Below are 68,548 nucleotides of genomic sequence, written 5' to 3' on the forward strand. Positions count from 1 at the left end.
GCCTCTGGGATGCTGCTCTGATCTTTCTGCAGCATCTCCAGCTGCTTTCCCACATCCACCCCTTCCCACACCGAGCCTCCCAACCTAGGGAGGAACAGTCCTGGGGCTTTGCCTGTGTTCCCCCAAGCTTCTACCCCCCTATCCAAGCCATCTCTTGGCCTTACCTCTTAGGAAACCCCTCACCCACTGCAATCTGGTTTTTCTGTGGCCCACCTGTAGCAAGACCAGACCCCAGACGTCAATACACAAAGATGAGGTGTCCAGGGACTAGGCCTAGAAGGGCTGGAGACAAGAGACCCCAGTGAGCCAAAGACACACTTGGGAGCTAAATCTACACACTCAGGCTCTCCCGCAGCACTGTACTTCTGGAGACTGGCCTGCATCTATGTATTAGGCCATGTTCTTCAAAGGCACCAATGGAGCTCCAAAACAGATCGCCCCTCGCCACCCCTCCATTGAAACCACTCTCTCAAAGGTCATTGGGGACTTCCAGATTCCTAGACCCAAGGGCCACTTCTTGATCCTGTATCAGTCATATTTTCGTGCAGAAACTAAAACCACACTAGTTATCTTCAGTAGAGAGGGATTTAAGGTGGAGAATTGGGTGCTTTGAAAAATCACAGGAAGTACTCTGTGAGTGGGCGGGCCTCCAGGAACCACTCCTTGAACACCGCAGAACTGACCAAGGGAGCTGCAGCCGAGGCCACGAGCAGGACAGAAAAGCACAGTGAGGGGAGGGGAAGAGAAGGCAAGTGGGCTCACCCAGGACTCCATCACAGGCTCCGTTCTCCCAGCCTGTCTGCATCACTTGGCTGCACTCCCTGCCCTTTTAAGCATACTTGCTTCACATTTACTTGGCTTCCTTTGCCCGAGCTCCTGGTGTCTACAGACTCCACTCTGTCGCAGGTAACAGAAACCCAGCAGCAGGGCCTTGATCAGGTCGGTTAGTCAGTCAGTTCAGTCGCTCAGTCGTGTCTGACTCTTTGCGGCCCCATGGACCACAGCACGGGCCTCCCTGTCCATCAGCAAGTCCCGGAGTTTACTCAAACTCATGTCCATTGAGTCAGTGATGCCATCCAACCATCTTATCCTCTGTCATCCCCTTCTCCTCCCGCCTTCAGTCCTTCCCAGCATCAGGGTCTTTTCAAATGAGTCCGTTTGATCAGGTAGGGGGCCTTATTGCCTATTCAGCAAAACGTCGGGAAGAGGCCGCCCAGGCCTGAAGCAGCGGTCCTGTGATGCCGTCGGGAGTCTCGGCTCTGCCGGTGTCTTGGTCCCATCATTCTTAGCGCTTGTCATGTATCTCCAGCTTGCTGCTGCGTATCTGCCAGATGGTGGCCACACACTCACCCCCCTGCCCTAGCCTGACAGGCACATTCCAAGCAGCAGGAAGGCGGAAGGGCAAAGGACCCCAAACTCATTCTCTTAATGAGAATTTCCTTTTACTCAGGAAGGAGCACCCTTCCCCAGGAACTTCCTTATTGGTCGTAAAATGTCACATGGCCACCCTTGGCTCGGGAATAATAATTTAGCTTTCCAGACTCTGTCCCAGAGGAAGGAAAGGGGAAGATGGATTGGGAATAGTGTTGAGTGAGACAATTTTTAATGTTTGCCATAGCCAAAAAGGGAATTATTCATGGTTGTTCAGGCTTCAGGCAAGGATGGGTCCAGAAGCTCATATCATGTCATCCGTGGGGCCGGCCTCAGTCGTGTCTGACTCTTTTCGACCCTTTGGCCTGTCAGTTTCCTCTCTCCATGGGATTTTCCAGGCAGGAATACTGGAGTGAGCATCTCTGCCTCCAGGGGATCCTCTGGCCCCAGGGATTGAACCCACATCTTCTGTGTCTCCCGCACTGGCAGGTGGCTTCTTTACCATTGCATCACCTGGGCGCCCTCGTAAGACATCATCCAGACTCAATCTTTCTTGCTCTGCATCTCCCCACTCCCCACCCTCTGCTTCGGCTTAATTCTCAGGCTCCTTCTGGTGGTACAAGAGGCTCCAGATCTGTATCATCTACCCAGCTAGAAATCACACCTGAAAGTTTTGTTTTCCTCCTTGTTCTGGCAGAAGTCCCAGGACTGAATCTCACTGGCCCTACTTCAGTCATGGGACTACTGCTGAACCAGTCACCACAGCCAGGGGATGGAATATTATTAGCTGCACCTGGGTCATGCCTTCTCCATCTGCCTCCTGGAGCTACGGATGAGGTCAGCCTCATAAATCACCTGGACTGAACGTGGAGGTATGCTGGTCCCAAAAGAAAGCTAAGACCCTCTCTGGTTAAGGAAGAGCAGGTGCCAGGTAAACAGGAACAGCTGATGTCTCTAAATCCTGCCCTGGCCTTCCTTGACCTCTCTCCTGCAGGCCTTCTGCCTGTCTAACCTCACTCTCATCTCTGGGCCCTTCATCCAGCTTGGAACCTTTAGCACAGTGCTCCACGGGGATCTGATCTCAGTCCTTTTCTCACTCCAAAGCCACCGTGACCTCACGCAGTTCCGTGACCCTGTGGTCGTCTGCATGGTGACGATGCCCAGACGCATACAGCAAGCTAGATCTCGCTGCAGAATTCCAAATGTGTCAACCTGCGATACTATGTCATGTATAAACACGTATAATATACACATACATTTGTAATATGTAAATACATACCACAAATGCACATAACATAAAAATCACCGTCTTAACTGTCTTGAAGTGTACAGTTCCGTGGTATTAAATGCACTCATAATGTGCATCCAGCAACCCCCCAGAGCTCTTTTCACCTTGTAAAACTGAAACTCTGTCCCCATTAAACAGTGACTCCCCGCCCCCTCCCCCCAACCCCTACCAACCGCTGTCCTACTTTCTGTCTCTATGATCTTGACTATTCAAAGGACCTCATATAAGTGGAATCATATAGTACCTGTCCCTTTGGGACTTTTTTTACTTATCATAATGTCCTCACGTTCCATGTAGCGTGGATGGAGCTCGCAGACATTCTTCATTTTGCAGAATTACTTCAAAAAATTCTTCGTTTTGCAGAATTTCCTCTTCTTTAAGGCTGAATCATATTCCATCACGTGTATAGACCACATTTTGCTTATCCATGCAACCATCAATGGCTACTTGGGTTGCTTCCACATTTCAGCTATTGTGAATAATGCGGCCACAAATGTGGGTATCTTTGAGGCTCTGTTTTCAATCCTTGGGGTCTATACACAGAAGTGGAATTTCTGGATCAAATGGTAATTCCATTTTTAATTTCTTGAGGAACCCCCCTGTCGTTTTCTACAGCAATTGTACCTTTTACGTTCCCACCGACAGTGCACAAGGGATCCAATCTCTCCACATCTTTGCCAACACTTGTTGTTTCCTGTTTGTCTGCTTTTGTAAAACAATAGTCACCCTAATGGATACGAGACTGTATCTCACTGTAGTTCTTCATTTCTCTGATGATCAGCGATGTTGAGCATCTTTTTATGTGTTTACTGACCATTTGTATAACTTCTTTGGAAAAAATGTGTGTTCAAGTCATTTGCCCATTTTTTAATTGGGCTGTATGTTTATCTGTTGTTGAGTTTTAGAAGTTCTGTATATATTGTGTATACTAATCCCTTATCCAGAAGGAAATCAACCCTGAATATTCATTGGAAGGACTGATGCTGAAGCTGAAGTTCCAATACTTTGGCCACCTAATGCGAAGAGATAGCTCATTGGAAAAGACCCTGATGATGAAAAAGATCGAAGGAAGGAGGAGAAGGGGACAACAGAGGATAAAATGGTTGGATGGCATCACTGACTCAATGGACATGAGTTTGAGCAAACTCCGGGAGATGGTGAAGGACAGGGAAGCCTGGTGCGCTGCAGTCCATGGGGTCACAGAATCGGACTTGACTTAGCAACTGAACAACAATAATACTTTATCAGATATGTGATTTGCAAATATTTTCTCCCATTCCCTGGGTTGCATTTTTACTCTGTTGATAGTGTGTTTTTGCACTAATTCTTAAAATTTTCATGAACTCCAATTTATGTATTTTTTTGTTTTGTCACCTGTGCCTTTGATGTCTTATCCAAGAAAGCACTGCCAAACCCAATGCCATGAAAACTCTGTTCTATGTTTTCTTTAAAGAAGTGTCTTGTTTTACATCTTACATTTAGGCCTTTGATCCATTTTGAGTTAATGTTTGTAGATGGTATTAGGTAAAGGACCAGCTTCATTCTTGTGCATGTGGATATCCAGTTTTCCCAGCACCTGTTGTTGAAAATAATACTTTTCTCTATTGAACAGTCTTGGCCTCTTTGTTGAAAATCATTTGTGTCTGTCTACTTTTAACCTATCTTATCAAGTCCTTTTTAAAATATATATATATATAACTGTCAGAGCAACCTTTCTAAACTGTAAATTAGCAGTAGGCTTGGCTCCCAGCTCTTCACATCAGGTTGTGTGATCCACAGGGTACTCAGCCTCACTCATCTATGAAACAAGATCACAATAGCTGTCTCAAAGGGATGTGGTGAGGAGCTCTGGAGACAAAAGACATGAACACCCCTCTACAGTGTCTGGCACAAGAGAGGTTTCCTACCAAGGGTGGTTCCTTCCTGATCTATTATCAGTCGGGTAAGATAAGAAATTTATGCTGTGTTCTGGCATGCAAAACCTCCCACAGTCTAGCAGCCATTTTTCTTTGAAAGCTCATCTCCCCGCCCCCTACTAAAGTCACAAGCACAGTTTCTCTCACCTAACAGCCTGTGCTCCAACCTACAGATGTGCCTAGAGGTCACCTGCTCAGCCTCATCTCTGTGGTCCGCATATGCTGTTCCCACCACTCGATCCCCCTCCTTCTTCTGCCTTCTCTCCTCCAAGCCAATTCACATAACCTCCCCTCTGGTCCATTCACTGGTTATCCGCACCCAGAATCCATTAATGAGGAACAGGTATGACCAGCATACCTGTCCCAAGAACTCGTCACGTGCCCATAGAACCATCAGAGGATGGACTGCGCTATCTGACTGGCTGTCCAGGGCACGGCTGGACCTAACTCTGTCTTGAGCAGAGGCAGTGACATGAAAAGACAGATGTGGTTGTTGTGGGATCTCACATCCTACCACTCACAGACCCTGGGACCCTGGACAATACACTTTACCCTGGGGACCTCAGTTCCTCCTCTGTAAAATGAGGATAATCATAACTATTTCACTGAATGTTTGTGAACATCAAGGATCAATGGATTGTTTAACGATGTATTCAAGTATTACAGGAATGATTTTTAAATGTAAAACTCTATCAAATGGGACCTGTAGATGCTGAATGGACACATAGGTCACCCAGGATGGGAAGCCAGGAAGCAAATGGAGCCCATCTAAATGGAGAATGCAGGTTCTCAACCACCCTGGCAGATGGACAGATGGTGAAGGGATGGGGGAAAGAAAGGATGGTGGATGATGGACGGAGGCCGGGAGGGTGGGCCGGTCACTGGATGGAGTCAAGAGGCCGCCTGTGAGGCTTTTCCTGCTGAAGTCCAGCCTCCCCCAACTTACCCCCACTACCCCCCAAAAGGGGCTGGACTAGGGTGAGACACTTTAAGGCAGTCATCTCTGGTGCTAAAGGGAAGCCAAAGTCACTGATCAAGATAAATTAACCTTTAGGTGATAGCTTTGGAAATCAGGTGCCAAAAAGTCATGGTGAACAAAATATCAAAGTAATGTTAATTTTTTACCTTTGAAATAAAGATTAAATCTCATCCAGCAGTTGTATGACCTCATCTGCCTCCCTTGGTCCTGACCTTACATACCACCCCAGCACCTCCTTACCCCTCACCCATCTCCCCCAAGACATCATTTCACCACCACCCCCATCCCCACCCTGAGCCAGCATGGAGAGTCAGGGAGGGAAGTGATGGAGAATGAAAAAGAAGGCAGGTTTGGGCCACCGCTGCCACGTTATTCCCAGCGCCCAACCCTGACCCCCACACAGACCCCTCAGAGGAGCTCCAGGCTGTGGCTTCTCTGAGTGGTATCCCCTCAGTCACCACAGGGTGGAGCCCGTGGGCCGGTTTTGGTCTCAGAGGAACCCAAGGTAGAGGGAAGGGAAGAGGGTGGTCAGAACCTCCTGGGTTTCCCATGGCTGGGTGTTGGCTGCTTTTTGTGGATTCTTTCATGAAATTCCTCACACCTTCCCTCGTGGGAGGTGCTGACATGATCCCAGGTTTTAGAGAGAAGGAAAAAGAGGCCCAGGAAGGGAAAGTGGGCCACAGCTAGTGGGGACCTCGCCGTGTCTGCCAGGCTCCAACCACTTACTGGGAGCCCAGAGCCCTTGAGCCTCGAAGAGCGCACTCTGGGTTGGTCTTGGGTGGGCAAACGAGCCCATTCTATAGAGCTGGAGACTGAGGCTGATGTGACAAAGGCCTTTCGCTCCTGTCACACAGCCAAGGGGGACGGAGGAAGCAGGGGAAGCTTGACTGCCTGGTATCATCCCATGCCTTCCACCCCCTGCCCAGAGTGACCCCCAGCCATGAGGCCCCTTGTCCTGGCCTGCAGAGCCGGGCCCAGAGAGAAAGTTCTAGCAGGTGGGGGTCAGAAGTCTTTGTCCATCCCTACTCAGTGACGACTTTAGCCAATTCACATGCCTCATCTGTCCCAGGACCATCTCAGGGCCCTGTGGGCCTGGGGTCACTTGAAGAAACCAAATGGGGCCTCCTCTCAGCACTCCCAACAGCCTGGTGACTCGAACAGCAGAGTCTGGGGGGCAACCAAGGCAATCGGACAGGAGATAAAGAATAAAAAGCCCCGCCACCATTTTTTCCTCTATAACTATAAGGGGCCTTTGAGCAGATTTCAGGATTGAGGGGATTTCAGGATTGCAGGCCCGTTGCCATCACAAACTGATTTATATCACCATCCCTGGACATGAGTCCTATGGCCCAGCCTGGCCTAGGGGCCTGGCTTCCTGATGACTGAAGGTTCTGGTTACCAGAGCTGCCATGATCACGTGGGGATGACCAACCTCAGAGAGAAATAATGGCTCTCATTTCATCCCAGGGCCCCACTGGGAGCATTGCCATCTCTGAAACCACGGTTAGCAGATGGAGAAGAGGTGCTGGCTGGCCACCTGCCTTTTGGTTAGAAGGGACTTTGCAGTTGTAAAACATAGAAGGTCGGGGATCAAAAAGTCCTGAGAACAGATTTCGTCAAACCCTGACACCCACCCCAGCCATTTATTCATTCGACAAATACTTAACATCACCATGTTCCTCAGGCTAATGAGTTAGAACCAGCCCCTTAGAGTTTATGATCCAGCAATGAAAACAAATATTGTTGTCCTGAAGGCAAAAGGGAGCCAACTAAAGGTTCTTAGGCAGAAGAGTGGCGTGACCAGATTTATGTCTTAGAAAAATTAGTCTGAGTACTATGAGGGCAAAGGGTCAGGGTAAGGGTGGGGCAAGGCTTGAGGCCAAAGGACCTACTTGGCCTGTCACAAGAGGAAGGACAATGATGGCTTGTATAGGGAGGTGGCAGCGAGGAGGCAGGGCTCCTGAATAGGGAGCCCATGGCTCTGAGAGTCGTTCCAGACACCAGGCTCTAGGGAACATTGATTGTCCAGGCAGGGAGGAGGGAAGAGAAGGGGTCAAAATTGACACTTGGGATCCCATCTGAGTGACTGGGGGTGAGGTGGGAGCAGGGAAGAACTGTTGCCCTTTGCTGAGCTGGAAAACATGCAAGGAGCCAGTTTTGAGACCCACTGAGCTGAGAAAGCACCCAAATGGAGCTGTCAGGTGGAAAACTGGAAATGTAGGTCAGGAGTCAGAACAGAGCACTGGACGGAATGTCTGTGTGGGGGTGCAGGCCTTGAACGATAAAGAAAAGGTTGCTAGCCTGCTACAAGCCACTGTGCCCATGTCTGCAGGGCCCGATGTGTTGACTGACATGAGGAAGAGTGGCAGCTGGTGTTTTCCAAAGAGGGCACCACCAGTCTCCCACCCACATATCCTTTCCCAGTGTGACCCTGTGACTGTGGTGGAAGCGACACCAAGAGACTTTCAGGGCCAGCTCATAAAAGGCGACTGTTTCCACCTGGCTCTTCCATGGGCCACACCCCTTGGCTCCCAAAGCTGCTGGCTACCCTGGAACTGCCATGTTGGAGGGGCCATGTGGAGAGGCCACAGAGAGCAAGAGAGAGATGCCAAGGAGTTCTAGATGTTCAAGCCCACAGACCTGTCACCAAACATGTAAGACAGAAAGTTGTCAGATATCCCAGGACCAGTCTTGGGCTGACCCAGTTGAGACCAACTGGGGTTGAGACCAGCTGTCCCCATTGAGCCCTGCCTACATTACAGATGTGTGAGCAAAATCAATGTCATTTAGATCCACCAGGAGGTTTTGGAGTGATTTGTTACACAGCAGAGCAGACTGGCACTTCATAAATATGTATGAACAAACACTTCAGGACACGTGGAGAAAGAGAGCCTGCAGAGGAGACTGAGAGATGGTCAGGAGGTCAGAAGGAATCAGAGAGTGTGAGTGAGTGGCCCAAGGACACACAGCAGGCTGGTGGCCAAAACTAAGTTTGGTCTCCCCCGACCACTACACTTGGGTTTTGCCTGAGATTTTTATTCCATCTTCTTCCCTTTCTTTCATGTTGAGAATCTGTATCTCCCAGACTCCCATGTATACAAAAATCTAGGAATATGAAAGTAGAAACTCAGGTTCAGGAGAAAAGAAGAAGGCAAATATGGCAAATGATGCTAAAACTGAGCTTCAGATTTGCCTGAGTTTCCTGGCAGCTGGAGTAAAAAGGGAAACAGGGCAAGTTACTCAGTTCTCCTTACTGGAAAGGCGGAAACAGACGAGTTCCTCGGTGAGTTGCATTTTCCTAACACCTGCTAGAAGAAAGCTCTGTGTACTCTTGATGTAAGGACCACTGAGTGACATCATGCCTTCAACAGCAAACACAGAAGTGGTTTCCTTATTTCCTGTAATAACCACTTTGCTAAAGACTGACCCCAGAGCTCTGAAGCCCGGAATATATCTTGACATCATTTCAGAGAGGAGGACAATGTCTCCCTTGCTGAGGTCTCAAGCATCTGAGCATATGTTGATTTTTCTAAATTTTTATTTATTTTTGGCTCTGCTGGGTCTTCATTGCCGCTCGTGGGATTTCTCTAGCTGCAGCAAGCAGCGGCTCCTCTCCAGTTGTGGTGTGCGGGCTTCTCATTGAGCTGAATTCTCTTGTTGCTGAGCTCGGGCCCAGTAGATGTGGTGCACAGGCTTATTTCCCCCATGGTATGTGGGATCTTCCCAGACCAGGGATTGCAGAAAAGGGGACTGGGGGACCCTCGAGGACATGTGTATACTGAACGTTTTATTAAAGCTCTATAATGAGACTTTTGAGCAAAAAATGAGACGGTGGTAGACTGAGGCTGACTCAAATTTACATTCTGAAGTACTGGGTTTCCATCTTTTGAAGACTGACAGAAACTTATTTTGGAGGAGCGGCCTCCAAAATAAGTAGAACTGATATCCCAGGGAGATGACCCAACCTCAACCAGAGTAACCCAAAAGTCAGAACCAAACTCTGGGCTGAATCCCTGCCTGCTGGTGGTGACCAGGGGGCGAGATGCGGGTGAGGCATCTCTGAACTGGTTTCCTAGTCTACAGAGCAGGGAGCTGAGGGGCCTGGGGGACTCCTCTGGCTCTGCCCCCTCAGCTGCCCTCCACTCTGGTACATCCCCTCCTCCTTCCTGGGACCCTCTCCAGTCACAAACACCCTGGGTCCCTAACCTGGCTCAAGTAAAGTCACTCCCTTCTTTAAAGTGCCCTCCTCCACCCGCCAGCAGACCCTACTCTCACTCTTTCCTCTCCAACAACCCTGCGCTGCCTCCACTTCCTCAGCTCCCCTGCCTGCTGCCCTTGCCTGGCCACTTCCCACTCCAGCCACCCAGCCGTAATGCAATGGACACTCAGGGACCTTCGACTCTGCCCCTGACTCTGCTGGAGACACCCTCATCTCAGGGTCTCTGACCACACCCAGGTTTCCTTCTGTCTCTCCAGCTGCTCCTCTTCCATCCCCATGGTGACCTCTCCCTCCAAGGCCCCACAGGCCAACACGTTGTTTCCTACTACAGCCCCTCCCTGGCTGGGAGAGCCCACCAACTACCTAGAGGCTGCAGACACCAGGGGCTCAGTTTACCAGGATCCCTGGCATCCAGGTGTGAGCATGGGTCTGCCCTGGCCACATGGGATGAACAGAGCCCTGGTGGGCGCAGCCAAGTAAATATGAGATGCCTGGAGCTGCTGCAGCCACCTGGTGACCACGAGGGAGGGAGGACATGGGGATACATGGCCTCTGGCTTGTCTCAGACCTCAGCCCCATCCCACCCCATGATGCAGCCACCCAGGCCCACTGGAGACCTTCTGCTTCTTCCCTGTCCCCACTCCAGTGAACTTGGGAGGAAGGTGGCACCTGGGTCACCTTCTGCATGTGGGTTATACACACAGTACCCTTGATTTGTGCACGTGTGTGTTCCTGTGCCCCGCAGAAACTTCTGTCCCCAAACTACTGCAGCCCAAAATGAGAAATCAGAGAAAATTATGAAGGATTGGAAAGGGGAAGTGGGAGTCAGGGAACCGCCGAGTGGAGGGCAGAGGCCTGGGAAGAGGAAGAGGGGCAGGGGAGGTGCAGAGCTCAGGCAAAACCAGATCCAGGCCTGAATTCATCCGAAGCCCCACCCTCCATTTTACCTCAAGCTTCCAAGCCTTGGCTTGTGCTGTTTCTTCAACACCCTTCCTTCACCTTCTCTGAAGCACAGACTCTTGCTTAAACTTCCAGAGGATTCTTTCCTTCCTTGTACACATACCAAGACTCCAGACCAGCATCCCTGCTCTGGGAAGCCCTCACTGAGTGGTGTGGCAGTGATTGGTCCAGGGATGGGCACGTGACCCAGGCCTAGCCAATCAAAGTCATTCCCTGAGAATCTTTTCAGGTACGTCCTCTTTCTGAACTCAAAGGTGACTTGATATGAACCTGGAGCTTTCTGTGGCCAGATTGGCTGCCCCACGGAGAAAACCCATGAGACAGAAAGAGCTAAGACAGACAGAGAATGAACGAAAGACAGAGAGAGAACAAGGATATTTTGAATTTCTGGCCCAAAGCCAATCCCATCCCTGACTCTCCAGAAACTGAGTGAGTATATTCCAGTTGAATCCAGACTGAGTTATGCTTACTTACAAACAAAAGATGGTTGAATTCTGCATTATCCTCACTCTTTTTAATGACTCACACTGACCCATCATCTGGGCACAAAATAATTTATTAAGCATTTAGTCCCTGATTTGCATTTTGACTCATCCCTGATTCCCTGGTTATCAGTGATACTGAGAGGAGCCTCTGTGAGCTCACACCCGTTTGCACATATGTGCAGTTATCTCACTAGAGCCAATTTCTAGATGTGACCTTGAATATGAAAGTGTGCTTCACTGCCCGTACACCTATCCATCCAACCCTGTCTTTGGCTGCACCATGGACCCTCCCTCAAGTCTAGGTTCCTCTGTCCCTCTGTCCTACAGGCTCCCAGGAAGTCTTGTGGTCAAACCCAGATGAGGAGTGATAGGTCCGGTGGAAATCAGGCTTGTTTGGTGAGCCCATGGACTTCGAGAGCCCTGCTTGCTGCTCAGGTCTCACAGGGCAGACCCCCAGCAGCCCCCAAATGCAGGACTGCCCCACCCACCAGACCAACGCTATCTCCAGCTACGAGTCATGAGAAAAACGAGAAATCAGAGAAAATTGTGAAGGAGAGGGACTTCAGAGATGATTCATCCCAGATACTCACCCTACCCACCACATCCCACCCAGTCCCGCTGACTTAACCACTTGCCCCATGAAGGCCAAGATTTTTGCTGTCATGTGCCAGTGCCCAAAACAGCACACAACACATAGCAAGTCCTCCATAAACACCAACTGAATGAGTGGACAAAGGGATGGATGGATGGATGGGTGGGTAGATGGGTGGGTGGGTGATTTGGTGGATGGGTGGGTAGATGGGTGGGTGGATGAATGGGTGGATGGGTGGATGGATGGAGGGATATATGGATGGATGGATGGAGGGTGGGTAGATGGGTGGGTAGACGGGTGGGTGGGTGATTGGGTGGATGGGTGGGTAGACGGGTGGGTGGGTGATTTGGTGGATGGGTGGGTAGATGGGTGGGTGGATGAATGGGTGGATGGGTGGATGGATGGAGGGATATATGGATGGATGGGTGGAGGGTGGGTAGATGGGTGTGTAGGTGGGTGGATGGATGGGTGGGTGGGTTGTGCATCAGTGGGAGGATGGAACCCTCTAACTGTGCAGCATGAAGGGTTTCAAGGGCAGGTTCTGCCCCTTCCTCTAAGTCCCCTCCCCTCTTCAGGTCTCAGTTACATGTAAAATGAAGTTATTGAATTAAACCACCTCTAAGCTCCTAGCAATCCACTCCAGTACTATTGCCTAGAAAATCCTATGGACAGAGAAGCCTGGTAGACTACAGTCTGTAGGGTCACAAAGAGTCGGACACGACTGAGCAACTGCACTTCAAGCTCCTTCCAGGTCTCTTTCCCTGAGCCCATTGTGTTCAGATGAGGAATTCTGAGTGTTGTGGCAAACAAAGGTGTTACCCACATAGTTTTGCTACAATTTGATTCAAGTGCTTTTTGTCTTTTCCCTAAGGTGTGGACAGGATGCTGAATTTCATTCTAAATGTTCAAAATGATGCTCGCATAAATTCAGAGTGGCAATGAAGTCAGCACAGGGCTTGAATCTGAGTTTTGCCTCTTCCTGGCTGTGTGACCTTGAACAATTCACTTAACCTCTCTGAGCTCAGTTTCCTCCTGTATAAAACAGGAATTGTAACTCACTTCATTGAGATGTAAAAAGGATTAAATGAGATGATACGCACTCAGCACATCGCCTGACAAGTAGTGAGCCCTCCAGAAATGGTTTTGTTGGTTGTTTGGGGATTGCTGTGTGTTGTCCCATAACCAACTATGAACCTTCACCTAGTGTACATGAAGGAAACAGAGGCTTCTAACATCAGGTCAGAAAGAACTTCAGGAACAGCCCTTTAAGGGGAGCCCTTCTCATCTTCACTCTTCTTTCTAATCTCAAATTCAAGCATAACAGCTAGAGATCATGTGGCCACTTTGGACCGTGAGGAAACCTCAAGGACAGAAGCAGTAAGTTAGAAGGAGCCTGCATCACTGATTACCAGGCTTCCATGAGGGTAGTCCTGTATTACCTACCTTGGGCTTCTTTCTCGTAAGAGATATATACCACTGCTGCTGCTGCTGCTGCTGCTGCTGCTGCTGCTGCTGCTGCTATTGCTGCTGCTGCTAAGTTGCTTCAGTCATGTCCAACTCTGTGCAACCCCATAGACAGCAGCCCACCAGGCTCCCCCGTCCCTGGGATTCTCCAGGCAAGAACACTGGAGTGGGTTGCCACTTCCTTCTCCAATGCATGAAAGTGAAAAGTGAAAGTGAAGTCTCTCAGTCGTGTCTGACTCTTCGCGACCCCATGGTCTGCAGCCCACCAGGCTCCTCCGTCCATGGGGTTTTCCAAGCAAGAGTACTGGAGTGGGGTGCCATTGCTATACCTCTAGTTTCTTTAAACCAGTGTTATTTGGGTTTTCTGTTTCATGTAAACAAACTTAGTCTTTTCTGTCCCCATTTTGCAGATGACTGAAAACAAGGCTCAAAACAAGGGAGAAGTTCACACAGGTGGCAGATGTTGAGTCGGGATTTGAATCCAGGTCTCCATAGTTCCCCTACTGTTGACTCTACCAAACCCTTTGCCACTCATAGTAAGAGCACCTGAGCTGCAAGAGACGTGGGTTCAATCCCTGTGTCAGGAAGATTCCCCTGGAGTAGGGAATGGCACCCGACTCCAGTATTCTAGCCTGGGAAATCCTGTGGACTGAGGAGCCTGAGAGTCGGACGTGACAGAGCAACTGAGCACACACACTCCGCCACTTCCCCTTTTGTAGCCGTATGTTTGTTTTCTGTGTCTATGATCTTCTTCTGTTTTGTAAATGAGCCCATTTGTAGCCATTTTTTTTAGATTCCACATATAAGTGATTGCACGTGGCATTAGTCTTTCTCTGATTTACTCCACATAGTATGATAATCTCTAGGTCCATCCACGTTGCTATGAATGGCATTATTTCATTCTTTTTATGGCTGAGTAATATTCCTCTGTGTGTGTGTGTGTGTGTGTGTGGAACATCTTTATCCATTCATCTGTGGATGGACACTTGGGTTGTTTCGATGCCTTAACTACTGTAATAATACAAGCAAGTCTTTTAAAGGATAACATTTTCAGACCCATTGTTAACACTTTTTTGCACAGGCAATGGTACCTTTCTCCCCCTTTCTCTTTTTGAAGTGACCCAGGAAATTTTTTTTGTGCCTGAGGCCCCGATTTGTTGAGAAAGTTCTAGTTTATCATGAATATAAGCTCAATAAGTTTCCTAACAGACAACCTTGAGTTAGGCAAGAACCAGTGGGTAAGGGGTGGTGGCATGGGGGCAGGTCTGAAGAGTCCTGAGAGTTCTAGACCATAGTGAATAGGCCCAGCCACTGGTCCTGAGCTGGCCACTCACTCAAATTCCAACTTGGCCAAGCATCTCCCAAAAGGAGCCCCAGTTTTCTCTTCTCCGCATGTCTCCATCCTCAACAGGCCACCCAGGGTAGCTGGGCCACAGGGCTTCTTAAAGCCTTGCCTCGAAAATCATGTAATATCACTTTTGCCACGTTCTAGCGGTTGAAGAAAGACATAGCCCAGCCTAAATTCAAGGGGAAGAGAAGCAGACACAACCTCTTAGTGGGAAGAATGGCAGTGTCACAACGCAAAGGGTGTGGAGAGAGCAAACGATGGGGATCTCAGCCAGCTTTTGCGTCAGCCAGGCCATCTCGACTGTGGGCCCTTCACTCACTCATTCATTCACACATCCATCCATTCAGTGTGTGCATGACCACCTACCAGGCTCCCAGCACTTCCCAGACATGGAATACAGAGGGGACCTTGTCTTCATGGGGCCTCAAGACTGATGGGGAAACAGGTAAGCAAGCCAACATGCGCCACAACGTCACAAGGAATGCGTGTTTACAGATCTTTATTTACACCATGCTTTTTTCTGATAAAGGATTGAATCAGCCTCTCCAAAAAGGCACAAGCAATAAAATCATGCATTTTAACTCCCAAAGAAAACTGAAACCAAAAGGAGAAAGAAGACAGTGTTTACTGAATAGCCAAGCACCTCACACATATTCTCTCCCTCCATCTTTTTCACAAGCTTGAGGAAAGGATTCAATTCAGTTCAGTTCAGTCGCTCAGTTGTGTCCGACTCTTTGCGACCCCATGAATCACAGCACACCAGGCCTCCCTGTCCATCACCATCTCCTGGAGTTCACTCAGACTCACGTCCATCAAGTCCGTGATGCCATCCAGCCATCTCATCCTCTGTCGTCCCCTTCTCCTCCTGCCCCCAATCCCTCCCAGCATCAGAGTCTTTTCCAATGAGCCAACTCTTCATATGAGGTGGCCAAAGTACTGGAGTTTCAGCTTTAGCATCATTCCTTCCAAAAGAAATCCCAGGGCTGATCTCCTTCAGAATGGACTGGTTGGATCTCCTTGCAGTCCAAGGGACTCTCAAGAGTCTTCTCCAACGCCACAGTTCAAAAGCATCAATTCTTTGGCGCTCAGCCTTCTTCACAGTCCAACTCTCACATCCATACATGACCACAGGAAAAACCATAGCCTTGACTAGATAGACCTTAGTCAGCAAAGTAATGCCTCTGCTTTTGAAAAGGATTATTATACCCCTTTTATAGTTAAGTAAACTGAGGTTCATGGCAGATAAATGACTCACTCAAGTTCCCACGGGTCCTGAATGGCAGGGGTGAGTCTCACTGCTGAGTCTGGCCTCAAAGTCTGTGTGTGACAACAGAGCAGCTGTAAAAGAGCTTCGGATTTGATGGAGCTTCCTAGCAGGCTGGGGGAAAAGGGAAACTGAACATATTGCCCAGTTCAGTTCAGTCGCTCAGTCGTATCAGACTCTTTGCGATCCCATGAATCGCAGCACACCAGGCCTCCCTGTCCATCGCCAACTCCCAGAATTCACCCAAACTCCTGTCCATCGAGTCAGTGATGCCATCCAGCCATCTCATCCTCTGTCATCCCCTTCTCCTCCTGCCCCCAATCCCTCCCAGCATCAGAGTCTTTTCCAATGAGTCAACTTTTCGCATGAGGTGGCCAGACTACTGGAGTTTCAGCTTTAGCATCTGTCTTTCCAAAGAACACCCAGGACTGATCTCCTTTAGAATGGACTGGTTGGATCTCCTTGCAGTCCAAGGGACTCTCTAGAGTCTTCTCCAACACCACAGTTCAAAAGCACCAATTCTTCAGCGCTCAGCTTTCTTCACAGTCCAACTCTCACATCCATACATGACCACTGGAAAAAACCATAGCCTTGACTAGATGGACCTTTGTTGGCAAAGTAATGTCTCTGCTTTTGAATATGCTGTCTAGGTTGATCATAACTTTCCTTCCAAGGAGTGAGAGTCTTTTAATTTCATGGCTGCATATTGCCCAGTGGATACCTAGATGAGAAAAAACTAGGTATTTCATTGAGGGGAGGCAAAGCCCTGCTTAGCACTGAATTAATTTTTCTTTGCTCAAGGAAGAGTTGGTGAAGGAGAGTTTATGGGATGGAATTGATGGGGCTCAGCTTGGACCATCTAAGTTGGATGATCCTTTTTTTAAAAAAAATTGTGTATGTATTTGGCTGTGCTAGGTCTTAGTTGCTGCTCACAGGATCTTTGTTCTTCATTGCAGCATGCAGAATCTTTAGTTGCAGCCTGTGGGATCTAGTTCCCTGGCCAGGGATTGAACCTGGGGCCCCTGCATTGGGACTGGGAATATTAGCCACTGGACCACGAGGGAAACCCCCTGAACGGCCCCTAAGTTTATAGGCAGGGAGGTTCTGTCCTCCAGTAAGCATCTTCATCTGTGTGTGTGTGTTTCTCTGTGTCACCGTCTTTCTCTTTTCACCCACCCTCTCATCCCTCTTTCTGCCTCCTTTGCCTCTATTCTGCCCTTGCCTACACTCGAAATGCAAAGAATCCCTACCACTCAAACTCTGCCGGTTTTAGGAAGTACTGCTACGTCAAGAGCCTGCGCACCAGACCCCAGCAAGACAGGACTTCCTCCCCAGGCTGTGCTGGGCGGGGCGAACGGGAAAGGGCCTGGTGTGTCTGAGGTGACACAGCCCTGCCTGAGCAGCCCGAGTGGCAGCGGGGTCAGCGGGCTGCGGGAGCGCAGGCCACTCTCCCCCAGGGGCTTCAGAATGGACTTGTGCCACCCAGGTAAGCACCTGGGCCGACCTGGCTGGGCCTCACTTTCCTGTTCTATAGTATGGGGGTAATAGTGCCTGCCTCACAGGAAGCAGCATGTATAAATAGATATAACACAGGTGGGACATGCAGAAGCAGGCGACAGACCTTGATGAGCTCAGGCTAGGCGCCAAGCTGTGTTGCAAGTACTGGGAGTCCAGCAAACCAAGCAGGCATGGCCCCTGCCCTAATGAGCTTACACTCCAGAGGAGACAGACAGTAAATATATGAATGTGCTGTCAGACGGTGACAAGCAGGATGAAGGACAGTAAGGTGAGATAAGGAAGATGGGAGAGGGTGGCCAAGAAGGCCTCAAGAGGAGGCACTGTTTGAGCAGAGACTTGTAGCAGAGAAGGGAGTGATCCATGTGAGTTTCCGGGGAAAGAACATTCCAGGCAAAGGAATCGTCAGTGCAAAGGCCCTGAGGTGGAATTGAGAAAGGTGGTTTGTGTTGAAGATGATGATGTTGGTGAGGATGATAACTGTCTGGGTGACATAATAACCCTGCAGCCCGTTTGGCCTCTGGTGGGCGATGATGGCCTTTGGGGAGGCTGAGGACACCAGCTTTGCCAGTGAAGGGACCGGCAGGGTTGAGCAGCAGGGGCTGTGGCTGAGAGTCTGCCTGGTAAGCAGGCAAGGAGGCTGAGCAGCTGGTATGAGAGCAGGGCCAGGCTGTGTTGCGTTGTGTATCTGTGATGCAGAAAGGATTGGGACTAAACCTCTGTGCCCTGCATCTCAGAATGTTCTAGCATGGCCTGGAACTCCAGAAGACAGACTGCCTGGAGCTGTCCAGTTCCCCAGGTCCAGATGACATGAACCCTGTTAGCAACAGAACCCTTTCTTCAAACAAAACCTAAGACAGAGCATTCTGATCCCGCCCACTGGGCCTCCCCTTGCCCCAAGGGTTCTGGGGAACACAGTTAGAGAACCACTGATCTGTTTCAACAGCCCTCCTTTACTTGTGTGCTCAGTTGCTAAGTCGTGTCTGACTCTTTTGTGACCCCATGGACTGTAGTCCGCCAGGCTCCTCTCTGTCCATGGGATGTTCCCAGGCAAGAATATTGGAGTGGGCTGCCATGTCCTCCTCCAGGGGATCTTCCCAACCCAGGGACTGAACCCATGTCTCCTGAGTCTCCTGCATTGGCAGGCGGGTTCTCTACCCCTGAGCCACCTGGGAAGCCCTCATTTACACATGGAACGAAAGGGGGGACACAGTCTTGCTGAGGCAGGATGACTCCACGCCTCCCGGCTGCCTGTTCAGCACTCTCACCGCAGCCCTTGTGCTTCTCCTGGGGGCTTTTGGGGCCCGGTGGCTCATGGAGTGTATGTCTTCAGTGAACACATCTTAGTGGCAACTAGGGGGGCAAGAGGAGCCCCAGGAGGAGCAGTGCCAGGCTCAAGGTCACTCAGCAGCTGCGAGGGTGACGGGAGACAGTGAATTCTTGCCCCCCAACTACCTGTCTTTGCACCATTATTCCTGGGGTCTTCAGACACAAAAATCTTTAGGATGGTTTGTTTCCACCACGCAAGGAGATTGTCCTCAGGAGACTGAAGCTCACAGAGGTGAACTGGAGGACAGGATGGAATTGTTCAAAGTCAGGCAGCCAATAAGTGGCAGAATAGGGACAAGATCTGAGAGGAGCGAGAGCCCCAGTTTAGCCTGGGCTGTGGGGGAGGGACAGGAGGGGCGGGGCCTCCCAGGGAGGCCAAGAGGTGAGTCTCTGCTTCAGGCTGGTCCTGGAAGGACAGGGATCCAGCGGAGTCACTGCAGGCAGTCTCTTGGGAGATCTGAGGATTCCATTGATCAGTTCGCCTATTCATTCGTTCATACAATAAGCAGTCCTCTGGTGTGCAGGTCCTGGGCTGTGCGATGCTGGAGATAGCAATGACCAGGCCACAAGCCCAGTCCTGAGGGAGCTGCTGGTCTGGCATGTGGGGCAGAGGAAGAAAAATCCTGCAGGACGGTGACCCAGGGCAGATGCGCAGAGGGGCACAGACCTGCAGCCTGGGAGGGAGACACTTTCCACCCAGGGCAAGGGCGATCTGGGAGGACTTCCTGGAGGAAATGAAGGGAAGAAAGGTCATTTCTCTGCTACCTAGACTGGGTCTTTATTGGCGCTCCTTCACAGCCTGGTGACTTTCCCTCTCTGAGCTCAGGTGTGTCATCTCTAAGTGGGCACCATCATCCCAGCAAGACCTAGGGAAGCGACCTGGTTCAGATCCCACCTCTGCACCAACCTGCCAGAGGTCACAATGGGCCTCTTCCTTCTGTGGGTTTCAGTTTCCCCACTCATACAATGGATGGGATGGTGGCGAAGGGGCTGCCTCCCCACCTCCAGCTGTGGGTGTTTGATACCCGCAGGTCCCCTCCCCCAGGTCTGCTGAAACGCTGAGCGGTCTGGGCAACAAAGCCCCGGTGTGACCAAAGGCAGCCGTGGGGCTGGTGCAGCAAGACTGCAGGTTAAAAATAGAGGCAGCTGGGCTGGGGAGGAAGCCACACGATGCGATGGGCGCACAGGGCCTCAGGGGCTGGGGCGAGTGTAGCTCTGCTGGCCGCCCCCCACCCCAGATCCCCTTGCTGGATTCAAGGCCCGCGGATCGCACCCCCTCCTGCCCTAGAAAGGGGAAGCGGGTCCAGCTGTCCTGGAAGTGGGGCTATGAGCAGATTTCTAAAAATATGCTGGGAAAGAGGAAGGACAAAGGGGAAGTAGAGAGGAGCTGGGGAGCTGGTTGGGGCGGCACCTGGGCACACTCAGCCGGCCTGGGCCTGGAGCGCAAGAGGCGGGGCGGGGGTGGGGGGACAGCCCAGCTTGGTGAGGAGGAGTCGTTGGCAAAGGCGGCCTTCCAGAGGTGTGGATTTACAGCCCAGTGAAGGGTAAACAGATCTCATGGCAGCGGCAGTTGTTACTAATATTTTAATATTCTTGTGTTTTTTATCGTTATTGTCACTATTTTTATTATTATTAAAAATCCATCTGCCTCGAGCTGCGCCAGTGCCTGAAACTTCGTCATCACCTGGACTGGAATCAGCAGTGACCCCTCTCAGGCTGCGCCCTTGCCACCCTTTCTGAACCTCAGTGCCCTCTGCTCTGAAATGGGGAGAAATCCCTACTTTTAAGCAAACAGGTGAAGCGTCGGAAAGCCCCTGTCCACCACGTGAGGACAGCAGCAGGCTCGGGGTGGTCTGCACTGTTTCGGGGTTGGAGGGGGGTTAGACGTACTTGGCCAGCCTCCAGCTATTTGGGTCAGGATCTGACAGAAGGGGACGGTGGCCTGAGAGGGTTCAGGAACACACCTGCCAAACCATTAAAGGAGGTACATGAATAAAAAGGCAAGACTTCCTGGCAGTCCAGTAGTTAAGACTCTGCACTTCCAAAGCAGGTAGCACGGGTTCGATCCCTGGTCGGGGAACTGAGATCCCGCATGCCATGTGGCCAAAAAATTTTAATCATTAAAATAAAATTGAGCCTTAAAAGAAAAAATTTTTAAATAAATAACCTCTCATTACCCCCCCTTGTCATTCCACTCTCCCAGGTGGAAAAAAATAGCACTTTCCCCAGCTCTATAATGTTGGCCTCGTTTTATTTTTTTACCCAAAAAGAGAAAGGGGCTCAGACTGCGGCCATCACCCTGCACCTTGTCTTCATCCTTCTTGGTGGTCAGCAGTTCTGGGTCAGAAGATCCACACTTAGCGTCTTGTGGGGGTTTTGACGATCTGTACAGAGATGCCTGGCTGCAGAAGATGGGTGTTAAATTGGGTATCAAAGCTGTGGCCTCAGAGCCCCAGATGGGCCGGGGTGTGAGCCACAACTCTGCCACCTTCCAGCTGTGTCCCCTTGGGCAGGTCACTTAACCTCTCTGAGCCCCCAGTGCCTCATCTATAGAATGAGATTTAGAAATACCCGGCTCCAGAGTCAGGGTCAGGATCAAACAAGATAGTGGATGGCAAGAGCCTGGAGTGCCCAGGGCCTGCAACACAGTAGGGGCTCAACCGGCACGTCTTTCCTTTGCCAGCAACTTGTCTTGTTTGTAGAGCAAGATCCCAGATTTGCTGCGGGGATAGAGGGGGTTGGTGATGCACAGATGGAGGGCCCCAGAGGAGATGGAGAGAATGAGTAGGAGCTGCCAGGCAGGGAGGAGAACGAAGGGCATTCCTGAACCAAGGAACAGAATGTGCAAAGACCTGTGGAGGGAAAGAGCAGCCAAGAGGCCCTCAGGCCAAGGGCAGGGGTGGGTGCAGTGTGAGATGAGCGTCGGCCAGGTAAGACTTGGGGTCTTCTTTTTAAGACTGATTTATTTGGCTGTGCCAGGTATTAGTTGCTACATGAGGGACGTTTAGCTGCAGCATGCGAACTCTCGGTTGCAGCATGTGGGATCTAGTTCCCTGATCAGGGATCAAACCTGGGCCCCCTGCATTGGGAGGGCGGAGTCTTAGCCACTAGACAATGGGATGTCATGGGAGACTGCATGGGAGGGACAGAGTGGAGGCAGGGAGGATTCAGGAGGCTCTAAGTTATCTGGAGAGAGTAGCCCAGGGTCTGGGTGAGGGTGAAGGCTGTGGAAACAGAAAGAAGATAAACAGGGCTTGGTGATGAAGGACACACGAGGCTTAGAGTGAGGTGTGTGTCAAGGTGCTTCCTGGGGTTCTGGCCAGGGTATCTGAGGGGCCATTCCCACAGCTTCAGAACTCAGGAAGAAGGCCAGGTTGAGGGGACATTCTAGGAGTTCTGCTTTAGTTGCAGAGACAAATGAGCTGACAGAACACAAGAGGGGTGGAAGGGTCTGAAGCTCAGGGCAAGGAGTTGGAGCTGAGAGTATGGGTGTGGTTCCTTGGCCCAGGAGGAGAGGGGGTAATAATGAGACCCCACAGGAAGAGAGGAGAAGTCAGCCTGGGCCCCAGCCATGGGATCTCCATGGCTCATCCTTGACCATCTACCGTGGGGAGCATCCACAGGAACATGGAATTCCTTCCTGGCTTCTATCCAACAAGCAGCCAGTCAGGAATTTACTTGGCCTCCACCAGCAGGTGTACCCTGGGCGAGAAACGGGCCTTCAGGACAAACCCCTGCCAACAGGAAAACAATGAAAAGCAAACAAACACAAAGGTTGGATCTTTCACTCCAAAGTCAACTAGAAGTGACTGGGTTTTTCCACCGTGGAACTCAGCCTCCCTCCACTCCTGACGGAAGAGTTCCAGGTCCCAGTTTCTAGCACCGCCTCCCCCGCTATGGCCCCGCTCCAGTCTCCATGAAGATGGCCCCTCACTCTGTCCATCCCTGCATGTTTCCAAAGGCATGCAGAATCTACCTCTCCTGGGATGGAAGCTTAGGTGTGGGAAAACTAGGGTTCTGATGCCAACACTGCCACTTCCTGGCTGTGTGACCCAGAGCAAGTCACTTCACCTCTCTGAGTCTCAGTGTCTTAAACTGAGAAAGATCCATTTAGAGGTTAATGAGACGCTTACTTTGTCCCTTGGTATAAGTGCTACCTCCCCTCACCTCCACTCCACTCCCACTTGGAAACCAGGATCTCTAGACCTCATAGTTGCAAGGAGAGGAAGGAAATCTCCCAAGGCGGTCACTAGAAGGATGGTACCACTCCTGGTTCCTGAATCCCAGTAGATTACCTCTTGGGAACAAAGCACCATCTAATGGTCGTTGATTTAAGGTGTGTAGTACATCTTCAAGGATGGTGCCCCATCCAAGCAGTTTAACACCTCCAACTGACAGCTCAGCTGCATCTTCAACAGGCTGCTCTGTGGCTCCATCAGGCCAGCATCTTCCAGTGGTGAAATGTGTGAGAGGACCATTGGGTCCTTAGGCCGCATGCTCCTCCCACACCTTCTTCAGTGTAAAGAGGGCTCCTTGGTCCAGTGGGATGTTTTGCTGTATTCTGGGTCAGCAGATTGAGCCCTTGGATAGTGGTGCTGGCCCAGGCTCTGTGGGCAGGAAAAGCCACCGTAAGCAGAATGAGGGATCCAGTTTAATAGATTTGCTGCCAAGTTGCTGGCTGCTCTTGTTGAAAAACAGTGGGTCTCTGTTGCTGGCAGGTCTGATATGAATCAGTGGCAGTAGCTTGGGGACCCTGGATGAGTGAGTCCACACAGGGCCTCCAAAGAGGCCACATGGCTGCTTCATCCATGTACATGGTACAAGCATTGGGCTCTCCAGGCAGAGACTGGCTGATGTCAACTGGCTGAGTCATTCTCTCTGCCTGGTGATTTAGTGACTCCCTTGTGGTGGCTGTTTCCTGGGGAACATCAGCGTGTTTACAGAAATCTTCACACTCTGCCACAGGGCCGCCCGCATGCCTCTTCCCCAGGCCTTTTTGTTCTCAGTCTTCTTTCCTTCTGAACAGTCAAGGCACCTTCCTCTACTCATGAATGCAGGTATATTCTCGCTTCACACTGCTTCTCTTTCCACATGAAATAAACGCCTTTCCCAAAGCTCTGCCTCCTGGAAGGACTTCTCACCATTGTCCTTCTGGAACATCTTGAGCAGGGTTGTAGTTCAATAGCTATTCGGTTTTACTTGTAACCAAACCCTGAGCCATCCATCCCAGAACTAAGTGCAGCCTTTCCTCCTCTGTCATAAGGTCGCAAGGGACCCATCCGTGAAGACACAGTATGAGCTGGGGGACTGGTGTAACAGCAGTGGGTGACACGGGGGTCTGGGTCAGCTGTCCCTGGGGCTTCCTGGATCCTTCTGTCTCTAAGGATTGCTGTTGGGCTCACTTGACTTTATCACTTGATGGGTCAGACAGACCTATCTGGCTGCTTGATGAGGGGATCATTACCATATATTCCTGATACAGTGTTGCAGAAGCCTTCCTGCTCTGGGCTTGGCCTCTCCTTCAGTCAATAGGGCTTGGGTCTAAAAATTGGCTTGGGCCTTGACTTTTTATATAGTGACTGCCCAATGGGAGCAGTGTATCCTTGGGTGAGGCAGCTCCATTTGGGCTGAGGTAAGTTCTGAGGAGGGACTCAGCTGCGAGTCCTCAGCAGGTCACACACGCCCACACCAGCCACTGGGGGAGTGGGTGCCTTGGTCCTGCAAGGGAGAACCAGGAGGCACAACGTGGCATCCATTATATGTGTGTTGTACCCTTACCATATGCCACATACTCACAGAGTGTTTGACCAAAGTCAGCATTTTCAATCCTGACAACCACCCTCTAGGTTGTGGTTCATGTTTCAGAGACAAGAACACTGTGTTAGCTGTTTCACGGTTGGCTGATGTAACAAAAAGGCTCAGAATAACAGGGAGTGAGACATCCTCAAACCTTCTCTCTCTCATTGAAAAATGATTCTTCTCCATATGGATGCTTGGAGCCCAGATTCCTTCTAGCCTGATGCCCTGCCATCTCAATACCCAGCTGACATCTCAAAGTCCAAGATAGCTGCTCAGTCGACAGAAGGGGGACGTAGGGAAAGGGACCCCTTGATATTCTCTCTGCTTTTATTTGGAAGAGATCATGTCTGTACTCGCAAAACCTTTAAGAAATGTGATCAGGCGCTTCCCAAAGCGAAGCCTTGAGAGTCGAGAGGATTTGGATGAGCAGACAAGAAAAGGCATCCTAGGGTGGAGGAGCTATAGAGGCCAAGGCGGGGAAGTAAGACTGTTAGACCATTTGAGGGCAGGCTGCAGTGGTGGGCTCTTGTTGGGAATGGTGGGGAGCAAGGCTGGCTGGAGAGGCCTGGGAGACTGTGGAGGCCCCAGGACCAGGACAAAGACTTTCTCCTCTAAGGAATCAAGATTCCATGGAGATTTTGACCAGGAGAGTATTATGGGACAGAAAGCACAGCAGGGTGTATAGCAGTGGGCCAGCTGACCCAGGCAGGGAAACGGTCATAGCGCCTTGCACAGGACACTGGAGCACCCACGTCTCCTTTCATTCATTTCCAGGTGAATTGTAGTCACCCCCACCCAAGTCCCACCCTGGCAGCAACTTGCCCCTTTGGAACCCTGGCCAGTCCCCCTCACCTCTCGGAGCGTGAGTGAAATGTCCCCCCACATCCAGTTTCCTCATCTTTATAGTAAGGATATCAGGAGCACCCTACTGAAGGCTCATTACCTAGCCTCTCCTGAAGGTAGCTGTGGCCATGTGACAACAGGTGGCCAATGGGATGTCAGGGAAAATGATTGCCACTTCCTGGTCACACAAATACATGAATAGATGAGAGATACGTGATCCAGTGAAGGAATGAAGTTACGGTGAAGGATGAATGCCCCTGGCAAGTATGGCACTGAGTGCTTGCTTTGTCAGCCTCTTTCTAGGGCTGTGTGTGTGCTCAGTTATGTCCAGTGTTTTGTGGCCCTGTTGGCTGTAGCCCACCAGATTCCTCTCCCTGTGGAATGTTCCAGGCAGGACTGCAGTGGGGTGTCATTTCCTCCTCCAAGGGATCTTGCCAACCTGGGAATCGAAACCTCGTCTTTTGGGCCTCCTGCATTGGCTGGTGGACTCTTTCCTTTTTTTTTAACATATTTATTTTGGGGCTCTGCTGAGTCTTGGTTGCTGTGCAGGCTTTTCACTGTTGTGGTGAGCGGGGGCTGCTCTCTAGTGCTGCTCAGGCTCCTCACTGCAGTGACGTCTCTTGCTGTGGAGCGCGGGCTATAGGGTGCAGGCTCAATAGCTGTGACACACAGACCTAGCTGTTGAGTGGCATGTGAGATCTTCCCAGATCAAGGATTGGACGCATGTCTCCTGCAATGGCAAGTGGATTCTTCGTCACTAGCGCCACCTAGGAGGCCCCTTACTAGGTGCTGAGGATATAGCAATGAGCAAAATTATTGAAGCGCCTGTTCTCATGGGGTTGAGTGGAATGAGTAGAATACAAACGACGCAAGTGAACAGATGGCTGAGCGAGTCTGAGTGAGCCTGTACCCAGAGGGGCAAAAGAAACAAAAAGCTGGTGGAAGGCGAGGGTGGGGCAAGAACTGCTTTAGACAGAGCAGTCAGGGAAGGCCTCGTGGAGGAGGTGGCGTCCCAGCCAAGGCCTGAGTGAAGAGGGCAAGCAAGTCATGGGTTTCTGGAGGGAGGAGAGCCCTGGGGAAGTGAGAGCTAGCCGGGTGGCTAAGGGTGGAGCTGAGGGATGGAGGGGAGGGCTGGGAATGAGCCAGGGAACCACTAGCTCTTCTCTCTCCAGACCCAGGGGAGTTGAGCAGCGGGGAGGCGGAGGAGCTGCAGAGGATCAAATGGCACCGGAAACAGCTTCTGGAGGATATCCAGGTGTGTTCACACTCCGCTCACAATGCACACGCTTTTGTCCACACTCATGTTCACGCCCTCGAACCACACCCACACATGAGCAAACACTCTTACTCACTCCTGATGCGGCCAGGACCAAGAGCAGGCCTAGATTCCAGCCCACTCGGAGCCTTGGCCTTGGCCTTAGGAGTGGGAAGGACAGAATTCCCAAGGGGACTCCCCACTCCTGGCTCAGCTTCCAGGGCCTAGAGAGAGCCACGAGAGCAAGGCAGAGAAAGGGAGCAATTGATTAAGCACCTACTATGTGCAGAACCCCACCTTCGTGGCCTCTATCTGGTCTCATCCCCACCCTGAGCCTCAGCTTCCACCCTCCTAACACGTAGACCATTTAGTCAAGATAATGCCAATATCTGCCTAGCACTTTGCCACCTCACCAGCTCTCAGACATTAGCTCATTGATTCCCAGAAACCTTCTGAGCCAGGCGCTGCTTCTGCTCCTGGAATGAGCCATGCAGCTCAGTCCTGCCCCTGGGCCTTTGCACTCACAGTTCCCTCTGCCTGATACTCTCCAAGCCCTCCGTAGAGCTCCGCCTTCTCCTAGTTCACTCTTGGCTCAAATGTCTCTCCTCTTAGGGGCTGCCCTGTCCACCCTGGCTGTAGCTGCTGGAACCCTACCCTCCACCCCACCACGCATATACCTAGGATTCCAGAGAAAGACAAAGGCACAGGCTCATTCCCTCAGCAAGTACCTACCACCTGACAGGCTCTTTCTAGACCACTGCTCTGATCATGTTCTGTGTGGTCATTTCAATTGTCCCAAGATCCCAACCCCGCTGGACCATGAGCTCCTTGTAAGGGGAGCCTGGGTCTGTTTCCCACCACTGCATCCCCAGCCCAATGGTAAGAGCATAGTAGGTGTTCAATTAATAATTTTGCATGAACCCACCCCTCATTTTATTTGTGGAGAATTCACTCAGTGACTGGGCCAAGATCACATGGACTTAAAAGCTCTAGGTTCCACGCTGCCCCTAGGTCCCAGGACAAACCCCTAGGAACCACCCCCCATTCCAAGGTCTTGGTGGAGGAGAGGGAGGGCCGGGGTGCCTTCAGGGGCTCTTTCCAGGTGCGCATGCTGCAAAGGGATGCTGGACAAGCTGCCACCTCTCCCCATCTACCCAGTGGTGGTTGTCGGCAGAGTTAGGGGGTCTCCTGGAGACATGTTGGACACATGATCTCATCTCTCTGGGCCTCAGTGTCCTCTTCTGTAAATTCCGCTGGAATTGCAGAGTCCACGAGAAGAGAGCCTAGGCTGTCTTGTACCATACTGCACCCAGAGAATCTGGCTTGTAGTGGCCACAAAGTCTAGGGTAGGGTAAATGGATGGAGGGAGGGAAACCAGAGAGGAGTTGGGCCCTGATCACAGGGCAGGAATTTGTCCTTCCTGATGTGGAGGTAGTAGGAAGCCATGGACAGAGTTTGAGCAGGAGAAGGGCCGGCACCAAGCCCTGCTTCAGAAAAATGGCAGCTGGGTGGAGGAGGGCGTGTGCGGAAGGTTGGACTCAGGGTGGGACACCTTACAGCGGCAGAGGCAGGAGATGGGAAGACTGGAAATAGAGTGTGGACTGGGGACTCCCTAACCCTGAGACAGGAGCCCCGGGAGAATTAGATACAGACAGAGGCAGTAGGGTTGGCTTGGGGTTTTGAAGATAAGAGACATCTGGAAAAGGGGTCTTCCTGGGGAGGGACCCTTAGTGACCGCTCAAGACAGAGGTCTGGGAGTCATGCCCAGGGTGAGAGTGATTGTGTTGGGGGGGTGCTGGAGAGGGCTGTGAAGCCCACTTTGTCCTGGCTTCCACCCGCTGACTCTCCCTCTTTGAAATGCCCCTGCCACTCCACAGAAGCTGAAGGATGAGATCGCAGATGTGTTTGCCCAAATCGACTGCTTTGAGACAGCAGAGGAGAGGTGAGGGGCCGGCCGGGGACCCAGGGAAGCTGCCACAGTGCTTTCTCGAGGATGTCGCATGTCAGGAGTGAGAGTGAATGAGCCCAGGCCCTGGTGAAACTGGGGGTCAGACCCCCAGAGCGGGGGCTTCGGGGTGAAATAGGAACACGGCAGCTCTGACAGTCCATCCTCTGGTCTGGTCTGGTCCTTGCTTCCAGACTGCCCCCTCTCTTCAGTACCAACCCCCGTTCTCCTGCCTCCTCCACCCCAAGTCTCCCCCAGCCCACCTGACCCCACCCCTGACCAATCACTGGCCAGGAGTATCCTGGGAAAGGTCAGGGAGGAGGAAAACTCAGCCCCGAGGATGAGGACTAGGAAGCCAAAGACCTTATGGGAACAAAAGCCACGCCTGTGGTCAGGCCGAAGCTGGTCCATCCCACCCCACCCATGGGTGTCATCCACTCTGCCCCTTCTGTGGGAAGATGCCCTCTGGCTCTGAAACCTGCGGTTGGTCCTCTCCTTTCTCTGGGCTTCAGTTCCCCACTTGTGCAACGAGAAGGTTGGTCCATACATAACCCCTAGGGCCCCAGGGCACTGACTCCTACGTTTGATGTCTCAGAAGATCCCCACCCTGCCCCTGCCAGCCTCAGTTCTCTGATGCCTCTGATCTCCACCTTCCAAGCAGGACACACACACGCACACACACATGCACACTGATGCACACACGCACATGTGCGCAGCCCGCATGTCTCTAGATCCCCTGCTCCAGCCCCAGCAATGACAATAACATAATAGTTACGCAGCTCCTACCACCCATTGTTTTCAGTGCTTTAACCTCCCAACAGTGCTTGGGGTGCCGGAGGTGGAGTCACCCCCATTTTACAGAAGAGGAAACTGAGTCCCAGAGAGATGAAGTGACTCCCCTTGAGTGGGATTTGCACCAGGAGTCTGGCTCCAGAGCTTATGCTCTCCTCACCCTCCCCCACCCTACCCACCAGCCTCCTTGTTATGTTGTTTCCACTCCAAGCCCTTCTAAATCCTCTCCCCGGGAGTATCTCTGGCTCCCGAGGTCACAGCTTCAGAGCTGGTTAAAATGCTTGTGCTGAGCCCATTGGAAATTGGGTTTCCTGGCTCAGGAAGCAGTCCAGACCCTGGATTTCTCACATTCTCCCAGGTGACTCTGACCCCACTTGGAGGTCCTTAAGGAATACTGGCTCTAGCCAAGGAAAGCGTCCTTGGGGATTGGAGGGGTGCCCTGGGGTCCAGGGGCGTCCAGGCTGATGTCTTTCCATCTACAGCCGCATGGCCCAGAGGGAGAAAGAGCTGTGCATCGGCCGCAAGAAATTCAACATGGACCCCATGAAGGTGGGCAGTGTGGGGGCTCGGGCTGGGGGGCCAAGGAAACTGCACGCTGGGCATCTCCACAGTCTCTCCTTCTTCCCCTCAACCGACACAATTACCTACTTTCCAGAGGAGGAAACTGAGGCCCCGCTGGGCTCAGCATCTTGTCCAGTGCCCCACGCCATCAGGGCTGGGGGCTCCCCCACCCCACAGCCGAGTAGCCCCGGGGCCTGAGGTGGGAGCCAGGAGGATGATGGGGGCTCTGCGATGTCTATGAACTTGGGGTCCCGTGACTCTGGGCCCCTGTCTCCCACTCTGTGAGTAGGACTTAGGTTGGTCAGGCCTTTGTACTCGGGCTCAGTCTCTGGAAGTGCCTTTTAGTTGCTCCGCTTAGGCAGCCTGTCCTGAGATGCTGGCACAGAGCCCTGAAAGCTCAGATCTCAGCTATGGTCTAACTCCCATCCCCACTGGTCTCAGAGCAACCCCAGCCCCCACCCCTCACCCAGCTAGGTGGCAGCTGGGCTCCTTTCCTGCAGGAACCGAGACAGGAGGAAGCCACAGCTGACACAAGGAAGTGGGGTCAGGGCAGCCACGGGGTCCCTGGAAATTTACTGCTCTGGTTTAGAAGGCTGCCTCTTGTGCATCACAGATCTCCCGTGTTCCCAGACACAGAAATGGACCCCTGCTCCCATCCACATGGACCACACAGGCCACACACACACACACACACACACACTCACATTCCTTCCTGAGTGCCCCTCATGGAGGGGCCTCTGAGGGGTTCCCTGGACCATCTGCCTGTCACACAGAGCCTTCCACAGTCTATCCCCACTCTTCCAAGCAGCCTCTTCTCCAAAAGAAACAGGGATGCAAAGGCACCATCACAGAAAACCGGAGCCCAACCCCTCCAACTCCTAAAATTAGAATGACAGACTTTGAGTGCCTGGGTTGTGAGGTGAGATGTTTTGATACCGTCAAATCTGAAAAGTGGGGCAAGGCACACTCCCATTTTCACGCAGAAAGGGGAGAAAAGGCCCTGCCGGGGAAAGTGTCTACCTCTGAACCATAGCAATTTCCTCTCCTTTTGATTGAGCTGGGATTTTTTTCTAATTTTTATACAATGGACATAGATTACTCGTGAGAAAAAAATGAAACACTGTTTTTAAATAATACAAATAATAAGGGGACAAAAGGAATAGCTGAATCATTCAATCTAAAAATTATAAATTCATTGAATCATCAAAGTATATGATCAGAGAGTGGCAGACTGAGGGGGACCTGGGGGAGCAGCTGGCATGAACCTGGTTCATGGCAGGAACCCATGTCTGTTTGCACACCTCTGCTGATGGGGAGCTCATCACCTTACAAAGGCAACTTCAATTAAGGAGGGTCACAAATTCCCAGAACAAGCTGAGCCAATGCTAGAATTCCAGGCCCCAGGGCTCTGGCCACCCTCTCTCCCCCTTCCCAGGCTGGCTGCTGGGTGGGGGCTGCTTACAGGCTCTGTGTACCACCTCCAGGGCATCCAGTATCTCATTGAGCACAAGCTGCTGACCCCCAACGTCCAGGACATCGCCCAGTTCTTGTACAAGGGCGAGGGCCTCAACAAGACAGCCATTGGCACCTACTTGGGAGAGAGGTAAGGAGGGTGGGGCCTTAGGAAGGCAGGGAATGAGGATGTGCAGCTGTGCACAGCTATGTGTGAGGGGTGGGTTGTGTGTGCAGGTAACTAAGGAATGAAGCATGTTAGGAAGGTCGTAACTCCTGAGGCTTGAGCAGATTAAGCCATCACTCTCCTTCCAGACCTTGAACCAAAGCATGTCTGCCTTCATTCCTTCCTTCATTCACCTAGAAAACAAGTAGATATTTTTAATATCTACTGTGCTTCCTGCATAGCTCAGTTGGTAAAGCATCTGCCTGCAATGTGGAAGACCTGGGTTCAATTCCTGGGTCAGGAAGTTCCCCTGGAGAAGAAAACGGCAACCCACTCCAGTAGTTTTGCCTGGAGAATCCCATGGACGGAGGAGCCTGGTAGGCTACAGTTCACGAGATTGCAAGAGTCGGACACGACTTAGGGCTATCTTTACTCGGCTTACTAGATGCACCAGGCAGTGTTCTAAGCCCTGGATTTACACCAGTGAACAAGACAAAACTACCAGGGTCGGGGAGTGGGGATAAATTGGGAGTATGGGATTAACAGATGCGATACCACACATAGCAGATTAACAACAAAGAATTACTGTATGGCACAGAGAACTATATTCAATATCTTGTAGTAAACTACAATGGAAAAGAATTGAAATAAAGAATATATATATATATATATATAAATCATTTTGCTGTACACCTGAAAATAACACAGTTATAAATCAACTATACTTCAATTAAAAAGAAAAAAAACTTCTGCCAGCAGGGAAGGTACATTCTAATGGGGAAGAGAGGTACCAAAATATGTAAAGTAAGTTAGAAAAAATTAAAAGTTCTTTGGAATACCAACAAGCAAGAAAGGGAGATGAGAAAGTTCTGGGAACCGTGCTTCAAAGGTGTGACTTTAAATAGTGTGGACACAAAGGGTCTCACAGAGTAGGTGACTTTTGGCTGAAATTTAGAGGAGGTAAGCAGTGTGGCTCTGGGGAAACAGCATTTCGGGTAGAGGGAACAGCGCATGAAAAGGCCCTGGGGCAGAAGCCGGCTGAAGGACCAACAAGCCATTGACACAGGAGCAGAGGGATGGAGCATGGGAGGAAGTAGCTGGCGACAGGTGGGGACCCCTGAGAGGGCCCTGGGCCAAGGGGTACAGCAAGCCAGCACCCCCTCTCCCAAGCACCTCAGAGAACACTCTCCTTCTCCTAAGCAAGCTGGGCATGCAGCTGGCAAGAAGGGTGGGGCTTTCTGATTTCAGATCTGAGAAGACAGAGGAAGTGGGGGTGGACATGGTTCTCTCCATTTTACAGATGAGAATACTGGGGCTTGGGGAGGTCTGGTGGTTTGTGAGGGGTCACCCAGACAGGAAGTGACTCAGGACAGGCCACTCCGAAGCCAGAACCCCGCTCCAGACTGAGGTCAGTGCTGGTAAGCCAGGAGCGTGTGGGGGTCTGCTGTGAGTGGGAGGACATGGGTGTGCAGATAGCGGTGGGAGGATGGTGATGCAGGTCAGACATGTGAACAAACCAGAGGGTGGCTGGATTCAGAAGGAGGATGTCTCTCCCCTCCTCAGCCTCCTCAACCTCAACCCCCTCTAGAAGGGGGTACAGATGCTCAAATGTGTCCCACCCTCCCTTCTGTCTCCTCTCCAGAGACCCCATCAACCTGCAGGTCCTCCAGGCCTTTGTAGATTGCCATGAGTTTGCTAACCTCAACCTTGTCCAGGCCCTCAGGTGAGTGGTCCAGGGGGCAGGGGCCTGACTCCCAAGGGGCTGGAGGGGTGTTGGGGGCACCATCATCCACATGGCTAACAGCACAAACAAAGCATCAAGAGTGAGAATTAATTAATGAGGGAATTCCCTGGGGACCCAGTGGTTCATACTCAGTTCTTTCACTGCTGAGGGCTTGAGTTCAATCCCTGGTCAGGGAACTAAGATCCTGCAAGCTGTGCAGTGCGGCCAAAAAATTGTTTTTAATAAATAAATAGAAGCAAACGATCACAGTATCCCCAAAGAGGGCTGAGGTTAGATGAGATAACAGGCATGGACTGCCTGTATCAGCACCTGGTTTGTTACTACTACTACTAATTATTATATTACATCATTATTATAGTAATATTTAATCATTTTAATCACTATTACTATTATTATGACTGCTATTCCCACTGCTTTTTAAATTAGTGCTTATTTTATTTATTTTATTAATACAGCTTAGTGTGTACTACATTTATTATTACTTATTATTTTCTAATTAGGATATTATTTTTGCTACTCAGTTTTACAATGATGGGAGGCATTAATATATATGGGTAAGGAGCACAAACTCTGGAGCTAGACTGCACAGTTCATACCCTATATCTGCTACTCACTCCTGGGGAAAGTCACCAAAAAAAAAAAAAAAAACACACCTCCCTGTGCCTCAGTTTCTTTATCTGTAAAATGGGGTTAATAACAATACCAACCTCATAGAACTAAGTAAGAAAGTGCTTAGAATTGATCCATAGTAAGGGCTTAGTAAGTCTTGCTGTTGCAGACGATGTCTGGAAAACCACCTCCTGAGTAGGGGCATTTGATCTGGGTTTTGACAGATGATTAGGAGTTTGCAAGGGAGAGAAGGAAAAAAATCACCATTATCTAAGCAATGTGGCCTTCCCTCCAACTCTCATGTTTTTTAAAGGAGAGGGGTAGGTTGGGAGTCTCCAGAATTCATTCATTCATTTATTCATTTCTTCATTCTCTCACCCACTTAACAAGCCTTCACTAAGCAGGCACTGGCTCAGTAAACACAGACCCAGTGTTCAAGGCTCAGTGGGAGATGTGAGAGGAGCGGGCATGGTCCTTGACCTTGGCGAATCCAATTGGAAGATGTGGATATCATTCAGTTCCAAGAAAAGGAAGTTCAGCCAAGGAAAGACAGCCTCCTCAGGGTCCATGGATCCCAGGGCCCAGTGGCCAGGCGGAGAGAGGCCTTAGAGCCTGAGAATCTGCACTGGTCCCCTCATGGGCTGGGGTGGAGTGGCCCACAAGTCTGGGCCGCAGATGGGCAAAGAAGAGTGTCCACTAAGCTCCTGTTTTCTAGAAGAAAAGGCATTTCTTGGTGCCCTCCTGCAGACTTGGTGCTCACAGCACAGATTCCACTGACCCTTCCTGTGAGTCTAGATGTCAGGTGCGGAGTCTCCCATTTACAGGATAAAGAGACTAAGCATGAGCGAGGCAGAGCGGTTTCTTGAAGGGGAGGGATGGGGGCCCTCTTGCCCCCCTCCGAGAGTCCTCCACTTCCACGGCCCGTGGCTCTGTTCTCTGCCCCCAGACAATTCCTGTGGAGCTTCCGGCTGCCAGGCGAGGCCCAGAAGATCGACCGCATGATGGAGACCTTCGCCTCCCGATACTGCCTCTGCAACCCCGGCGTCTTCCAGTCCACAGGTGCCTATGTGGGAGGGGACCCTGCCAGGTGTGAATTTACCTCCTGAGGCACCAGGTCTCTCCCAAGCACCCAGACCCTGGGAGCCAGATCCTGTCATCAACCCTCACTGAGCACCATATCCATGCCAGACCCTCTGCTGGGTGTGTGTCAGGCAGAGCTGCCTACATACACATCTCCCAAGGGTATGATCCTTGGGAGAGAAGGCAGGAAACAATGGCATGGGGTGCTAAAGTATCAGTGTCTCATCTGAGGGTGAGGATGGGGGATTCAGCATGTCCAGGCTGGCTTTCCTGAGAACCTGATTTCTGAATGGGGTTTTGAAGGATGTATAGGAGTTCTTCAGGAGGTCAAGGGGAGAAAGAGCCTTTGGGAAAGGGGTTCTAGTTTGAACAAAGGCACAGAAGCATGAAACAGACTGGGCAGGATGCAGGGCGCCAGGGTGGATAAGAAGGATATCAGCAAAAATCGGTCCTCCACACTTCCCAACAGGGTGGGAGAGAAATGATGGCAGGCTTGTCTTGGCCTCTTCTCTGGATCTGAAGGTAGCATAGCAATAACCAAGTCCAAGTACTAAGCACTCCCCAGATGCTAAGTGCTTTACCTATGCAAGTCATGTAATCCTTACATCTACTCTACGAGGTCAGCAGTGTTCTCATCCTTCCAGATACAGACTCAGAGAAGTGAAAGGGGCTTCTCAGCAGTGCGTCCAGGGACAAGTCCTACAGAGCATTTGCCCACATGTGGTTATACATAAATTAGGGATTTGCTTGCTTATTATCTATCAGTGCACAATTTTAAACAACCCACAAGGGTGGGGACCATTTAGATTTTTTCACCAGTGAATCCCCATTCTGTAGCATTTATTAGCTACTCAATAAAAATTTTAGGAAGGAAGGAATTTTAAAGCACCAGATTTGAATCACTGTTGAACTATTTAATCTTGTGACCTGGGACATGTAACTTACTCTCCCTGTGCCTCAGTTTCCTAATCTGTAAAATGGGTGGGGGCAGTAACAGTGCCTCATTAGTGTTGTCAGGGGATGTAAAGAGCTTAGCATAGGGCAAGCACCATCAACATCAGAGCCACTGTTATCAGAGGTAAAATCGCTAATGAACATGAAGCTTTTTCAAAGTTAAACCTTCTAAAATATTGCAGGGGCTTCCCATGTGGCACTAGTGGTAAAGAACCTGCCTACCAATGCAGGTTAGACATAAGAGATGCAGACTCTATCCCTGGGTGGGGAAGATCCCCTGGAGAAGGGCATGTCAACCCACTCCAGCATTCTTGCCTGGAGAATCCCATAGACAGAGGAGTCTGGCGGCCTACAGTCCATGCGGTCACAAAAAGTCAGACACAAGTAAAGTGACTTAACACACCTCATATTGCAGATGGGGAAGCTGAGGCTCTGGGAACTCAAGTACTTTTCAAGGTCAACCAGAGAGCTGGGGTCACAGCTGAACTTCCCTGGCTCTGGACTCAGGGCTTTAAAGTATCACAGAGTAGCGATCATCTCCCTCCCAAATGCTCTCTCAGCCCAGCCTGGCTCCTGAGCACAAACACGTGAAAGTCTGAATAATAGAACAGGAGCTCGGCTCTGGGAACCCCACAATGCCAGCAAGATTACCAAGCAGCACGTGACCAAGCCCTGAACAGCGTAGCAAACAATGAGCATCCTCTGAGTTCCAAGGAGGCAGAGAACAGAGTGGGCAGGGGGGCAGGCAGGGCTCCGCGGGGAGGGGGGCTGGAGCAGGAGGGTTTAAATGGGTAGAAAGGGGAGAGGAGGGCGTGCTAGGCAGGGGGCCCAGCAGGAGCAGAAGTGCCGGGTGTGAGGCACACAGGGGCTCGGGCAACTGACAGTTGAAGCTTGTTTGCAGCAGGGAGCTCCGGAAGAGTGGGAGGTGAGGCTAGGACTTGAATGCCAAACCGGGAGGACAGGGTGCACCTTCAGGGCATTGAGACAGCCAACCCTCCACCCCTGAGGGGTTAGGGCGGAGGACGGGGCGTGGCCAGGCCCAGGACTCTGACCGCTGTCGCACCCCGCAGACACCTGCTACGTCCTGTCCTTCTCCATCATCATGCTCAACACCAGCCTCCACAACCCCAACGTCCGAGACAGGCCGCCCTTCGAGCGCTTTGTGTCCATGAACCGTGGCATCAACGACGGCAGTGACCTGCCTGAGGAGCAGCTGCGGGTAAGAGGGGCGTGGCCCCGCCCAGCAGGTCTCCAGGCATCCAGGAGGAGCCTGCCTTTGGGCGGATGACCCAAGAGGGGCTCATCTAAGAGAGAGCTCTCCAGGAGGGGGCCCTCCCAGGTCAATAACTGTCTTGAGATGTGCTAAGTTGCTTCAGCTGTGTCTGACTCTTTTGCAACACTATGGACTGTTGCCAGCCAGGCTCCTCTGTCCAGGGGATGGACAGTCACAAAAGAGGTTGGTCCTGAAATGGGCTTTCACAAGCAGTCCCATCTTAAGAAGGAGGTCCAAGACTGAACACCCAGGAGGGTGTTTCTGCCCAGACCTCAGCCTTTGGGAGCCCTAGACACCCATCACTCACACCTTCCTCGAAAGTGTGCCTCACCCCACCTAGTCTATTTCTTGGAATCTCAGAGTCTTAGACTCTCAGTGGGTCAGAGCAGAAAATTCCCAGTCTCTGCTCAAACCCCTCCCTCTTCCAGAGAGGAAGAAACAGGTCTTCCATAGGCTGCACATCAGCTCGAGAGTTGAGCGGAACCCAGGCTTCCTACCCCATCCCAAACAGCCCCCACCCCTGCTACATTGCACCAGGCTCTGGCCTGGCATGGGGCACCCAGGGATGATTCAATCCAAGTTCAGAGTCTGGTGAGAAGATAAAACACATGTGAATTCCAGCCCTGTCTGATTCATGTTATGCTGACCATAGGAACCTAGCTGTGGAGACCCAGCAGACAATATTATCAGTCTCCCAGAGGCAGGGAAAGGGTGCCATCCTGGAAGACTTCACAGAAGAGGTGACTTTTGAACTGACCTTGAAGGTTGAGTGGGAGTTTGCCCAGAGGAGAAGCAGGGAAAGGACATTCCAGAAAGAGGAAGTGGCCAGCACTTGACCTGGTAGGGAAAGGGAGGGGCAGCTGGAGTAACCATCTGAGTACATACAGACAGTGATGGGCACCAAGGTGGGGCCAGAGCGTCCAGGGCTTTGAACAACAGCCTCCAGAGTTTACTTGCTTCCTATGGGCAACATGGAGCTGGGAACTATCTTAGAAAGACAGGAGTGAGATTCAAAGCCTGGCTCAGCAAAAATGAACGGACAATTCATTTCTAGGATTAGAGGTGCCCAGAACTCTACAGAGTCTCAGTTCCCTCCGGGTCAGAGTCTGGCAGGCGGGGAGAAGACTATGTGAACCCCACCCTGGCAGCTTAGCACCCTGTGTATGTCCTGCAGCAGAAGTCTGGTGGGGGTGGGGGAGAGCCTGGATCTGGAATGACTCTGGTGCTCTTCAGTGTTTGAAAACAGCCATGCCCTTAGCCCTTCACCCTCCTTGATCCCCAGAGAAAATTTATTTTGAATGGGGGCATGATATAAAATGAGGGCTTGAGAGTAGATTAGAGCTCAGGTCAAGTCCCATCTCTCCCCCCCCCCCCGCCCCACCCCCGTTGTTCACCTCCTGGATGACCTTGAGTAATGACTCACCCTCTTGGGGCCACCATTTATTTCCTCAACCAGGAGAATGGGAATAATGACACCTGCGTCACAGAGCTGCTGTGAGTAGTAATTTTTAAAAACGTAAAGGACATAGCCCATGCCAGGTACATAGCACAAGCTCTAAATGGTAGCTTAGGTCGCTATTAAGAATCATTAATAATTATTTAAAATCCGCAGCCCTTAGTAAACTGCCTGAAATGTGAAAGGCTTTTGAAAACTCATCTCACTGTGGTACTTGGAGCAGGAAGCTGGACACCTGGTCTGGCAGGTAATGAGTTAACAGCCTGCCAGCACCAGTCCTGTTGGATCTCCCAGGTGCCACTTTTTTTGCTTCTGTCCCAGGAGAGCCTCCTTCAGCAGCTCCCTCCTTAGGCATTTTTCCCAATTCAAGTCTTTTGTTAATAACAATGCGCTGCATTTGTATAGAGCTTGTAACTTTCTTCTCATAGGGCTTTTGGGTCTATTATCTCAATTTAGCTTCAAACTCTGCCTGGGAGGTCTGGAAAGGGTTTATTATCCTCCTTGGCAGCCAAGAGGCAGGGAAAAGAACAGAGCGTTGGAGTCACAGCCACATCCAAGTGCTAGCGCCTCCATTTTCTAGTTGTGTGACTTTAGGTAAGAGGCTTGACCTCTCTGAGCTCCCAGCTTATGGGATTAGTGTAGACATGTAAGGTATTTAGCACAACACCTATGTCTCTGGGCTGGCTAATTAATCCAGAAGCTTTCAGGGCACAAAGTGAACCACACTGGCCTAGTCTTTGCTCTTCAAGGCTTTTACAGAAAGCTGCTGTGGACTGCGGGGTCTTCTTGCTTTCTTTTGGGGCTTCATCTTCCCCATGTGTAAAGCAAGGACTCAGCTTTAAGTATCTTTAAGTATGTTTGTGGCTTTGTGGAAGGATATATAACATTTTTAAGTGACCTGATTTATGAAATTAAATTGACACAGACACATCACCTAAAGAGAGGTCACTCTGTGACCATGAGGGTATGCAGGTGGGAAAGGCTTTGGAGAGGTGCATGATGGGAGCAGGGGCTCAGGCAGGTTGAGCAAGTCTTGCCCTGGCCATCCTGAAGGGGACAGGACAGAGTGCCTAAAAGACTCAGGGCAAAGGCACAGGGTGTGGACCCAGAGGACAGGAGAGCAAATCCCAGCTCCACCTTTATGGCTGAGTGTCCTTGAGTGTGAGCCTCAGTTTCTCCATCTGCAAAGTGGGCTGATGACACTGACCTTACATTGTTCTCCTGAGAAGCAGACAAAGCACCTCAAGTGCCTGGCTCCACTCACCATGACAGGGCTGCCCAGAGAGGGAACTGGGGTGGAGAAGGGAAAGAAGGAGAGGGGACAGAAGGAGCGCTCATCCACCCTCTGGTGTCACAGGTGGAGAAACCAAGGTCCAGCAAAGGGAACAGTTAGTTCAGGGTATCTTCTGCTGTGGGTAGGGCCAGACCTCCTGGGTTCTTGTCCAAGCATCTCCATCAGAAATGTCTGTATATTGGGCTCCTTAAGTTCTCCTGACAACCGCAGGCATCAGGTACCATCCCCCCGCCCCTGCCAGTTTACAGCAAAGGAAAATGAGCTCCAATAGAGGTAGCTGGCCAGGAGGGCTCAGTTTGTGAGGAGTCCGGGTTCAAACCCACGTCTATCTGAGCCTTTCCCTCTGCAGAGACCAGAAAGCAAGATTTGGCAATGCAGATTTTGTCTTGTTTCCCAGCTTCCAGTTTCTTCCTTGGCTGGAGGAATTCTCAACTCGTGTCAATGAAAAGATGGGGGACTGATGGTCAGCTTAGGTTTGGCTAGATCTGGGTACTTCATTGAGGTCAGGGCTCAATCTGGTCTCTCCATCTCTGAGCAACCTCCTCTTCCAAGTGGGCTTCCCTCTTAAACAGGCTTTCCCCCAAGTTCCCCAGAGAGGACCTGGGCAACTCCAGGCTTCCATCTTGCTTAACAGTGTAGAGTCCCAGAATGAAGGCTTATCGGCTGGTGTGGGTCACAAGTACCTCTCTGAGTCAATCGCTGTGGCCAGTGTGATGAAATGCTCTAATTAGCCAGCTGGGAGTCGTTCACTGTCTCCTGGAGCCATGAGGGGTGCTGAGTGGGCAGTGTCAAACCCCTGAGCAACCTGGACAGAAAGTAAGGGGGTGATTCTCCAGAGGAGAATAGAGGGGGTGGGGAAGGATGGACGCAAGGCCAGCGCAACCACTGGTGAGTGGCTGTTGTCTTTCTGACCGCGTCTATCCAGCCAGGAGAAGACAGCCTGATTTGGTGGTGGCAGATGCAAGGGCGTTTTCTTACACGGGGTGGGAGTAGCCTGGTTTTACAAGGTACAGGAAATGTGGGTGAACAGATCTTCTTTCCTTGTGGGGGCAGAATGTGTAGGCTGTAGAAGGCCCTCAGAAGCTGCCAGGGGGCTCCCCGTAGGTGTCGTGAAGGATGAGGACCTGTCTGTCCCCCTGCTTGCCCCCTTGGGCCTTCAGAATATTTGTATGGGCTGCCAGCTTTGCTGACAGAGAACAGGCCTTAGAGAACAGAACTCCTTCAACCAGCCGGCGCTACTAGGGAAACCTCAGGGCCAGGCTGGGCCAGAATGGGAGAGACAGCAGGTCTCTCTGGCTGCTCTAGGAATGTGGGGGCTCCAAAAAGGGAAAGTGGTCCCTGCCCTTCCCCACTCACCCTACCTCAGCCAGCTGAGTCCTCTCCATCAAACCCAGGAAAACCTGCTACCGGCCAGCATCCTCCTCCCCTACTCTCTTAGCCTACCACCACCCCTAAGCTCCTGGATCAGAAAAGACGTTTAAAAACCAGCAAACACCATTTCTAAAACTTTGGGGAATTGAACAGTATTTGTGAAATTTTTCATTTAACATTTCGAGGAAACCATCTGAACAGCAGCACACACAAGCACAAGAGAAGGAAATGATTTCATTATGTCGATGATGGAGACCCAGCATTGTGCCTGGTTTTAATCAGCAGAATTAGACAATTTAGAATGTTTTTCCAAAACAGTTGGAAATCTGGGCAGGTTGTCCATGGAAGGCAGTGTCCCACAGCAGGGGGTTCAAAACAAAGAGGGATGATCATTGCCAACATCTACAACCCTCCCACAGGGAATTCTCAGCCCTGGCTTGCATACCTCTGGTGACAGGGAACTCATTGTCCTACAAAGTTGCTTCTTCCATATTTCAGCAGCTCTAACAGCTAGAAAGTCCTTCACAGAGAACTGAAATCTGCTTTCTGGGAAATTCCCATCCCCCAGAAGAGATCTCTGGTCTCTGCCTAGGAGAGGGGCCTGTAAGAGGCAAGATCAGCATCCCACCTTGAGGCACACAGAGTCAGAGGCCACATAGGCCAGACCCAGGCCCTGGGTCAACGTCACAGCAGATCTTTCCTTCCCTCCTCTTGGGGCAGAACCTCTTCGACAGCATCAAGAGCGAGCCCTTCTCCATCCCCGAGGACGATGGCAATGACCTCACCCACACCTTCTTCAAACCTGACCGCGAGGGCTGGCTGCTCAAACTGGGTGAGACGTACACTCCTGCACTCTGGGGCACGTGCACTGATGTGCCTGCAACACTCACGCAACACAGCTGACACACGCACCCACTTGACCTGAAGCCTCGGGTGGTGGAGTTGAGAGTCTCCTGAGCCCCAGGGCAGCCGTCTGCTTGCCCCAACCCTCCCTCCGACTGTCCTGGGGATGAGGGGACAGTGGGGGTTGGAACAATGAGCAGGAAGGGAGACAGAAACCTGACAGATTCATAGATAAGCCCTTCAACCGCAGATCTTTCTGAAGTGATTCTGAGGAAGCCCAGGCCCAGTAAGGTTAAGGGACCAGCCCAACCCACATAGCCAGCCAGTGGCACTGGCTGTCCCTGAAAGATGGGGGGGGGAGGGCGGCAGGAGTGTGAGAGGATGTGGCTTGGGGAGCCTCTCCTCAATAGGATGGGGGCAGGGAAGGCCTTGGGCCTGCAGAGGGGAGCTGTGGTGGGTGCCTCAGCAGCATCCGCTGCAAGTTCTAGCAGCGGAACTATAGGACCGGGCCATCTGAGCCTGCCACCCTCACACATGCTGGGCACCTCTGGGCAGGGGCAGCCAGCCAGGCACAGAGGCTTTCCAAGTCAGGGGAGGACAGACGCCGTATGTGGGAGCAGGGCCCTGGCCTGCGGGCCCATCCAGACCCTCCATCTCTCCAGGCCCACCTCCCAGTCCATGCACCTGCAGACTGCAGCCTCCTTTTCTTGCCCAGCTGATAGTTCTCAGCCCCAGGGCAGCTCTTAGTCACAGGTCCCAGCTCCTCCATCCATCCTTCGCCTCAGTTTCTAAAGCTGTGAAATGGTAACAGTCATCCCTGGGAGGATTAAACGTGGGGAAATGCCCATGCACTTGGGCTCTGGGGCTCAGACACTGGGGTTCAAATCCCAGCTCTGGTACCAGACCTTGAGCAGATGACGTACCCTCTCTGCCCTGCAATCTCCTCATCTGTAAAACAGGGTTAATAATGGTCCCCTCCTCATAGGTAGTCATAGGGATTAATAAGTGAATGTTATTGAATCCTCTCGAACATTGCCTGGCAAATGAAAGGCTTAGCATAACACCAGGCAGAGAGCCAGCCAAGGGATGAACAGAGTGGTGGGGGCAGGAGGAAAGTGCAGGAATGGCCAGCCTGCCCCTGGGGCTGGACTAGGGAGGAGCTCTGGGGCAGCCTGGAGGTGATGGAACCCCTCAGGTTTTAAGTGGAGGAGAGATAGATAAGGGGGAGGTGTGGTAAGCTAGGGGCTAGGGGGCTAGGGTGGGGGCCCAGAGGTGGGCATCGGAGGCCCAGCTCTTCCGTGGAAAAAGCGCGGGAGCCCAGGGCAGAGGAGGGTTAACTGACTCTATCACTGGCTCTTGCAGGTGGCCGCGTGAAGACCTGGAAACGACGCTGGTTCATCCTGACGGACAGCTGCCTCTATTACTTCGAGTTCACCACTGTGAGCCTTACTCTACCCTGTCCCTCTCTTCAAACCCTTTCCAGATTCTCACTAAGCAGTCCATCGTAGAGCTGGGGCCTCTTTGAGATCATTTGGTCCTCCTCCACACCCATCTTACAGATGGGGGAAACAGCTACAAAGAGGGAAAGAGGCTGGGCCAAGGTGCAAGGCAGAGCTGGGGCTTAAAGTCCGGCCTCCTAACTCCCAGCCAGGGCTCTTCCCATGCTGCTCCCTTGCCCACTCCAGGGCTGATCAGAGTCTGGGGAAGATGGGCACACTCCTCTTTGGGGTCTGGGGTGCTGCTGAGTTCAGACAGAGGAGCCTGGCAGTCTATAGTCCTCAGGGTCACAAAGAGTTGAAGGCAACTTAGTGTCTAAACAACAACAAAACTTCCAAGTTCACTCCCTGCCCTTGACTTGAGACTCCCTTTGCTGATCCCGGTCTTTCTTCTTATTCTCCTGCAGGACAAGGAGCCCCGGGGAATCATACCCCTTGAGAATCTCTCAGTGCAGAAGGTGGACGACCCCAAGAAGCCAGTAGGTGTCAACGAGGTGGCCTCAGGCCAGAGCAGCTGTAGGAATTTCCAAAACAGAGTGCAGGGAGAGGGCGGCTGTGCTCCAGGAGGCGAGGGCGTGTCCGTGACACCTTCCAGTAGCTCAGGCTTGCCTCAGCCTCCCTTTTAGGGACGGGGATCCTGGCGTGAAGAGGCATCGAGAGGGCCTGGCCACACTGTGTCTCAGAGCCTGGCCCCTGATACTGGCTCTGGGACCTTCAATAAGTCTCTGCTCCTTTCTGAGCCTCCATTTTCCCATCTGTCCACTGGGGATTTTAAGAGGAATCATGGATTTAGGTCAAGTCAGGCACATAGTAAGTTCTCAACATAAGGAGCTGCCCATTCTCCTCTCACAGGAGGGCCTGGCAGTCAGGTGCGTCCTGCTGCTTTTCTAGATGCCGGTCTTGCCCAAGTGTCTAGGCCTCTCTGAGCCTCCCTGAGAGCCGCACAGCTGCCCTCTCCCCCCGCCCCTGCCCTGCCCTCACCTGGCCGCTTCCCCACAGTTCTGCCTGGAGCTCTGCAACCCTAGCTGCCGGGGCCAGAAGATAAAGGCCTGCAAGACTGACGGCGATGGTAAAGTGGTGGAGGGCAAGCACGAGTCTTACCGGATCTCAGCCTCCAGCGCTGAGGAGCGGGACCAATGGATCGAAGCCATTCGGTAACGGGTGGCTGGGCTGGTGGGTAGGGGTCTCTGGTTACCTTTCAGAAGTCCCTGTTCCTCTCAGGGTCCTGTTTCCTTGCCTGTAAAAAGGGCTAACTCCAGAACTTCCTTCCTGTTTCTGGCATGCAAATCCCTTCCACCATGTTCCGTGACCATCCTCTCTGGGCCAGGCCCAGAACACAGAGGAGCAAGGCACAGAATTCATAGGGATGGTGGAGGGTCATAGGAGATGTTACGAGTAAAGCTCTTTGCCCAGTGCCTGTTAGCATCAGGATCCTAAGTGGTCCTGGAAAGGCCTGGTACAGGTGGGGAGGAGGACTTTCTAGGTGGAAGGAGCAATGCAGGCCAAAACAAAAGGGCAGATCAGGCATAGGGATGCCTGGACATCTTCCTGGATAGCTGGTCCTGGGCAGCATGGAACCAGGCAATGCTGGGCAGTGCAGGGGTAGGGCTATGTGGGGACCAGGCAGCGTGGGGGCTGAGCCGTGGGAAATGAGGCTGCAAAGGATGGTGAGGCCTTGGTGGCCATGGCAGAGAGCTCAGGTTTCTCCTGAGTACGCTGGAGAGCCACAGACAGGTGTGATCAGGGGAGAAAGACCACCATGCAGGGGCTGGGGTTTGACAGGTGTGATGGGCAGTGGAGGGACAGGAGGAGGGAAGCCAGGTGAGGAGCAGGATAACACCTTGACTCTGAGTCTATGGGGAGATACCAGTGCGGGTGAGTCCTCTTAGACAGAGGGAGACACGGAAGTGGTCAATGGGCTGGGGACCAGGTATGTCCCACAGACTTGTAGGGTCTTTTCCCTTCGATCTTGCAGCAGCCCTGTGAGGCTGCCAGGTCAAACCCACTCTCACCTTCATTTTACAAATGAGGACTGAGGTGCAGAGAGGGAAAGGACTTGCCCAGGGCTACACAGCCAGAGGAGCAGAGCCAGAACTGGCAAGCAGGTCTGCTGGTTCCACCTGGGCTCTTGTCACCTCCTTCCAAGTCTGACGGGGCCTGGGGAGGCGTCCAAAGATACGTGGGGGCAGAATTCCCGAGGCTCTCAGGCCTGCCTGTGGCACACCCTGGCTCGGTCCTTGTTGGGGTCATCAGGCTTTACCCTGCAGTGGGGCAGGCCAACCCTGCCCTGCGAGAAGCACACCCTTGTTACAAGCCCTGGGAGATGAGATCCCTCTGCCAGCCCATCCAGCCCTGAAATCTTTTCACTACCCTCACTCCAGAGCCAGCATCACTCGTGTCCCCTTCTACGACCTGGTCTCTGCTCGGAAGAAGAAGATCGCCAGCAAGCAGTGAGCTTCCTTGGAGGTGGTGCCCGGTGTCCTGCGAGCCCCATGACCTGTGGTACCTGGAGACCCACTCCCACCCCAGGGCCCGCATACATCCTCCCTCAACCCCCTTCACTTCGACCTGACAGCAGGGGCGAGGGTGGGGGAGGCAGGGCTCAAGAGCCGGAGTAGGTGGGAACCACCAAGGGCTCAGAGCCCGATCATGAGGCTGCTGGCCCTGGCCATCCAGGAAAGGCCCCACCCTTGCCCCAAGTCCACTACAGGAAGGGGTAAGGAAAGCGGCCATAGCCTGGCACCCTGCCCTCTCTCTGGGCCTCAGTTTCCTCTTTTGTTAGAAGTCTCCTTGCCCTCTGAAATGCCATCAGCCTTCAAAGCAGGAGGGGCCTGAGTGCTTCCTACCCTCCACCATGGCGAAGCCTCCTCCTTCTGCTCAGGGGGTTCTCAGCCAGCCCCTCCCCATCCTCAGTGGGAGCTGGGCCCTCCCTGCCCAAGGGACACAGGAGACACATCTCAGATCCATGGACATGACCTCTGGGAGACCCAAGAGCACTGGACTAGGAGCCTGGACATCACAGTCTCAGTCCTAGCTTTGTCTCAACTTGCTGTGTGCCCTCGGCAGAGTCACACTCCTTCTCTGGTTCCTGGAAAACTGTGGTGCTTGGCTAGGGATGTCCCAGCCCTTCTGGTTCTGCGCACTCCACCCCTCAACCTGCCAGCAGTGGCCCCTCTCAGACTGCTTCCTGTCTGTGGAAGGATAGGAATGTGCTGGGTCTCCCAAGGAGCTTCTGGCTGGAGATGTCTACACCTGTTTACTGAGCCGGAAGGGACTCTGGACTGAAGACTGCTGGGAGGCAGAGAGCAGAGTGGGCCCATCCTCAAGGATGTTCATTTTAGAAAAGGGACAGGTGGGACTCCGCAAGCAAATGGAAGAGACATACAGACATACTCAAGCAGACATACTCAAGCAGAAATGGTGGTACAACCAAGAAACCAAGATGAGAGCTTTGTGATCTGTGGTTACCAGGAGGGCTGCCTGGAGACAGCAGCCATGCCATGAGTGACATACACCCTTGTAGCAGAGTCCCTGCCACAATTTCCCTGCTGGACCACTGCCCAGGGCTCCTAAGGTGATGAGCAGCTGCCTCAGCTGGGTCCTAGCATCCTGAGACTCTCTGGCATAGCACCATCAAGTGTGAACAGGCAGGCAGTTCCGTCTCCAGCATTCCACAAACAGGTTTCTTCTCAGTAGCACGACTTACCCTGCCACACAGGCCCTGGGGGAGTCCCTAGAGGGAAGTTCCCTTGCAGGAAAACAGGATATGGGGTTACCTCGGCTCGACTGTCAGCCTGCGTAGGTGAGCCAGACAAGGTGAATTTCCCCAGGGAGGGGAAGCAACCTTTCTTCCCCCACCTCACAACATACACACAACACAACACACACACTCTCTGTGGGGTCAGGACAGAGGAGCTGCCTTGCAAGTGGTGAGGCCACTGTCTCTGGAGGTGTCCAAGCACCTCATAATGATACTGCACTGAGGTGGATCTGTTTGGGTGTGACAGGAAGAAGATTTACAGGACCTTTGAGGTCTTCCACAGGCCCCATGGCAGCATGGGAGCTGAATGCCACATCTGCTGCCTTTTCTGGCCCTGAAGGGGCAGCCAGGCGTCAGGGGCTCTGAGGTCCTCTCCTGCCACCGGCTGTGCAATCTTGGTCCACTCTCTTCCCCTCTCTGGTCCTCGGCTTCCTCCCCTCTCACTGAGAGGGTGGAATGGGGGATTTTCTGGGCATGAGTGGCTGTTCTGGGAATCACTCAGAATAGAGAATAAAGCTCATGAGTCAACTCGTGGGTGGGGCTCTGTCCTCTCCATGACCACATCTGCCATCCTTGAGGCCAGCATAGACCCTTCACCCTCATCCCTTTCCCAGCTGGATACCAGGAGGGCCAGATGGGGAAGAGTGGGCACTCAGCAGACCCTGGACCCTCATCCTCTGGCCACTGGGGGCTGCCACCTGGACAGAAATCTCCAGGAGCTAAATTTGAAGCAAGGGTCCCTCTAAGCAGGGACAAGAGTGCACTGGTTCTGCCAAGGCCAGGGGAAAGCAAAAGAACTTCCCAATAGGCCATGCTGTCTGAAGACAGAAAGGATGCTGCCCAGGAGATAAGCAGTGAGTTCCCTGTCCGAGAAGGGATACAAGTACAGATTGGATCCAGTGATCACTTGGGGAGTCACAGAGGGTCTTGAATTTGTTACTCTTCATTCATACTTTCCACAGTCTTATATTAAGTGCCTTGTTTCAAGCACTGGTAGAACAAGACAATAGCCATGCCTGCATGGGGCTGACTTTCTGTTTGTCCTGAGTTCTAGGCAGCCCCTTCAGATGTGCAGGCCACTGAGATGGCCCCCACACCTTAGTCCAGCCCCTTGTCTGAAATGCCACCATTGCGTCACTCTTTGAAGATCTTAAGGCGTTGAATTTATCAACTTTCATTCGGCCCGGGTTTTTGAAGCACCTACTATGTGCCAGGCTCCACACACAGAACCAAGGATCCAAAGATGATCAAGGCAAAGCCCTTGCCCTCGAAAGGAACTCAAGTCTAGTGGGGAAAGACAGACCATTTCAACTCATGCTGTTACACAGAGTGGAGCACATGGGCCGGTGGAGGGCTGAGCTGGGCGGCCAGGCAGTCCTGGGGGCTTCTCGAAGGAGCCGTACTTGAGCGTCGGCAGCCAGGTGGGAGAGAAGACACACACCTGACTCTGCGGTGAGCTCACTTCAGCTCTGCCCCTCCCCATCACACACATCCTGACTGCGAATTCCTCACGGGCCAGATTGTCACTGCTAGGTGCCTGGCACACAGGATGCGCGAGAATTCTTTGACTGAAGTCAACTGAGAAGACTCTCTGGGCCTCAGCATTAACTAGTGCAAGTATCTAGAGGCGCAGGGAGCTGTGGGAACAGTGAGGCGGCTAGGTGGGGGCGTGGCTAGAGAGGTGGGCGGGGCCACATAGCAATCTGGTCCAGCTCTGCCTTGCTGGCCCAGGACTCACCGGCTCCGGTGGCCTCTGCCCTCCTTCCCGTCCTTCTGCCACTGCTCGCTCTGGGCAGCAGGGGGCTCCCACCACTCGTGGATGAGAGGTTCCGCGACGCAGCCAGCCGGGAGCTGAACTGGCTGCCCCTTGTAGGAATGAGGCCTCGGCCCAGAGTAGAGCCTTGACGTCGGCCTCCTGGAGAAGGATGCACCCGGTCGACTAGGACCTGTGGGGTCCAGCAGCCCCAGACACCTGAGGGCACAGATGCCCATCGGCCTCCCCCCTCTCTTCATCTGGGGCACAGTCACCCTGCTCAGTCTAGGAGTTAGGATACCCTGGCTCTCTGAGGGCTTTCAGGTTGTGTGACCCTGAACTAGTAGCTTGCTCTCTCTAGATGTGATCTTCCTTCATGAAGGGTTCAGACAGGTGAGTTTCTGGACATAAACCTTTAATGGGGACTAGGGAATATGTGTCAGATATGGGTACCAGGTGGCCCCTGCCCTGAGATGAAGTGAGGCTGGTGTGTGTGGTGGGGTTGGGTGGCAAGTGAGAAGGTGCCACAAAAGCCCCTTACTGTGATAGGCCACAGAGGGCAGTAGTGAGGCCATCCTGGGTGGCGGGGATGGGGGGGGGGGGGGGGCATGGGGGGTGGGGGCATGGGTTCAAAGCCCAACTCTACCCTGCGTCTTAAGCAAGTTTCCTAGGCATTCTGAGCCTCAGATTGCCCATCTATAAGATGAAAATAATAGACTATATGCAAAATACTTAGGACAGTGTTGAGTACCTACTCAAGATTAAGTGCCATTATTATTATCATCACTTCAAGGCAAACTATATACATGGTTTGGTGAAGATACAAAACAGGCTGGGCCATTGGAGGAGGAACTATTCATGCAGAGGTTGAGGGGATTGTAGATCTGGGAAAGCTTCTTGGCATAGGTGCCCATGAAAGATAAAATAACTGGAGGCCTGGGTTTTCTAGCCAGGAGGAGCCAAAACAAGGATGCTTATTCTGGGACTCCCTTGAGAGTCCCAGAACAAGCCCCCAAAGCAAGAAGGTGAAAGGTTGAGGGGCTAAGCTGTGTGCCCCAAATGTAGTCCCTTGCATCTCCAAGGCTATTTTGCCCTTTGTCATGAAACTCTGACTGGGGATCCAATAACATGGCTGCTGAATGAGGCCATCACAGAAAGAGAGAGAACAAGCTTGGCACAGGATGGCCTGAGGTGGAGTAGGAGTGGGTAAGGAGGACCCCTGCCCAGTGCCTGGAAGCGTAGAGCTGGTCCTGGGGCCAGGAAATGGGGAGGGGGCAGGCAGCCAGGAGTCGAGTGGCAGGTGTGAGAGACCTGGAGAAATTGATATATTAGAGACTATGAAAGGAGCTAAATATGTTTGCCAGCTCAGCGATGACTCAGGCTTTCCCCAGGGGTCCACAAAGTGTGAGCATCAAGGAATCAAAGTCAGGCCTCCACCCACCCAGGCTCTACCAGCCTGGAGCCCGTCCTTTGCAATGGAAGGACCACCCAGAGTGCCCTGAGAGCATGGTCCTCAGGGGGCAGCAGAGACCTCACCCCTCCAGCCAGCATCCCCTACCTGCCCCCTTACCAGCCAGACTTCTCCAGAATGGCTGAATAATGAAGCTTCAAAGTGAGACATATCTGGGTCAAAGACCTGGCCTGGCCCCAAATTGCTGCGTGATCTTAGACAAGTGACTGACCCTCTCTGGTCCCACATTCACTAGGAAGGACAGATCCCCACCAAGTCAGGGCCCTTCCTCCATCTCCCTGTCTGGCAGTGTCATTCCTACCCAATTTGGCTTCTTCCAGACAGCTGTGAACACAGCCGTCTCTGCCTAAAATCTACTAACTTCCCTCCAGGAGACAAGCCAGATTCCACAGGGCCTCATTTCCAGAGAACTCGCTCTTCCGGTGCCGGGTTCCCGGCTGGTGCTGGGCTCTGGGAGAAACAAGAATGAATCAGAGTCAGAGGCTGGAGGCAGGGCAGACAAAAGAGGGAGGAATGGTCTCCTCGTGGGGCGAAGGGCTGGGGGGCTGCAGTAAGGTGGTGGGAAGGGGACCTGGGAGGACCAAAGGAAGAGGGGCTGTCAGGGGAAAAAAGGGTCAGTTGAGGGGGCACTGCAGGGACTGCTGGGGGAAAGGCGTGGATCCCCTGCACAGCAGTGAGCATGGATGGGGCAGACCAGGCGCAGTGAACTGTTCATCCAGCATGGAGGGGCCTGCACCTGGAACAGCAGAACTAGGGAGCCAAACAGAAGAGGGGACAAGACTGGCCAAGGAGCAGTTAGCACCAGGGGCAGGAGACAGGGGAGCTAGAGGTTGTTTCCAGGTGGTCCCTCTGGCTGCTAGTAGGGACAGATTAAGGAGGTACATGAAGGCAGGGGCATGGGATGCTGGGGGAAATGACTAAGGGGCTACAGCATGGAACCAAGACCAACTGACCTGAGACCTATGCAGATTTTAGTCATCAAATTACCAACCAAAATGGAGCCCCTTCTGAGAGTGCTGGAATGCCAGATGAGAGTGGATGATGGGACAACAGTAGCAAACGAGGACTGTCCCCGGTCCCCAAGACATATGATCACCCTGGATACTGAACATATCTACTAGGGACCAGCAAGGAAGTGGGGACATACAAGGTGGACCAATGGGCTGGAAGGAACATGACCCAGGGTTGCTTAATCATGGACAAGCAAAGGCAGCTATTTCATCTAGAGCAGATGGGGCTCTACCACCACCTAATTCCAAGGAACACTTCCCTCTTATGAGTATTCCCAAGTCCTGTCCCAAAGGGGTGTCATATGGAAGGATCATGAATGTAGCAAGCCTGCATTTGTATTCCAGACACCCTCTGGAGAAATTTGAAGCCACTGTTGTATGAGAGCGGAGTCTTTCTTGGAAGACTAAGAATGGGGACTCTGGACAGAACTGCCACAGGTGCCAGGGGCTGCGCCTCCCATCCTCCCAGCCCAGCTGAAGACCCCCTCCTGCAGAAAGTTGTCTCCGACTACTCCAGCCTTTAGGCTCCTTCAAGATTCCCAGAAGTTTCCGAACACAGGCCCCCTAGCCCCAGGACCTACAAAGGGGACTCAGTACCTACTTCTGTCTCAATCTTAAGTATTCACAGTTGTGGCTTTTGGAGAGCTGGCTTCATGGTCTGGTTCTCCCAGGTTCAACAGAGGGTATAAGATTTGATTCTGCTGCTGGACTCCAAGGCTCACAAGCCCCTTCTCCCCATCTCTCTACTTCTGCACAGAGAGCCTCCAGCTTCATTCACAAATGCCTTGGCCTGTAAAACCATCTTTCTTCTTCATGAGGAAACTGAGGCTCACAGAGGTCAAAGGGCATGTGCTAAGGGGTCACCCACCATTGAGGCTCCATGAGAAAGACAGAAGCAGAAAGTACGAGTATTTATTGAGCATCCTTCATCTCATCTGATCTGGGGTAGACAGGATTATTTCCACTTAACAGATAAGAATGTGGAAGCTCAGTGAGTCTGTGACTTGCCCAGAATAACATGTTCAGGAAGCAGCATCTGATCGGATTGTTTTTGTTGAGCTGTTGAGGCCGGGAGGACCCAGGAACCTGCAGGGAGCTTCCAACAGAAGTAGAGGATTAACTCTGTGACCTTTACAGTCCCCTTGATTCTTTGAAACTAACGCTTAACTTTCTTCTCTTCCTGCCGCCTCCAAAAGATCTTCATTTAATAAACAAGAGCCCAGAAAGGACCTAGCTTTGACCCAAGGAAATTATGTTTTGAATAAAACGTCTCCTATGAAAAAGGAATAAAACATGCTCATTGGAGAAAATTGGGAAATGCAATGATCAAGAAAAAAGCTTAGATGAAGAATTCTTCAACCTGATATCATAAACATTTCAGATTATTTCTAACACACTTTATACACTTTATGTGTCAAATCTCTGCAATGCTTCTACTGCATAGACAAGTTTGTAAAATCCTTAACACGACAGAAGCAATATTTCCCCAGTTGTATCAGTCAGCTCAGGCTAGGTTATGCTGTAATAACAAATAACCCCTAAACCTCAGCACCTTCACACATAAGAGTTTATGCCTTGCTCACACTGTATGCTTAGTGGGGGCTGGACAGGGGCCTCTGTTTATCACAGTCACTCAGGGACCCAGACTGGGGCGGTGCCATCCTAACACGGTCCATCCAGAGTACTGTCTGGACATGGTATCACTTCTGCCTACATTTCATTGGCCGAAGCAAATCACACAGCCACTTAACTTCAAGGAGCCAGTGAGTTACCCTCTACCACCAGCCTACCAAGAAAGGAGAACAGAAATACTTGAATTGCAGCACTAATGCCCATTATAATTAGGATGACCAATTGTCCTCATTTGTCAGGACCAAGGGCTTTCCTGGAATGCAGGAATCTCAGAACCATAACTGAAAAAGTCCAGGGCAAACCAGGACAAGCTGTTCACCCTCCCTATACCGTGTTACATATTCTTTACAAACTCATTTCTCAATGACTGCACAACGGTCCATCTAGTAGATGAGTCATGGTTTTTCTCCCTAATCCCCTATTGTTGGAGACTTAGATTGTTTCCAGTTTTACACGTTTATAAATCCACTGTCTTAATAGCTTCATGAATAAAATCTTGTTCATACAGCTTCTCAGAAGTGCAATTACTGGCCATTTTTCAGGCTCAGAATACTCACTGTCCCTCCATATTTCAAAAGAGTTTGGAACAACATGACTTGCCTTCTACAGCAGAAGCAAGGTCCACTCCTGATTGCCCTGGGCAATCATTCTCCAATCTTTGCAGCAGAATTCCCTGGAGGGTTTGTTAAGGAGGGCTTGTTAAAACAAACTGCTGGGCCCCACCCCCAGGGTTTCTGATTAAGTAGTTTTCTAGCAAGTTCCCAGGTGATAATGGGGGTCTGAGGCCACACTTTGAGAACCATTGCCCTAGTGGTTCAGTGTCCCTGCTTTGTAATCTGACAGGTGATGCTACTCAACTACACACCATCTGTAATTGGGAAAACTGTGTAACTGATCTCTCTCAGCTCAGTTTCCTCATCTGTGAATTGGAGCCATTGTGAGGATGAGCACAAGCAACATTTGGAGAGGTTTTAAAAGCATATTAGGGACTTCCGTGGTGGGTCCAGTGGTCAAGACTACAAGCTCCTGATGCAGGAGACATGGGTTTGATCTCTGGTTGGGGAACAAAGATCCTGCATGCCACTCCACGAGGCCAAAAAAAAAAAAAAAAAAAAAGCTGTTAAAGATGGTTATAGTTTTCAGCAATAGATTGAATAACTTCATGTTTTAAAATATTTGTTAATTTGAATAGAATTGCAGTTATTAAAGTCTTCGTGCCTCTTATGTCTTGAGTGGGAATGAATTTTTTTCCATGCAGTGATGTAGCGTTTGTATTTCCTTTTGAATGTGAATTGTCAGCTCTTGTCCCTTGCCCACTTACCCTCAGGTTTCTCTGTCTTTCCTCATGGTCTGCCCTAGCTCATTATAGAGCAAAGATAACAGACGGACCCCATGGCTGAGCTTGTTGGCTACAAAAAATTCTCCAGAGTTGCTGCTTGCCTTTCTACTGAGGTCATTTTTCTGGTCATTTTACAGAGTGGCCAAATCCATTTGACTTTTCCGTTTTTATTTCCTCTATCACTTTTAAGCTGAAATTGTCTCCCTTCCCCTGAATGTGAAAAATATAAAGGAACTGGATTGTGAATGATGGAATTTGGTGCACACTGACAGTTGGGGGTGGAGTGGGGAGTGAGAAGAGGGTGCCCTCCTGGCCCATCTCAAGCCCTCTGGTTTATGCCTCTGGGCATATTCAGAAATCCAGGGCTTCTCAGCAACACCCACCACCGGGCACCCTCAGTTATGCCCCAGACATAGCCATGTTGTCTGTCTGCCCAACGTCCCCCCCGCCACCCCCTAGAGAGGCACTGGACAGTTCAGGTTTGGGTGGAGCCACTGAAAACTGTAAACTGCCCATAGGCCTTCGACAGCTTCGGGTTCAGATCCCTCAAGTGTTTGTCCTGTAAGCTTCGCCTAAGTCTCTATTTTCTCACCTTTACAATGGGATTGATAATACCTGAAGTTGATGGTAAATTTCAAATAGATCACCAGCCACGGCGTGCTTGGCACACTGCTGGGTGCAAAGAAAGCGCTCAAGTAAATGGGACTCCTGCTGCCCAATTCTGTTTCCAGGGCAGGGGCATGAGCCCCACAGCCTTTCCTCTGTGTGGACTGAAAATACCCAGCACTGCGAGCCCCAAGTCCCCAGGTCTCTGCAGAAATGAACCTCAGTGCCTCGAAGCAATCGCGCGCCCAGGCTTCCAAGCGCGACCCCAGACTCTCAGCCCATCAGCCCTGCCCGCGCCCCCGGGCTCCCGGGCTCGGATAGGCCAGGCGGGTGCCGGGAGAGCAGAGGCAGCTGCGCGCCCACCCCTATCTCCCCCGGGCGGCTGAGCTGGTCTCGGGAGCCCAGCCGCCGGCAGATGAGCCTCGCGCGCCTCCTGCTCCCGCGCCACCGCCACCAGGCGCGCTGCTGGGGCCTGATTTCCATAATAATCAGCCACAGATCTTCCGAAAAGGCCTGGAGAGGCAGCCGCCGCCCACCAGGGATGCTCCGGATGGCGGCCCCCCCACCCCAATCATACCCCCTCCCCGACTCCCCGCCCAGCAGGGAGCCTCATTTTTAAAAGCTTACAAGAAACCGTGCGCGCGGGAGGCAACTGCGAGACACCAGGAACGTCACTCTCCCCTAAAGGGGGTGGAGGTGGGGGGCAGCAGAGAGGACTTCGAGCTAGTGTAGACCAGCCCCAGGGACAGGAGCAGAGGGGGGAAACTGGGGAGCCAAGGGCGGAGGCAAATCTTCACTGCGGCCTCACAGAGCCTCTGAGAGTGGGTTCTCTGCTGCGGCTGCTGCTGAGTCACTTCAGTCGTGTGACCCTATAGACAGCAGCCCACCAGGCTCCCCTGTCCATGGGATTTTCCAGGCAAGAGTACTGGAGTGGGGCGCCATTGCCTTCTCCGGGGTTCTCTGCTAAGACTCACTTTACAGATGGGGAGACTGAGGCCTGGAGAGGTTTCAGGTCGTCCCCTTGATGAGTGGCTGAGCAAGGACCCGCTTCGGGGCTGGCGGATCCAGAGCTCGAGACTTAGCCTGCGGCCTCCTCCAGAGCAGGGTGCGTGTGCGCTTCCCAAGATGAGGCGACCTTGGAGACAGACTGCACAGAGCCCACAGGAGGAATGCCGAGGTCCTGCACTGCACCTGGAGCTGATCTGGTCTGGAAGTTCACGGGCTTGCCGAACTGAATTGAACCTCAGCTGTATCACCTACCAAGCAGGGGTAAGCAAACTGCAGCCCACCAGCCAAATCCTGTCCACCACCAGGAACCAAGCATAATATTTACATATTTTAATATTTTAAAAAATCAAAAGAAGAATAAGATTTCCTGACACATGAAAATAATATGAACTCCAAATTTCAATGTTCATATATACAGTGTTATTCAGTTCAGTTCAGTTCAGCCACTCAGTCGTGTCCGACTCTTTGCAGCCCCATGAATCGCAGCACACCAGGCCTCCCTGTCCATCACCAACTCCCGGAGTTCACTCAGACTCACATCCATCAAGTCAGTGATGCCATCCTGCCATCTCATCCTCTGTCATCCCCTTCTCCTCCTGCATCAGAGTCTTTTCCAATGAGTCAACTCTTCGCATGAGGTGGCCAAAGTACTGGAGTTTCAGCTTTAGCATCATTCCTTCCAAAGAAATCCCAGGGCTGATCTCCTTCAGAATGGACTGGTTGGATCTCCTTGCAGTCCAAGGGACTCTCAAGAGTCTTCTCCAACACCACAGTTCAAAACCATCAATTCTTTGGCATTCAGCTTTCTTCACAGTCCAACTCTCACATCCATATATGACTACTGGGAAAACCATAGCCTTGACTAGATGGACCTTTGTTGGCAGAGTAATGTCTCTGCTTTTCAATGTGCTGTCTAGGTTGGTCATAACTTTTCTTCCAAGGAGTAAGCATCTTTTAATTTCATGGCTGCAGTCACTATCTGCAGTGATTTTGGAGCCCCCCAAAATAAAGTCTGACACTGTTTCCACTGTTTCTCCATCTATTTCCCATGAAGTGATGGGACCAAATGCCATGATCTTCATTTTCTGAATGTTGAGCTTTAAGCCAAATTTTTCACTCTCCACTTTCACTTTCATCAAGAGGCTCTTTAGTTCCTCTTCACTTTCTGCCATAAGGGTGGTGTCATCTGCATATCTGAGGTTATTGATATTTCTCCTGGTGATCTTGATTCCAGCTTGTGCTTCTTCCAGTCCAGCATTTCTCATGATGTACTCTGCATATAAGTTAAATAAACAGGGTGACAATATATAGCCTTGATGTACTCCTTTTCCTATTTGGAACCAGTCTGTTGTTCCATGTCCAGCTCTAACTGTTGCTTCCTGACCTGCAGATAGGTTTCTCAAGAGGCAGGTCAGGTGGTCTGGTATTCCCATCTCTTTCAGAATTTTCCACAGTTTATTGTGATCCACAGAGTCAAAGGCTTTGGCATAGTCAATAAAGCAGAAGTAGATGTTTTTCTGGAACTCTCTTTCTTTTTCGATGATCCAGCGGATGTTGGCAATTTGATCTCTGGTTCCTCTGCCTTTTCTAAAACCAGCTTGAACATCTGGAAGTTCACAGTGTTATTAGAACAGAGCTCTCCTCATTAATGTTGACCACTGAAATCATTGCTTTCCACTACCGTGGCACAGTTGAATCGTTCTGATGAAGAGACATGGCCCGTCAGGTCAAAAATATTTACAACCTCACCTTTTCCAGGAAAAGTTTGCCCATCTTTGTACTAATGCGACAAGTGATGAAGTCTCTGAGCCTCAGTTTCCTTGTCTGAACAAATGAGGACAACATTAAATGATGATTAAATGAAAAGACATCATTAAATGCAAGGCATTAGGCAATTAGCTCCTTTCTAGGCCCAACTTAGAAATACTGGTTTAGCCAAAAAGTTTGTACTTGCAGAATTTTCCATAACATGAAAAACCTGAACGAACTTTCTGGCCAACCTAATATCTTTCATTTTCTTCTAGCCCCTCCTATCCCAAATCTCAGCTACTTGAATGAAGTGAAAGTCGCTCAGTTATGTCCGACTCTTTGCAACCCCATGAACTATACAGTCCATGGAATTCTCCAGACCAGAGTACTGGAGTCGGTAGCCTTTCCCTTCTCCAGGGATCTTCCCAACCCAGGGATCAAACCCAGGTCTCTCGCATTGCAGGCAGATTCTTTACCAGCTGAGCCACAAGGGAAGCCCAAGACTTCTGGAGTGGGTAGTCTATCCCTTCTCCAGAGGATCTTCCTGACTCAGGAATAGAACCAGGATCTCCTGCATTGCAGGCGGATTCTTTACTTGCTGAGCTACCAGATCAATGCACCTTCAACTCAAAGTGTTCACCACCCACTGTCTAACCTTGCTTGCCCTCTTTCCATTCTTACCAACTGAGCCCCCAGCCCTCATCCAATCAGTGATCAGGCCTGACTGGCTTCCTCTCAGCTCCCAGCACAGTCCCTGGCTCACAGCAGACACTCAGCAAACACAGTCTAGATAAATGGATGGACAGTCTTTCCCTTGTTTCCATTCCCTCTGTTCTGACCTCCACCATCTCCTGCCAGGTCTCCCTGGCCCCTTCACGCTCTCTCTGGTGTCACACCTCCCCCTGGCTCCTCACTGCTGCCTCTATTCAAGCCATGCTCCTGGTGCAACATACAAGGTGCTGAGTTACCGGCCTTGTTCAGTCTTACCAAACATCTAAACTGCTAGGACTTCCCAGAACCCCAAAGGTTGGATCTAGCCTCCAGGTAGTTACTCATGCTATTCCTTCTTGCCTGGATTCTTCTTCCTTACCTCCCGTCCAATGGGCCTGGCATCCTCTACTAGACCCTTCCCCAAGACTCAGTTCAGTCCCAAACTCCTCCTGGAAACTTTCACCCACTTCCATGGCCTCAGTTTACAAAACTACTCGGGCACCAGTGGGATTTCAGTGCCATTATGAATATGCATGAACATGAATGCATGAATATGCATGCTCCTCGTGAGCCCTTGAGTCCCCTGAGGTCTGAGACTGCGACTGGCATTTCTGTATCATCAGTCCTAGCAAAAGCATGGCCCAGAGGAAGTTCTTAGTAAAATTTTTAGTAAACGCAAAAATGAAGGCAGGAAGGATTTAAGACATATGGGATCTTGCCCTTCCCTTGCTCAGCAACTTTCAGTGGCTCCCCAGTTCTCCTCTATAAAGGGCAGGTACCCAGCCTAGTCTTTAAGTCTTCAAGCCTTATAGGCAGTGACTCTGATCACACACCCTGATGAGGGGTGGGAAAGGGGGTGGGGGAAGCGGGCAGGAACAGAACTGGATCCCCCAGGTCTGTCTTCCCTAAACAGCCCCAGTCTCCAAGCATTTGCCCGTGCATTTTCTGCTCCCTGTACATCCTCTTGACTCACCCCCATTTGTGCCTATGGGAGCCCAGGCTTCAGGGACGCAGAGGCACCTGAAGTAGGGAAGCCAACTACCATCACATTGCCCAGATCCCACAGCAAAAGAGAGTGAGCAGGAGGCCTTGGGTCCAGGGTGAATCTTGCCTTTACTATGAGGACATCGCTTCACCTTTTGCAATAAAATGGAGAATAACATTTGCCATGTAGGGTTGCTGGAAGGTTAGACATGTTGTGGTTTAAAGATTCTGGCACACAGTAGGTGTTCAATAAACAGCAGCTCTTCCAGGCCTGGTGGGAGCTTTTCTGCCCAAGAAAGGGCTGGGGGAGCAGACCTACAGCTCCCCTCAGTCTGCAGACCCAACCTCTCTCTTCCCCTCTCTCCTTCACCCCCGACAGCGCCTGCAGCCAGCAACTGATGCTGCCGTGGACAGAATGACAATGAGGCCAAGGCCTAAGCAAGCCCATCTGGGAACTCAAGGCTCAAGGATGAAGACGAGGCAGGGACAGGCAGGGGTAGGAGAGGGGCAGCCAGTGGGGGAGAAGTTCTGGTTGAATGTGGGGCAGAGGCTGCATAGGAGAGGGCAGGGCAGAGCAGGGCAAGGCAGGGCAGGGGTTACCAGAAGTACGGGATGGAGCTGGGATGAGGCAGGCCTAGGAGAGGAACCAGAATGGCTGGAGCAAGGTTGGGCTCACTGGAGAGAAGAGGCTGGAGCAGGGGTCCAAACAAAAATGACACCACACCCATGGGGCAGACTGTGAGAGAGTCAGGGGTCCTCCCAGGTCAGGAGTGAGAAGAAAGCAGTTTGAGAAAGGGCTGGAGGAAAAAGGAATCTAAAAGGTGAGTGTGAGCAGGGAGAGGACAGGAGGAAGCCACAACACTTGAGTCCTGGGGATAGCCCCACTTGTGCCAACTTCCTCCCTTGCCAGGTGGGGCCAGTGAAGCCAGAGAAGGCCAAGGACTCACCTAACCACCCCCAACCCCTCTCCCCCAGCCCAAAGAGGAAGCTGAATAGAGATCAGCTTATCTCCAGACTCAGAGAGGAGGCAGAGGGAGTGGGTGGGGCTGAAATAGTGGGCAGGGTGGGACCAGTACAGACTTCTGGGGCAAACAAACCAGAGAGACCACAGCCATTCCTCTCAGCTGATGCAAGCCCACATCACAGAAGGCTGGTCTGATTTCTGCCACCTGCCCTGCTCATCCCACCTCCTCACTTTTGCTTAAGTCAGTGCCCCCCCACCCACCCCCTGCAAACCCCTGCCCCAGGGGTGCCTTTATCTCCTCCACTCCAAACACTTCATTCCCTCCAGTCTCAGCTCACCATCCCCTGTCCATTCACCTTGACTCTTCAGGCCCTCAGACAGTGCAGCCCTGATCTCCCTCAACAATGCCTTTCTCTCCCTCACCCTCGGGACTTGATGCGACTGGGGTTACATTCTGGTGATCCAAAGTGCATGTTGGTCCCCCATAAATGTACTTTAGTCCTCACAAACAGTTTGAGATTCCGCCTGGCCAGGATCAAGTCCAGCAGCTTCAGTTTCTAACTGAATTTGTATTTTGTATTGGAAGCACAGCTGACTTACAATGTCGTGTTGGCTTCAGGTGTTTAGCAAAGTGATCCAGTCATGCATGCATGCTCAGCTGCTCACTGGTGTCTGACTCTCTGTGACCCCATGGACTGTAGCCCTCCAGGCTCCTCTGTCCATGGAATTTTTCAGTAAAGAATAATGGAGCAGGTTGCCATTTCCTCCTCCAGTGGATCTTCCCGACCCAGGGATCAAACCCCGTCTCCTGCATTGGCAGGTGGATTCTTTACCATCGTGCCGCCTGGGAAGCCCTGATATGCATATATCCATTCTTTTTCAGATTCTTTTCCCATATAGTTATTACAGAATATTGAATAGAGTTCTCTGTGCTATACAGTAGGTCCTTGTTGATTATCTATTTTAGATAGAGTAGTATGTATATGTTAGTCCCAAACTCCTGGTTTATCCCTACCCTCCACATTTCCCCTTTGCTAACCATAAGCTTGTTTTCTAAGCCTGTGAGTCTGTTTTGAAAATCAGTTCATTTGTATCATTTCTTTAGACTCTACATATAAGTGATATCATATGTTATTTGTCCAGCAGCTTCATTTTTGTATAGTAGCTGCTTCATAAGTACCAGCCCCTTCCCCTTCGGACACACACACACCCACACACAGCATGTGACCAGCAGCAGCTCCTGGACTGAGCCTAGGTGCCTTTCTGTTCCCAGAGGGTGTCTCCCCTGCCTTGGCCTCTCAGCCCTAGCCTAAACTGTCCAGCTTGGGAGAAAGGGCCATTGCTCATTCCCCTTGAGTTTCTGCAGCTCGGGCAATCAATCGGTCACCATAGCAACCAGCGCTCCAATCAGAAGCAGACACTTCACGGGGCTGAGCTAGAACCACCCACTCTCTCACCCACTCAGGCCAGGCTGTACAGGTCCCTTACCTAGGACTACCTGGGCTCTGGCACAGTCTGGGGACACCTGCCAGCACCCTCAAGACCCTGAGATCTCCAAAGAAAGTGCATTTTCTTGGGGGGAGGGGGGAGTGACAGAATGACCGCTCCATCTGACCTCTTGATTTTCACATGCTTGGTTTCCACATGTTCCTGCTGTCAGCGCTCAGAAGAGGCCTGAGAGGTGGGCATCATTAGCACCCTGGACAGACAGGAGCCCAGCTAGAGAGAGAGCCCTGAAACTGGGTATATATTCCCTCCTTAAGACCCTACCTTCAACCCTCTCCTTCCTGGCCAGAATGGGAGTAGGAAAGGGGAAAACTTTCCTACTTGGCCTCACTACAGGCAGCACCTGCCTTCCCACTAAATCCTTGCTTGATACTTCTAGTGCCCACTAGCACCAGGCCCACCAGGGATCATTAGCCAAGATCTATGGGCTCACCCACCCACACTCAGCTGTGGCCTCCAGCCCCAATCACCCACCTTTCCCATGGTGCCAGCCAGATGGGACAGAGCCTAGACTCTGAACCAGAAAGGCCCACATTTGACAACTGACTCCTTGTTGTTGAGCCTAAGCAAGCCAGGTAACCTCTCTGAGCCTCAGTTCCTCTGTTGGGAAATTAGGAATAACTATCCCTGTCTTACAGGGGAGTGGTAGAGTCAAACGAAGTGTGTAGAGACCGCAGCACAAGCCACAGAGTGCTTGTACTCAGCGAGTGGAGAGAAGCCCCTCTCTCCATCCCCATTGCCCCTCTCAGTGCCCAAAACCATCCCTTGGAGCTGACCTAAGGCTCCTCCAGGACACCCTCACTAGGAGAAGGCAGGGGGCAACTGCTGTCATTATTAATAACCAGCCCAGGAGAATGTAAGTTACAGAGGAGATTTAGAAAAGGCAGTGCAAATGCAATCAGAAAGAGGCAGGATTCAAACCTAGGTCTGTCCAGTTGAGACCTGAGCCCTCTCTTCTGCAGCCCAGGCTCTCCTGGTCAGTGCAGCTGCAGCCAGAGCCCAGCACCCTGTGCCCCTGCTGCCCAGCTCTCCCCAGTGTTCAACACTGACTGAGGACCCGCGGTATGCTTGGCTCACTAGGTACCCACCATGATTCACAGGGCTACAGAAGCGACGTCAAGGGGATGCTGAGATGCACTGGGGGATCCAACCTGTTTCAGGGTGATCGGGTAGACTTCTGGGAGCAGCACCGCACAGGTTGCTCCTGCTACCCACTGGAGTTTTTGCCCCTCTGCCTAGAAGTTTCCCATTACCGTGCTCTGTCTTCCAGGACCCAAAAGGTGCTTCCCAGAGAGCCATCTGGCCCACCATCACAAGCCCAGCCACAAGGGTCAGTTGTCTCAGCCCCACCCAACCCGACTCCAGCTTCCTTCTCCATCCTGCCGGTTGGACTTCAAACCCAAGGTTGTCTCTTGTCCCCTTTCCTGAGCACCTACTATGTGCAAACACTGCAAGGGGCATATTTACAAATGTTAGCCCAGCCACTCTGCTGGGCTGTCACCCTCTTGAAGAAGAGGAAATGGAGGCAAAGAGAGGTAAAGTGGATTTCTCAGGGTCACACAGCTGACATAGTCCTGAACTAGGATTTGAACTCAGGTCTGTGAGACTTCAAAGGTCTATACATCAGTGCAAATAGCTGAAAGAAGACACCAGGACCCCACCTTTTGGATCTGCCTCTTTTCCCTGCTCCCCTTCCTAAAGACTCTTGTAGGACAGGATGGAGCAACTTGATTCAAGTTATCATATTTCTGCTTCCCTCTTTCCTCCTCCAGAAAACAAATTTATTCATCAAATTACACTTTTAATCTGTCCTGGGGAAGGTGAGGGATGAGCCTCAGCCTCCCCAGGAGGAAGCATGGCTGATTGTCAACCCACCCATCCATGTGCTGGGAATGTTTCCCCATGCTCTATCCTCCCATGATTAAACACTAATTGCCACCATGCTCTCAAATTGAGGACTTTAATTTCCCCAAACGAAAAGTACATTTCAATCAGTTCCTCTCTCAAACCATCCCTCCTAAGAGGAGCCAGGACCAGAACACAGGCTCCTCAAGGCCACAGACAGATGAACCTACTTCCTATATGCCTGCCTTCCCCTTCCCCCACCAGCGCCACATCTGTCCTTCCCAGGTACTACCGAAGCCTGCGTGCATGCTAAGTTGCCTCAGTCATGCCCGACTTTTTGCAACCCCAAGGACTACACCCTATCAGGCTCCTCTGTTCATGGGATTCTCCAGGCAAGAATACTGGAATGGGTGGCCATGCCCTCCTCTAGAGGATCTTCCTGACGCAGGGATCAAACCTGTACCTCTTACATCTCTTCCGTTGGCAGGTGGGTTCTTTACCACTAGCATCACCTGGGTACCACCCAAGAGATTCCTACAATTCTGGGTTCAAAAGAGTGAGGCAGGGCCCCCAGCGCTGAGGTCAGAATCAGATGACAGGAGCAAAGGAGCATCAGCCACAGGCAGGGTGGCGGTTGCTCCCTCCACTCTCACTCCCCCTTAGATGCTTCAACTCAGCCCAAGAGAATGAAATGAAGGCTGGACAGGGGGCCCAGTAGGAGAGACTGGGAGGAGGGCAGAAGACCTCCCTTCTCTGGGTCTCAGGGTCTGCATCTGTCCCAGAGAGACTGGGGAGGGGCTGAATCAAGAGCTAGAAGGCTCTTTGGTCTGTGCCTCCTAGGGACCAGGACTCAGCTTGCTGCAAATCCTCTTACACGGGTCCTGAGGTACTAGCACACCAGGTCTGGAAAGGGGTCCAGGAGCTGACTTTTTTTTTAAGTTTTTCAAAAGACACTAATATACTGCTGGAGGATTTGGGTACTGCCAACCGAGGGTAGTCCAGCCCGTTCAGTTGACAGATGTGAATGTGGGCCCAGAGAGGAAGAGTGTCTAGCTCATTGTCACCCAGCAAACTAGAGGATTAGACCAGATGACCTAATAACTCTTCCAGTTTAAACACTTCAAATAAAGTGGCAAAGACAGAGTGAAGGGGGCTCAGGTGTGGCACCCACTGCCAGGGAGAGGAAGGGTTGCAGAGGGGTCCAGGGCTGAGAACCCTCGAATTTCCACTCGGAACCACATCCCTTCCCCAGTGTTGGCTGTGATCCTGAGCAAGTCACCCATCCATCCCTAAATGGAGAGGGGTCTGGGGACTCACATGAGGTCTCTCCAAAGTCCATTCTGGCTCCAGAGTCCTCCAGTCAGGCCAGCTGGAGTCATCATCACCACCATCATGGTCCTCAACCTGGCAGACATGTATTGAGCATTCCCTGAGTCCAGGCACTGAGCTAAGCAATCTGCATGGCTTGGAGTTGTCTATCCTCCCCACCATCCTAAGAGGGTTTCTCTTGTTCTCCACCCTCTCCCTGCCCCCACGAACCCTTAGAGAGTAGCAAAATGAGACTCAGAGACGGGTCTTTCACAGGAGAGCAAGCAGGGAGAATCGGTCCTGTCGGGATTCGAACCCAGTGCCAGTCAGTGGCGTCAGCGCTTCAGGCAGTGCAAGGAAGACCGGGCAGGACAGCGCGCACCTGGGGCCCCAGAGTTCATTAGCCGGGCGCCACGCGGGCCTTCGTTCAAGCTCAGCTACTGGAGGATGCCCGCTGCGGCCCCACCCATGCGCTCCCGGCACCCAGGGCGGGAGAACTGCGAGGAGGGGAGCGCGGGGTGGGAGGTAGAGCAAGGTCCCCTACCCTTGGGGACCGCCCCTGTGCAAGTCACTGAGGGAAGAGGAGGGGGGAGCCCTTCAAACTGGGGGGCAATGCCAACGCAGAGAGAAGCCCTGGAACGTCCACTTTCCCCCACACGCTTTCACTCGTTCCCACAGCCACCCACCCATCCACGCCACACACCCATTTTACAGGTGGTTCGCCCGAGGTTGCGAGCGGGAACGAAGTTGCTCTCCGCCCCATCTCCAGACCTGATCTAGAGCCTAGGGATGAGGGGAGGGGGCGAGGACCTGACCCGCACTTAGAAGAGGGTTGGGAAGGGGTGTGGGAGGACATGCAGAAGGCGCCGGTACCCGCCACAGCGGAAGCGGCAGGAAACCGAGCCTCTGGGGCCACAGCGCCGCCGCAGCTCCCTCTCACTCCCGGGCTCGCCTCCGTCAGCCTCCTCCTGCCTGGAGCGCTCCCCTCCTCCTCCAGACTCTCTTGCCGGAAACATGTCCTCTCCCCGCCCCGATCCCCACCCGGCTGGTTTACCGCAGTCTCGGCCCACTTCTGCGTCCTGCTGTGTGACCCTAGATGAGTGTCTTAACCCCTCTGAGCTTTAGTAGTGTCCTCCGTTATAGATTTAAGTGGAAAAAAAAAAAAAATCAGAAGACCCCAGTGATGAAATGCCATCCTTTAATGGGTTAAAAAGGGGAAAATGTACATGTTTGCTTATCTCTGGGCGGACACCCTGGGAGGAAAGCGAAGTCGCCGCCAGCGAAGCTGGCTGTCTGCCTCCAAGGACAGGAGCCTGGCCTTCTGAGGGAAGGGAAGAAAACACAGAGACCCAGCATTGCACACATGCAGCTTTTAAATATTGATATATAAATGCATTAGCAATTCCAATGAATAGGTTAAATAAAAGGCAAACATTTACAAAATTGAACTTTAGAAATAATACTGGTACCCGGAGGTGTTGTGAGATGTGTGTATGTGTGAAGCAGTCAGACACATGGAAATTTCAATGAACAGTCTCTATTTTGGTTGTCGCTGCCGGCTCACTAGCCAGCCCTCTCCTGCTCTCAATTTCTGTTCTTTTCTCCCCCACCTTCTCCTGGCCTCCTGTTGTCTCCCTCCCCTCCTTTTCTTCTCCCTCCAAGCCTTTCGGGTGCAAAGCACCTTGCCGCACACCCCCAGCTTGTCTCAGCTAAGCGCCAGGGACATTTGACAGTGGAGCCAGGGGGCGGAGATAGGGGGCAGAGGCCCCTCCCACCAGCCCGTGGCAGCATCATGGGGACCCCTCAGGCTGCACACTGCAGAGCCTGGGGCCCCTCACACTCCCTCTTCTCCTAGGTTCCTCCCCTCCCCAGCCTCCTCCAGCTCTCCTCTTGGCAATACAGGCAAGACTGTACCCAGAAATGGCAACAAGCAATCAGCAGGTGGGCCCAGTCTGAGGTATGCCGGTGTGGCCTCAACCCACAGCAAGGTGAGGCTGGTCCAGGAACTGGGAACCTTCCAGAATCTCACTAGCAGCACCTCCCAGAGCTCTACTGCAGGGGGCAAGGGAGAAGGGATCACCCTCGCAGCCCCAGGAAGGCAGGGTGGGGATGGTTGGGGACCCCTAGAAAGACCTTCCTCCCTAGTCTCCCTCTCTCCAGGCCACCTGCTACAATGCAGGTCTTACCCCTTTCATAGATGAAGAGGCTGAGGCTCAGAGAGGTTAAGAGACTTGTTCAAGATCACATAATCTGTGTTTCCTGGGCTCCCATTGCAGTTGGCTTCCAGCTGGATTTTGCCAATGGCTGGGAGCCTGGAGGATGGGAGGAAGGAAGAAGTCTGGGTCTTTCTGCCTACCTGTCTGCCTTGGGCATGGCTGTGTCTCCTCCAAGGCTCCAGCTCCTGCTGGAAATGCTCAGCCTAATCCTAAGGTTCTTGTCATCATTGTTCAGTTGCTAAGTTGTGTCTGACTCTTTACAACTCTATGGACTGCAACACACCAGGCTTCCCTGTCCTTCACTGTCTCCTGGAGTTTGCTCAAATTCATGTACATTGAATCAGTGATGCCATCCAATCATCTTACCCTCTGTCGCCCCCCTTTTCCTCCTGCCTTCAATCTTTTTCAACATCAAGGTCTTTTCCAATGAGTTGACTTCTCATCAGGTGACCAAAGTATTGGAGCTTCAGCATCAGTCCTTCCAAATGAATATTCAGGATTGATTTCCTTTAGGATCGACTGATTTGATCTCCTTGCAGTCCATGGGACTCTCAAGAGTCTTCTCCAACACCACAATTGGAGAGCGTCGGTTCTTGGATGCTCAGCCTTCTTTATGGTGCAGCTCTCACATCCATAATGCCCTTAAACTGCAGTAATTCTACCCCTCCTGTGTCCCTCTGGCCTACGGGAATCTCTTCTTGTCACCCCCTAACTCTTCTAGGCACCCTGTGTAAGCAGCCCCCTGTGACGGGTCCTGTGTGTCTAGACCTCAGCTCCATTGCGTGCACTCTCTGTCTGTGGTTGCTGCTCCGGCACCTCATGTAGGCTCCCCAGTCTCTCACCAGGTGCTCTGGGCCCTTTCACATGCTGTGCCCTCTGCCGAGGACAGTCTTCCTGAAGCTCTTTGCCTCACTGGTCCATCCATCCCTCTGCTTAGCATTTGCTTAAGGAAGCCCCCTCTACCTCCCAGTCTTGCTTCTTTTTCCCTCACAAGGCCCCATCTTCTCCTTCAAAGCCCTGGGT

The 68,548-nt window shown here is 51.8% G+C and overlaps 1 protein-coding gene across 8 annotated transcripts; it reads left to right on the forward strand.

The window, feature by feature from the left end:
* Positions 1–17,268: 17,268 nt before the first annotated feature.
* CYTH4 (cytohesin 4) lies at positions 17,269–47,951 on the forward strand. 8 transcript variants are annotated; one of them, XM_042247265.1, is made up of 15 exons: positions 17,269–17,372; positions 20,385–20,525; positions 26,545–26,627; positions 27,240–27,506; positions 28,505–28,569; positions 29,847–29,913; positions 31,410–31,528; positions 33,186–33,266; positions 34,843–34,955; positions 37,001–37,149; positions 42,045–42,156; positions 43,530–43,606; positions 44,071–44,142; positions 44,663–44,817; positions 46,045–47,951. In XM_042247265.1, the coding sequence occupies exons 4-15, from the start codon at positions 27,504–27,506 to the stop codon at positions 46,115–46,117; spliced, it is 1,086 nt and encodes a 361-aa protein (XP_042103199.1). In that variant the 5' UTR covers positions 17,269–17,372; positions 20,385–20,525; positions 26,545–26,627; positions 27,240–27,503; the 3' UTR covers positions 46,118–47,951. The 8 variants fall into 8 exon arrangements, with proteins under 8 accessions (XP_042103199.1, XP_042103200.1, XP_042103202.1 ...); XM_042247266.1 differs by having other exon boundaries at positions 20,394–20,525; XM_042247268.1 differs by lacking the exons at positions 27,240–27,506; positions 28,505–28,569.
* The last annotated feature ends 20,597 nt before the right edge of the window (positions 47,952–68,548 follow it).

This window comes from Ovis aries, chromosome 3 (genome assembly GCF_016772045.2).
Source record: "Ovis aries strain OAR_USU_Benz2616 breed Rambouillet chromosome 3, ARS-UI_Ramb_v3.0, whole genome shotgun sequence".
In the NCBI taxonomy this organism is placed as follows: domain Eukaryota; kingdom Metazoa; phylum Chordata; class Mammalia; order Artiodactyla; family Bovidae; genus Ovis; species Ovis aries.

Coding starts and splice junctions, on each gene's coding strand:
- CYTH4 (XM_004006733.5), top strand. Junction 26,628..28,504: donor AGCTTCTGGAGGATATCCAG/GTGTGTTCACAC, acceptor GCCACTCCACAG/AAGCTGAAGGATGAGATCGC. Junction 33,267..34,842: donor AACCTTGTCCAGGCCCTCAG/GTGAGTGGTCCA, acceptor CTCTGCCCCCAG/ACAATTCCTGTGGAGCTTCC.